We start from the raw sequence: 63,701 nt of genomic DNA, 5'->3' as shown, positions 1-63,701 counted from the left end.
AATTTAAAAAAAGAGATTAGCCAGGCGTGGTGGCACACGCCTGTAATCCCAGCACTCGGGAGGCTGAGGCAGAAGGATCATTGTGAGTTGGAGGCCAGCCTGGGCTACAAAGTGAACGCAAGGCCAGCCAGAGCTGCATAGCGAGACCCTGTCTCAAAAAGACAAAAAAAAAAAAAGGAGCTGAGGGCAGTATAAGGGCAGGTAATGGGGGCTGGGTGGGGGATGGATATGCTCAAAATATAAACACTGAAACAAAAAAATGTGCAACTAGAATGGGGCAAGGGATGTGGGGCATTGGTGGAGGGTAAAAGTGATCCAAGTAGTTATATTCGTGTATGAACTTGCCAAAATGAAACCCATTAATCTGTATAACCAATAAGTGGTAATTTTTGAAAATACGGAAAAAAAAAGAAAAATGAAGGTCTGGGGGTGTAGCTCTGTGGGAGGGCATTTGCCTAGCATGCACCAGGCCCTGGGTTCCACCTCTAGCACCACACGTACAGACAGACAGGCAGGCAGGCAGGCAGTCAGGCAGACATAATTTAAAAAATTAAACTGCCCAAGCTGGAGAGCGAACTGTCCTAGAGTATAACCCAGAGCACCACTGAGATTCTGCTGCACCCCAATTCTCTTTCTTTCTCCCCTTCTTACCCCCACTCGCATCTCTGGTCTGAGCCCTGCCCCTGCCTGTGCTTGCTCTGTGGCCCATGATGAGGCTCGTTCCAGCCCCTGCCCCTCTCCCTCTGCACTTGTTCAGCCGGTTCTGGTATCACCCGTCCAGGAGAGGCAGGCAGGAATGTGCTGGACGTTGGGCCCGGAGGGGCAGCGCTTTCACATTTTCTGCCTAGGAGGGTCCAGGGTGTGGTGCCAGCAGCTCTGTCTAACCCCCTACCAGTGCATGTTTGTTTATATTGTGGTTGTCACCATGGTCCCCTGAGAGCTAGGCCAAAGGGTTGCTAAACACAACCTGGGGCCTTACTTGAACAGGTTGTATCCTAGGGGTTTGTGGACTGGAGGTGGAGTTTTGCTTCCCCAGGCCTTCTGTTTCAGCAGAGAGCGAATTAATCCTGTGAGTCCCAGAACACTCTGAGGCCCAAGGGCTTAGATCCAATCTTCCTAACCCATCATGGTTTAGACTATTTTTTCTCTCTCCCTCTTTTTTTTCGTTTCTTTTTGAGACTGGGTCTCACTATGCAGTTCAGGCTGACCTTGAACTCACTTTGTAGCCCAGGCTGGCCTCACTCGCAGTGATCCTCCTGCCTCGGCCTCCCAAGTGCCGAGGCAACAAACGTGCATGCAGTACCATGCCTAATGGGTGGTTAAACCCTCCCAGGGAAGGCAGGACTTGCTATGGTTTCCAGGGTCAGACAGGCTTGGGTACAAATTCTGGTTGTGTGACCTTGGAAAAGCTTGTGGTTCTTTCTGAGCTTGGTTTCGTTCCATTTCTTTGGCTGTTAAATGCAGGTGCCCATGGCTGCTCCCGAATGGCTGGATAATAATGTAAAACTTTTGGCACACAGGAAATACTAAAAAACCAAACCAAAACAAAACAGGAGTCTTGGAGCCCCTCCATACAAGCATGGGATTAATCCTTCTTGTTTCGAGTAATATTCTACCCACACCCCACGCGCTTCTCACTGTCCTACCACCCCATCTTCTCCTGCACCACCCCCTCCACTTGGGAGGTCCTTTCCTGTACTCAGCATCCTCCTGTAACCAGCACTGCGAAATGGGTCCTTCAAAGTTAGGGTTTTTTCTTTTGGAGATCAGGAATTATTAGAGGTAAGTACATAACCAACACCCACTCCTCTAGACAAGGACCTGCCTGTATCACATCAGGGTGACCTGTATGCCTGGGTCCTCTCCCTAATTAGTGTGGAAACTCCCGGAGCTGAGGCTGTGGGATAGCCTCACAGTACAACAGCAGAATGAGAAATCACCTAGGCTTACCCTTTAGATATATTACCTAACTTCTCTATGCCTCAGTTTGCCCACCTGTAAAATGGGCTGAACAATAGTATCTACCCAGCCCCCAGGGATGTTCTGACATCTAAAAGAGGTAGTGCTGTTAGAATGAGCCCAGGCATGGAATAAATATTTAGTAAATGTGGTCACCCTACACTGTCCAATATACTGTAGCAAATTACAGCCGCATGGGTGATTTAAAGTAAAATTAATCACAATTCTTTTCAATTCAATCTTCAGATCTTCAACTGCACTAACATATTTCCTGTATGACTATGGCTACCACACATGTCTAGTGGGAGGTCAGGTAGAGAATGTGCCCCTCACCATGGACAGTTCAACTGCCTGGCACTGTGGACAGCTGTGGACAACGACAATACATGTGTACGGTAAATTGCTCTGTGTATTTATGTCTGGATCAGGAAAGGTGCTTGGGGCTGTCCTTGAAAGCCCACCCTCAGCCCTCTTCTGGGCCCTCACTCCCCAGCTGTGCTGCAGCCAGAAGGAACTGGGCACCTTGCAGGAGAGGGATTACGGTGAGAAAGGAGACTGGTGAGAAACAAGGGGGATTAGAGCTAATGAGAGGGCAGCCCAGGAACCCAATCTCTGCTCTGCCAGGCTGGCGGGGAAGTGGGTGTGGACCTCGCACCAGCTTTGTAGAAAAGGAGGCTGGAATGTGAAGCAGCTCGGGGCTGGGGTGTGGAGAATTACCTAACTGCTCCCAAGGCATGAAGCAGGTGCTCCAGGGAGAGGGAAATGGCCAGAGATGGCCTCTCTTTCTCTATCGGGGCCTAGACCAAGGAAAACACCAGAGCAGTGTTTGTTATTAACCGACATCAATTCGCCTAAAGAGGCCCCAAGATAGCCCAGAATAGAGGCCTGTGATAGCCCACAAATGGAGACACAGTGCTCGAGGGGGCAGAGAGTCTTAGGCAGAATAGTTTGGGCTAGTCCAGCTGTAGGGGCTGAGGCTAGTCCAGTGGTAGTTTCAGTCCATGTAGATTCTCTTCAGGACAGGAACATGTGTATGCAGAGATCTCAAATTGATGTTTTTTTGTTTTTGTTTTTGTTTTTCTGGTCTTTTTGAGACAGGGTCTCACTATACAGTTCAGGCTGGCCTTGAGCTCAGGCTGGTCTCAGACTCACAACGATCCTCCTGCCTCAGCCTCCAGAGTGCTGGGATTATAGGCATGCGCCACCACGCCCGGCCTGCTGGGTTTTTTTATAGGCAGTCATTGATAATGTGGCGACTCCCTTCCTGACACTTCTCTTCTGAAAGAGACTAATCCCTTAGCCATGCCCAGCCCTCAGCCCTCTATATATCTCATCCACCTAACAATGGCAGGGCAAGCAGTGATAGCACCGTTTTACAAATGAGGCCAGAGATCTCTCAGAGATGCCACCCTGAAAAGCAGGTTTCATGGGGAAGTGGGGAGCAGGGCTGGACCTGGCAGGCTTGTCTAATGGTGGGATGTCATGCAGCATGAGAGAAATCAAAGCGGGGAGGAAGCTTCTGGGCTCCCCTCTTCTCTCCCGGGTGGATGCCACTTGGTGAGAACCTGTCTAAAATCCCAGGTGCTGAAATACACCCTCGCCCCCCAAGGCCGTCCACCTGCCCTCTTCACGCTTAGGAGAGCTGTCTCTGACTGGAGGTCTGTAGGACAAAGGCCCTTACTGTGCCCATGGCCCCAGCAGTTAGAAAAGAAGACAGCAAGATGAGAGATGCTCACCCTTTTACCTGTAGAGGTTTATGGGGCCTCTGAGGTGGGATTTGAAAGGCATCAGGAAAAATGGCATCAGCCCCCAAAATAACAAATAAATAGACCTTCACCCAAGCAGCGCTAGTGAAAATGCACAGTTCGCCAGACCTCGTGCATGCTAGATAAGCTGAGCTACACCCCTGGTCTCTTATGTTTTCTTTTTCTTTTTTCCAGTGTGATAGTGTCTCACTATATAGCCCAAGTTGGCCTTGAACTTAAACTCCTCCTGCCTGGGTCTCCTGAGTCCTGGGATTACAGGTGTGCACCATCATGCTGGCCCAAGGACACCTTCTGAGTTCTATTTTCTGCCCCAGCCTGTCTTCTTTTTCACATGGATGAAAAGATAAGAAGAACTGAGCCTCCCCTCGTGCCCAATAAAGTGAAGGAACTGCTTGCTTTAATGAATGTGTTCTGCCTACCTACCCCGCTGTCAGACCCCTGCCCTGTCGGAGCTGGGTAGAGGGGCAAATTTGGAGAACCTTAGGCGGAGTCTCTTCAATAGTGAGATGGGAGACTGAGACTTAGGAAGGCCTCCTTCCCCTCAAACTCCCTCTACTCCAGGAAAGTGGTCACTGGGGGCACGGAGGGCCTCCACAGGCGCCCACTCTGGGCTCCAGGCCACAGAGGCCAGCCTCCTCCCCTCCCGGCGGGCTCTGTCTGGCACGGGACCTCTGACACTCCCTTTCACCCACCCACCCTCCTGAGGAGTTGCAGAGCCAAACACAGGCCCTCACTTAATCCCAGTTATGTAATGTGCAATCCAAACACTTGGCCCAGGGGAGGTACCTGGGGCCACACCCCGGAGCAGGGGCAAAAGGCCCCAGCTGGCTCTTGGCTGACAGACTAGGCTGGGCCTCTGCTCACCGCAGCCACCACTCCTCCCGCTCAGCCGGCACCATGAGCGGCCGAGTCGGAGACCTGAGCCCCAAACAGGCAGAGACCCTGGCCAAGGTGAGAGCCCTCCGTTTGGGCCCCAGGGGAAAAGGGCTGAGGGCGCGTGGGGTGAGCAGGGGTGGCTAGAACCCTGCCCCACCCTGCTGACTTGGCTTATCTTCAACATTGTCGTCCCCCGAACAATCAAGTCCCACAGTGCCCAGCGACATCAGCCCTGCCCAGGACAGAGGTTGATGGTGAAGCATCCGTTCCTGCAATAGTGTGGGTATTGCCTCCCCAGGACCAAGCTTGACTTCTCATCCAGGAGCCAGACCCATAGAGCTTTATCCAGAAGCTGCCCCCGCCACCTCCTCTCTTCTAGGCCTCTAGGTGGGAGCTGAAGGACGCTGCTGCATTGCTCTGACTCTGTTCCCCTCCCCAGGATTGCGAAAAGAGAAATCTGTAACGGCCGGGCCAGAGTGTGTTGTCATCCCCACAGTTAACGGAGAAGAGGGCAAAAGATCCCTAACCATGGTTTTGTGAAAGATAGGATGAAAAGAAGGCAGACACTGTGGTGGGCAAACACATGGAAGGAACTAAAAATAAAATCCATATCCCAATCCACTTACCAACCTGACCGTTTATCCTTCTACCCATCCATCTTCTCATTCATGTGTGCATTTCTCCTCCCCTTTTGCTCCCCTTCTCTTCATTCTTCTATTTATCTGTTCAGTTCCTTTTACCCATTCACCTATTTTCCATCTATGCATCCATCCTTCCAACCATCCATCCATCATGCATCCATCCATCCATTATCCATCCATCCATCCATCCATGCATCCATCCATCCATCCATCCACAATCCATTGATTTCCCCTGCTCTTTTCTACCCATTCACGCATTCATTCATCCCTCCATTGTTCTTTCTATCCATTTACTCAGCTCCTCCTCCAGGCCCCCCATTTGTCCAACAGTCCACTCTCCTTCTCTCCGCTCTCCAGTTAACCCTTCCCTCCATCAAATTGCCCAGGCTGCATGAGGAAGAGGATGAGAGGCTACAAAACAGTAAGTCCGGAGGCCAAGGCTCAGTGTGAGAGAACCACCTTAACCAGCCTCTCTCTTCCCAGTTCCGAGAAAATGTCCAGGATGTGCTGCCTGCGCTGCCCAACCCGGATGATTATTTCCTTCTCCGCTGGCTCCGAGGTGAGGGCGGAGTGGAAGAATTCAGAATGAGGAGTCCGTGAGAGGCATCTGGTCCCAGTAGCTCCACAATGACCTGAGGCTGTCTTGATGCAACAATCTTGCTTCATGGGTTCATGTCTGGCAGAGGGGAGGGGACAGAAGAGCGGGGTCCTACCCACGGCCCCCACGTTCCCCACAAGGCCCACTGACCAGAAACCAAACAAGGGGACTTACATCTCACCCATACCTTTTCCATCTTCACACAGCTCGGAGTTTCGACCTGCAGAAATCAGAGGCCATGCTCCGCAAGGTGAGACCCACCTACCCTGGAGATTTGGGAACAGGCCTCATCCTCATGTCTCATGCCTCTGCCTCTACCCCCTTTGCAGGGTGCGGGGAGCCCCCTGGGCGCCTTACTACTCCTTCCCTTTTCAGTACATGGAGTTCCGGAAGACCATGGACATTGACCACATCCTTGACTGGCAGCCCCCGGAGGTGGGTCAATGTCAATCATTCATAGACAATACTACTCGTGCAGCCTCTGGTCATTGGGGACCGTGAGTGAAGGGCAGCAAGGCTGGGCCTGCAGGCACCCCTCCTGTACTAATAATGATTCCTGGGGCTTTACAGGCTCAGGCCCAGGCTAAGCATGGGAGTTATAAGCATCGGATCACTTAATAATAAAGCTCTATGTATGAGGGGGGCTATCATTCCCATTTTACAGATGAGGACTCCAAGGCTCAGCAAAGGCTCAGTAACTTTGACCAAAGTCCCACAGCACTAAGATGGGCTGGTGTTTTATGTCAGGCCTATCTGGCTCCTTGAACCTGGGTTCTGAGCCACCACTAGGAGCTCTGTGCCCCTCTACATCAGGGCTTTGCAAGAAGCATCCTGTCTGGTGAGAAAGAAGCAGTTCACCAAGGCACACTGAAAACGGTGCCAGTACTGGGGTCACAATAGAGTAATGGTCACAGCTTCACCTGTAGGGCACATGCTCTAGGCTGGGTACTGTGCTTTGCCAACATTATCTTAGGTACTTCTTCCAATGGTACCAAGGAGGTGGAATTATAAACCACTTTATACAAGAGGAGATAGAATAGGGCTCAGAGAGGTAGTCTCACTCACACAAGGACACACAGCAGGGAAGCAGCAGTGTCTGTATTTGAAACAGATCTGTTGACCTTCAGGATCCAAGTTCTCTGTCTATGCAAAAGGACATGGTAGGCATTGGGGGCAAAACCAGGTACCCCAAAGGCCTTCAGCCAAACTCAGCTGAGACCTGGCTTTTCTATTTACCTGATATGAAAAAGGACATGGTAGGCATTGGACATGGTAGGCATTGGGGGCAAAACCAGGTATCCCAAAGGCCTTCAGCCAAACTCAGCTGAGACCTGGCTTTTCTATTTACCTGATATGAACAAGGCCACCCTCTGGAGGACCCTCACTTTTCTCACTTGGGTCAATAATGCCTCCTCCAAGGAAGAACCAGTGCTCATACCAGGGTGAGTGTAGGCTTGAGTCCCAGCCATGAGCTGAGTCTGGGGGTCTCTGAGGAGGTGTGTGATTCCAAGTTCTGTGTATCTTTCCACATGTAGGTAATCCAGAAGTACATGCCTGGGGGCCTGTGTGGCTATGACCGTGATGGGTGCCCTGTGTGGTATGACATCATCGGGCCGCTTGACCCCAAGGGATTGCTCTTCTCAGTCACCAAGCAGGACCTGCTGAAGACCAAGATGAGGGACTGTGAGCGCATCCTGCATGAGTGTGACCTGCAGACGGAGCGGGTGAGGCCCAGGCCAGGGGTGGCTTAGAGCAGGTGAAGCTGCAGGGCACACGGTCAGGGGATACACCTGTGCTCCCTGCTGTCATGGTCAGAGGGCTCTCAAGTCAAACACCAGGTCTACTGCTTTGCCAGCAGTGTGGCCTAGGAATGCTGTCTCACCACTTTGAACTTCTGGTTGCTCACCTGCAAAGTAAGGGTAATTATGAGTAGTGGTTACAAGGGTTAAATGAGATACTAATGCAAATACAGATGCTCTTCAATTTATAGTGGGGTTGCATCTTGATAAACCCCTCATAAGTAAGCTGGTGGCACATGCCTGTTGTCCCAGAACTCTGGGAGGCTAAGGCAAGGGGATAGCAAGTTCAAGCCCAGCCTGGACATCTTAGTAACATAGTAAAATCATCTCAAAAAAAAAAAATGAAAAGACTGGGGATATAGTTCAGTGAGAAGACCCTGGATTCAATCTCCAGCATCACCAAAAGGGAGGAAAAAATAAACATAAGTCAAAATGCACTTAATACACCTAACCTATCAAACATCACAGCTCAGCCTAGCCTAGCCTACCTTAATGTGCTCAGCATACTCATATTGGCCCACAGTCAGACGTCACAAGAATATTCTATTGCATTTCACTAGCATGGGAAAAAAACAAAATTCAATATTTGAAATATTGTTTCTACTGAATGCATATCACATCTGCACCGCTGGAAAGTTTAAAAATCATTAAGTCAAACCATCTTACATTGAGGATTGACTTAAATGGCTTAGCTCGTGGGCCAAAGGCATATTTCTCAACAATGGTAGTTACTCCTCTTCCCTCTGAGCCTTTCCCCTTGCTGTTCCTCCTGCCTGGGTGACCTCACCACCCATCACCACCACCAAGCACAGGAACTCCCACAGCGTCTTTGGTTCTCTCCTACCCATCCTGTAGGTCTCACACTTAGACATCACCTTCTTGGAGGGCTCCACCTGGATTAAATACCCCTCTTCCCTGTTCCCTCAGCTCCTGTGCTATTCCATAGCAGTACTTATCTGTGCCCTCCACCTTAATATGAGTGTGCTGAGCACATTTAAGGTAGGCTAGGCTAGGCTGAGCTGTGATGTTTGATAGGTTAGGTGTATTAGAGGTCCTGGTTTCTTGTCATCCCCTCAACCGCACTGTGAACTCTTTGAGGACAAGAATGGTGGATTATTAAGCATTATTCATTGCACTCTCGGTGTCTGGCATAAAATAACTGCTTAAGAAATATCAGTTGGATAAATAAATTCATCGTGGATGAATGAATGAAAATATGAGTGGTTGGATGGATAAGTGGCTTGATGGGAGAACTGATGTATGGATGCACCAATGGATGGATGGATGGATGGATGGATGGATGGATGGATGGATGGATGAATGGATGGACAGACGGGTGAATAAATGCATTCAATTTGTCCAGCTTTTCCTCCAAGGACAGAGAAGCGGGGTGGATGAGATGCTGGGGAGTCACATACTTAGGTCACCATTTCCTGAGGCTGTGCTCTCCACCTTAGAACTGTTCCTTGTTCATCTTTGCAGTTAGGGAAGAAGATTGAAACCATCGTGATGATATTTGACTGTGAGGGCCTGGGACTGAAGCACTTCTGGAAACCTCTGGTAGAAGTGTACCAGGAGGTGAGGAAAAGACTTGTGGGCATACACACACACACCACACACACACACACACACACACACACACACACAGTTGGATGACCACTTGGCCTGGTGTGAACTTGCTGCTCATTCACAGCCAAAAATGGGAAAAGGTAACTGCTTTCTGGGACCCCTCAGAAAGGTTCTTAATATGTTTCCCAGAAGACCTTACAGAGCAGTCCTCAGAGACACTACCCCAGGATGATAAGAGCCGCTTTCACCAAGCCCTTCCCAGCCCGCACTCTGAGCTCTGGGACTTGAGCACAGCAGTTTACCTCTCCAAGCCAAAGTTTCCTCACCCCCAAAGGGGGATTGGAATGCAGAGACACTGCAGTGAGTGTTAGGTAAAGTGTATACACAATGTTTGACAAGCAGTGAACATTTACTAGTAGTTACCATCATTATTATACTCGCTTCACTATAATATTTACTCTAAAAGTGATTATTATATAATTACCACTAGGGGTGTGCTTATAGCAGTCTGAGGTAAGATCCCTCCAGAGGTCAGAGGAGGTGATGGCAAAAAAGAAAACCTCTCAGGGGGCTCTGAAACCTCCAGACAGGAGATTGCAAAGCAGATGGGGGAAGGAGAAAATAAAGTCTGGGCTCTGATGGGGTCTTTCTCGGTTCCACAGTTCTTTGGCCTCCTTGAAGAAAATTACCCAGAAACGCTGAAGTTCATGCTCATTGTGAAAGGTGTGTAGCAAGTGACTTCCCTTATCTGTGTACCGCCCCCATTCCGGATCTGCGCCCTGAGGATGATAGTGCCTTCGTCTCAGGGTTGTTGTGAGGCACATTGATTGCTTGTAGATCACTAAGAGTATTGGGCACAGATTAATTATTAATAATTGGCCTTAGTATAAGAAAAGACAGCTCCAACCTCAGTTCCTCCAGGAATCCCCCTTTGCTTCTCCCAGTCACGATGACCTCTCCTTCTCCAAGCTGCCTCTGGCACAGGCAGCTGGTGCAGCTCGATGTCACCTTTCCCATTTGCTCCTTTCTGAGGGTCTTCATTGTCTTATGTGTGTGCATTCTGTTTTTCTGGCCATATTATGTGCTTCTTGAAGGCAAGAACTCTGATTTTCCATCTCTGTTATATTCCACCAGATCTGGCAGCATGGTGGGTGCTCTGTAATTATTTGGGTGGATGTTATCTGGAAAGGCTGGTAGATGAAAAGATGGATATATGTTTGACAGCTGATTTATTGGTCAGTTAGTTGTTTGATCCAGCTTACTGCCTAGTGACTGGCTGGTGTTTTGGTTGCTTGTTTGGGCTGATTGTTTGGAGTTGAAAGCTTGTTTGGGTGGTTTGCTGGAAGGTTGACTAGTTGGCTGGCTAATCTGTTGTTTGACTGAGTGACTGGTGGTTGGATCTCTGGTTATTTGGATGGATGGATGGATGGATGGATGGATGGATGGATGGATGGATAGATGGGTGGATGGATGGGTGATCGAGTAGCTGGCTAACTGGACAGGGCTGTTGTTTGGATGACTAGCTGGTTGTTCAGTTGGCTGGTTGGTTTTCTTGTGGCTGACTTATTAGGTAGTTGCTTGACTATTCAGGAAGTTGGATGATTAGTTGGCTGATTAGAAGATAAATCAGTAGACTATTTGTTGGATCCTTGGTTGTTTGTTTGATAGATTCCTTGGTTTATTGGTTGATCAAGTGGGTGGCTGATTAGAAGGTTGGATGTTTGACTCATTTGTCAGTTGGTTGGGTGGGTTTTGATTGAGTGATTGGTTAGTTGGTTGTTTGCTGGCTGAGTGTTTGGTTAGATGTTTTGTTGGGTGCAGGGCATTGGAACTCAGCAGAGTTAATCCTGACTCTTGCATATCATTGGCTATGATATAGAGCATATCCAGTTACCTAGATCTTATTCTCTACCATACCATTATGGCCGAGAAAGAGTTTCATATCGTTATGAAAGAGTAGCCCAGTGGAATTCCTTTCTCCTCATTATCCATATTTGTATCTCTCCAGCTACCAAACTGTTCCCTGTGGGCTACAACCTCATGAAACCCTTCCTGAGTGAGGACACTCGCAGGAAAATTGTAGTGTTGGGAAGTAAGTAGTTCCAGCACCATTTCTCTGCCCTGTATGTGAGCTTTGGAGTGAGATTGGTCCATCACCCATCAGAACTGTACACATCACTTAGAGTCATAGGCTCCTGTTCCCAAAATGAGATGCTTTTACCCTGGAGAGCATATCCAGTTACCTAGACCCTATTCTCTGCCATACCCCTTAGTGAATAGGCCTCTATACCTACCTCTTTATCAGTTTCAGCTTAGTTATATTCAGTCCCTGGTCTAGCAGCCTCAGTTCCATTTCAACATTCATAATCCCAGTGTTTCTAAAGACAACTTGGGTTAAGGAGGATGAGGAAGAAGATCAGGAAAAGTAGTTAAATTCAGAAAAGGGAAAACCAACAGAAAGGACTGGGTAACTAAATAATGGTGCATCCATTCAATGAAATATGGGCAACCATGAAAAATAATGCTGCGCATGAATATTTAATGTCATAGGAAATAGCACTAAGTGAAAAATGTAGATTGTAATGCCGTGTAGACAATGTGACCTTATCTTTGTAGAAACAAACACATACAAAACAAATATATGTATTCTAAAGAGAAAGACAACAGAATATTGACTTGTTAATGATGAGAAATCATGTAGTTTTTAATTTATTTGTGTTTTTCCAAACCTTTAAAATTTTCTAAAATAATATTAATTTTATAGGCAGGGAAAATAACAGTTTTTTTTTAAGTTACAGAGTGAGAGAAAGAGGAAAAATAATTCATAGACCCAAACCAACGACCTTGAGTTTGGAGGATAACTTCTCCCAGGCAGAATAGTCAGATCATAGAATCATGAAAACTAGGGACCTGGGTGGGTGTGAGGGTCTTACAAATCCTCACTTTTTCTTCTTTTCTGACACTCAACCTTCACATCTATCCACTTCCACTAGGAGGGAGCTCAGTGGATAACAAGGTAGCCTGGTTTGAGGGCCCCAGGGCACTGCCTTCTAAGCTCACCAAACCTTGGAGTAGTGTGGGTTACTCCACACTGCAGGATGTACATCTATGGCCTCCACCCCTCTTGGTGTCCCATGAAGCTCAGGGCATTTGGCCTCAGTGAACCAAACACTGTGATCTTTTCCTTACCCCACTAAAGGAATGGCCTTGAGTGTTAGCCTGAATTAGCCACAGGCCTGGACCATGGCAACACCCCAGAGCTTTGCATAGGGTTTGAATAACAATAACAGCCCTTAGACATTATGAGAGAGGGAAGGAGAGTTCTCTCCAAAGACCCAGACACATCCATCTTCTACCAAAAGGTCTGATTTACTCACTGAGTGACCCCAACAAGGTCCCTGACCTCACAGAGCCTTAAAGGCTCCTTGAGACAATTAAAGAACTCTTAGGTTTGCTACCTAAGCATTTATTACTTGTGATTGAGAAGCCTTTAAGAATGTGCAAACCAAGGGCCAGGGATATAGCTCAGCAACACAGTGCTTGCCTGGCAAGCATGAGGTCCCGAGTTCAATTCCCGCTTCAAAAAGAAAGAATGTGCAAACCCATCAGCCAAAGAGAAACACATTTCCATAGCAACAGGATGCTGAGAAAGACACTTTCTACAGCCTGGGGTCTAAGAGGCTGGGGAACTGGCTCTAGTAGCCCAGCTCCCGCAGGACTTGGAGAAGCAAGTTCAGGGCATCCTAGTGGGCATGGGAGGCTGATTGGTCCCTTCCGTATGTGATAACCACTCTTCACTCTCTCTGCTCCCAGACAGCTGGAAGGAAGGTTTGCTGAAACTTATCAGTCCTGAAGAACTGCCTGCCCACTTTGGGGGGACCCTGACTGATCCTGATGGAAACCCCAAATGTTTAAACAAGGTACAAAGAGCCTAGGACAGGAGAATAAGAGGGTAGATCTGGGTTTCTTTCCCAGTTCATTCATTCTACAAGTATCTGTTGTTAGGCAATCATGTGTGAAAACAGGGTGTTAAGCTGGGGAGTTCCCACCCTGCTCTTAAGGGAGCTCGGAGCAGCTGTGCAGACAAACAAGAAGTGAGGAGATTTTTGAACTGGAAGAGGAAGCTCTCAGAGAAGTCCATGGGCCAGCCTGGATGCTAAGGGAAGGCTTTCATGGATAGGGAGCAGGGGACAGGATGAGTAGGATCTTTCCTGGAAGTGACGAAAGTGTCACAGGTAAGAGAAACAGTATAGCTGATAGCCAGGAGGAGGAACAAGCTGCTCCATCCTGTGTCTGCAGATCAACTATGGGGGAGAGATCCCCAAGTCCATGTACGTGCGGGACCAGGTGAAAACTCAGTACGAGCACTCCGTGCAGATCAGCCGCGGCTCCTCACACCAGGTGGAATATGAGATTCTGTTTCCAGGCTGCGTCCTCAGGTAGGGATGGACCACTGTCCCACCCTTCCCTGGGCCCTAACCCCTCAGGAATTCATCAGATTGAACGGCAACCTGTCTCCTCCCAGGTGGCAGTTTGCATCAGATAGTGGGGACATTGGTTTTGGGGTTTTCCTAAAGACCAAGATGGGAGAGCGGCAGAAGGCTGGGGAGATGACGGAGGTGCTGTCCAGCCAGCGCTACAATGCCCACATGGTGCCTGAGGACGGGAGCCTCACCTGCTCGGAGGCTGGTGTCTGTAAGTCTTCCCCAGCTGGACACTGGCTCAGAAGGCAGGAGCCACCTGATCTGTGGCTTACAGGAGGAAACAGAGAGTCAGTGACACCTCAACACATATACCCACAAGGCTAGGCCTGGTGGCGCACACCTGTAATCCCAGAACTCAGGTGGCTGAGGCAGGAGGATTGTTGTGAGTTCATGTCCAGCCTGGGCTACAAAGTGAGCTCAAGGCCAGCCTGAACTGCATAAAACAAACAAACAAACAAACAAACAAACAAAAAACCCACATATACACCCACAGACCCATGACCTAGGTTAGGGCTGTTTGTTCCCACCCAGCATGGCACTCGGGCCACAGGGCACACAGAATGATAGGGCAAGTATAGCTTCCCCCATGAGGAAACTGAGAAGCAGCTTGTAGCACCACAAAGCTGAATGTGATGCCAGGATCCCTTCTTGGCCTCAGTATTGCTGCATAACCCTGGGCAAAATTCCAAGGCAGGAAGGACCCTTGGTTTTGCTCACCTGTGGCCAGGGGCTACAGTCCTTGCCTCTTGGGGTTGCTGTGAGGAGGCACAGACTATGCAGCAGGCTGGCCCAGGACTTCCTTCACCCAAGGGGGCTGAGAGGACTTTGCTATCCCCAACTGTGCCACCTCACATGTGCGTCACAGTAGTGTCCAGGTGTAGAGACAGTGGGATCCAATTACCATTGTTCTCACAGCCCGCTAAAGGTACAAGTAAAGCCAGGCTTTGACATACACCAGAAGGAGGTCAGTGTCTGTTTACAGGTACTGCTCGTGACTGGCAGTTCCCATAGGAAGGGAAAGGCATGGTCAAAACCTGGTGAACAAAGCTGGTGAGGACACAGGCCTGTCCTCCCTCATAGTCAGGGTAGGGAGGCAGAGAAGGTGAAGCCTGACCAAACTGCCCATCTTTTCGTCTGCCCCCCAGATGTCCTACGCTTTGATAACACCTATAGCTTTGTCCACGCCAAGAAGGTCAGCTTCACCGTGGAGGTTCTGCTCCCGGACGAGGGCATGCAGAAATACGACGAGGAGCTCACCCCTATCTAGGTGTCCTCTCCACTTCACAAAGACCCCTAGCTGTTTTCTCTTTAATTACCCTACCTTCCCACCCTGACACTGATCAATAGTCTTCCTCACTCTGGGACATTAGTAAGTAGAGAAAGATTTCCAGGAGAAGGTTCATCTGTGGTGGCCAAATCAAGAAAGACATAAAACACACAGCCTTGAAGAAAACAAAAGTTACAGAAGAAAAAGCAGCAAGAGTGAAGGCAAGAGGTGGATGTCACTGAAATTCAAGAATAGGGAAATGAATCTCATAGCCTTCATCCTTGCCTATCTTAAGGCATTTGTGTGTGCTTGAATTCCTTCCCTGTGGGATGTGAGAAACTTGGGTTTGAAATTTACCTGAATTCTTTTTACCTCCACTCCCTATATGGTAGATACTTAGAGTATACATAAGAGTTGAATGGTGGATCAGAATGGAGAGAGCAAGTGATTCACGGGGTGTGTATGACAAGGAGGAGATTTCAGCACCTTGGACAGGAACAGAGTATCATAGGGATGGACTTCTGGAGACCCAGGCAATCCAGCTCCCAGGTTTCTGACTGCGGCTTCCTCTTGGGAGCCCACTCACGAAACCTCTGCATCTCTGGCAGGAAATGCCTACACAATGTCTAACTTGGGACACTCATTTTCTTCCAATCATTGTTACCATCCTCACTGCTCCCCTTTGGAATTCACAGCTTATATATTAAGCAATTAAAGGAGTTTTCTTCAAAACAAGGGAAGCTACATCTCACTCTAGCTGCTGCCTGGCATCATGATAATAAAATATCACACCTGTCATGTGGTGAGTACTGTCTATGTGTCCAGATGTTTTAGGGACTTAGCTCATTTCATCCTCATACCATCCCCAAGCCCACTTATCATGGCCACTTTATGGATATGGAAACTCAAGATCAGAGAGGTACAGTCATTCACTTAGTGTCATATAAGTGGAAGATCCAGGGCCCAGTTTTTTGGTTCTTTATCTACTCTAAAGGTATTTGTCATAGTTTGGGGTTTTGCAAAGACAGCAATACAATACAGGACACATATTTTATAAGATTATTTATAATAGTCACCCAAAGAATCATATACAAAGAGACTGCAGGCAATCTGTCCACACACTAAGACCAGGGAATCTAGCTGAGGGCCTGGATCCCATGATAATGTCTGCATGGTCCAACTGAAGACCTAGAGCCCATAGCAATGCCTCCCAGGAATCCAACTGGAGGCCCAGAGCCCATGACAATGTCTCATGCAAGCCTGTTTCATGGATCTGTGCTGGGAAGGCCCAAAGTTCAGTGGTGGAAGCTAGAAAGTCTGTGCCAGCAGGATGAAGGATCTGTGCTAACAGGCTGTGGGATCTGCACTGGAGCCAGGAAGTGATGCTCAAAGTAAGGCCCAGGACTCCCCCAAAAAATACCACAGCCATCCTCAGCAACACTGAGGTCCTGAGGTTCCCATCAAGAAAGCCAAGGTAACAAGCTTCCTCAGGAGACTGAGCAGTGCACCATCTCCCCCTCAAGAGCCAGGAAGTGATGCTCAAAGTGAGGACCAGAGCTCTCCCAAAGTGAACTGTAACCATTCTCAGCGACAATGAGGTCCCGAGCTCCTCCTCCAATGAGAACAGCTGAGTTCATCACAAAAACCAGCATGACAAACTCTTCCAGGAAAACCAACAGTCCCTACAGCTTCTCAACAACTTCCAACAGGCTCTCAACAGCTTCTACCAGCTCCCAACAGCCTCTAAACTTCTTCCTCTGGATCTGTGCTGGGAAGGCCCAAAGTTCTGCCTCTTCTGCTGCTGGCAACAATCCTCAGGTGGGCCTCCCACTCCCAGCACTATGCTGGTTTCAATTCAACTGGGTGTTATAAGTTGTCAATCCACCACAGTATTGTTCTAAATTGCCCTATAATACTATCTCCTAAGACTATACCTTTACCAAAGAAGAAACAAATGGTGATTTTTTGGTTCTACGTCTTCTAGTACAAGTGTCCTGTTGTCTTCCTCTCCAGTCCCTGTTTGTAGGTCCAGTGGGCAACAATGCTTAAGCAGTTTGTCCAGAGAGAGCTGGGCAGGGTTGTCCTATCACCAGCACCCTGTTCACCACCCACATGGCATCTGTGAAGCGCGACCACCTGACACTCACCATGATGCTGGGTGACTAGGAGAAAAGACAAGGATTCAGAGATTTTTTTTCCCTCAACTTCTTGCTCCAATTTGGGGACACTGAGATCTTAGCTTGAGCCCTAGGTCCTAACACAACTTTTGACAAAGCCAGCTTACACCAGAGAATGGGGATGGATGGGAACCAAAGGCTTTCTCTGGTGTCGTGAGAGGCACCTTGGGGTCATGCTGGGGCTCAGCTAGCTGAGTGTGAACCTGCCTTTGGGAAGACTATGAAATCCGACTCTGAGGCAAACATTCAGCAGCTGTAAGAACTTTCCTGAGTGTTCTTCTGAGCACAGGATCTTACCTCAGTTTCACAGCAGGGACCCTGAATCCTTGCCCAAGGGCACTGGCCTTGTTTCCTGCAGCCTGTGGATGGCAGAAATAGGACTGGAGCAAAGATGCTCACCTCATCTCTTTGTCCCCGGTTTCCTGTCGTGACCTGCAGAATAGGACAAGGCTCCCTCCCTCTTGAGCTTGGGGGTGAGGGGGCTGCAGAATAGGAGGAGGGGGGTGCAGGGGAGGGCTGTCAGATTTCAGAGGGAAAAAGCAGTATTTGAGAAATACTCAAAAGTTACTCATTAAGTGAAGTTAAAATTTAACGGAGTATCTGACGCTATAAATGGGGGCTGATGGAGAGAAGAGGGAGGGCAGGGAAGAAGAAAAGAGGGGAACAGGTCCAGCCTTTCAGACTAGGCTGGCAGCACCTGAAATTTGAGCCAAGCGTGTCGTGGGCTCCTTGGAAGAGGATGGCTCGGTGTCACTGGCACAGGGTGGGGGAAGAGGACAGCCTTCCTCCCTTGCCCACTGAGGCAGCAGGGTTGGAGGATGAGGGTGCATAAGGAAGCTGTGAGCAGGGCTTTTGGGTACCATCATTTTTCAGGGCTCCTCCTGAGGAACTGAGCAGGGGACTTGTTACCAGATCAAAGCAGCGCTGGGAGCTCAAGGCCAGGACCGGAGCTGCGATCCAAAAGGTGCCCCACTGGGCATTCACTAATGCTCAGCAGTGGTCAGCAGCTCCCACTCTGCACCCCCAGAGCAGCCTTCCCTGATGCCAGCCTCTCTTGGGGACCAGACGCTCAACTCCAATTTCAAACATCCAGGAGTCACCATGGGGGAGGGAGGGAGACTTGCTCTGTAGCTTCGGCCAATACCCACCCACCGCCATGCTAGCAGTGGTCAGTGAGCAGTGTGGGGGCCAGAGGACCATGGTCTGCAGATTCCTGCTGTCTGAGAGGGAATGTTAAGGACGTAGGAGCTCCAGCTCCAGCAGCCCAGAAATGCTGGAAATGAGCAGGAAGGAGAGATTTGGGGAGCCCTTAGGGGGCTGAGGATGGTTGCCACAGGATGTTCCCACAAGAAGGGCCAGTTACGGCTGGGGCTGGAAGGGCAGGCCCCTACCATGAAGATTTCAGGCTAGCGCAACCCATGGACAGCTTTATGCTGGTACCAACTATCCCCCTAGCTCCTGCCTCTTCCTCCCTCTCCAATAATTCAGTACCATGGTGGCTTCTCCAGGTAGAAGTCAGCTTTGGCCCCAGATACTTAACCCCAACAAGCACAAGGGCCACGGGAGGTTAAGGCAAGACAATAAAAAACCTTCATGGTAAGTATACAAAAGTGTTGTTCAATGGTTTTTCAGAAGGGACTACCACCTCTGAGATTTTCTCCAAGATGGGGAGATTCCCATCCGTCTCCTCCTCAGAGGAGGGTCTCTCTGCTGCCTCACTCATTAGCACCTTCTCCTCGTGTCCAGGACGGTGGCAAGGAGGTTGTGGTGTAGGGAGCTACCCTGGAGTATTCATCAAACTGCAGAAAGTACAGCATGGGTGGGCAACTTTGACAGCTGTCCTTAGGGAGGGATCAGGAAGAGCCAAGTGACACAAGTGAAGGCCAGTATGGCCCCCAGCAAGCCCTGCACCATCTTGCAAAGAGCTAGCAACAAGGGGCACCTTCAAAGTGCCCAGAGGTATGGAGCAGGTTGTGCAGGACAGAGAGAGCTGACTGCAAATCCAAGCTATTTACCCAGGCAGGGGGAAGAAGCCAGGTGCATGTGGGGAAGAAAGACTGTGGTTGGGACAGGACCAAGCGTGCGTGTCAGTGGACCTGAACAGTAGCGACTGGAGGAAGGAACAGTCTTCTGGGGACAAAGACTGCTCTCCAGCCCCAGAATCCACCTTTAAACCTTGACACCGGTGGTTTCTTGAACCTTCAGTGACCTTGTGACTGAGGTATAGGCATCCACTTCTCACAGGAACCCTGTGGGGGACACTGGGGCCTCTTCCTTGCTTGGGTGGAGGACAATGTCCCTCCCAGCCTCTGGAGAGGCCCAGAGCCAGACAACACCCTGAAGCAGTTCTGTGTTCATCAGCTAAATGGAGACAGGGCAGTGAGATGTCACTTAGCAGGGTGTAAGAGAAAACCGGGAAACACAGGTACAGCAGGCACCCTCCTTACCCACAGCTTCGCTTTTCTGACATCTCAGTTATCTGCAGTCAACCATAGCCTGAAAGGTTTTTTTGTTTTGTTTTTTGTTTTTTTTTTTTTTGGTACTGGGAATCAAACCCTTGACCTCAGGCTTGCCAGGCAAGCGCTTATGCCGCTGAGCTACATCTGTGGCCCCAGCCTGAAAGTTTTAAATGCAAAATTCCAGAAATAAACCATTCAAGAATTTTAAATAATTTATTAAATGAAATTGTTATAATTGTTCTATTTAATTATTAGCTATCGTTGCTAACTTCTTACTGTGCCTTATGCATAAACTAAACTCTATTGTAGGTTTGTATGCATAGGACAAATCACAGTGTCTATAGGATTCAGTTCTTTCCACAGTTAGGTATCCACTGGAGGGTCTTGGACTGTATCCCCTGTGGGTAAGAGGGGATGACTAAATTAACACAGTTCTGGTTAAATCTCTCTACCTACCTCCCTGGGTTATTATACCATCAGCAATGTAAAAGAGGTGTGTGACCTCCAGAGCTGTCTGTGGAGTGAGAGAAGCATGTTATAGAATGTTATGAAAACTGTGTCGCTGCATTAATGTGTCAGTCTACAGCAAAAGTCACCTGGACGGGACAACACACTAACGTGTTAATTAACAATTCTATGGCTGATAGGTTCATATCTTGTTGAAGGGTCTGAACTTTCTAGAATGGTTCTGTATTTGCTTTACTACATTTGTTTGGTAAAGAGGGTCAGGGAATCAATTATTATAAGTGAATATAGAAGCACCCTTCCCAAAGAGGGCTGGCTCCCTGCTGAGCACTCACGCCATGACTTCTTCATAGCCAACGCCACTGTGTCCCTGACTCATTTTGCCTCCTGCTCCCATCCCAGAACTTATTCCTTTGGTGAGAGCAAGGCCATTCATCTGCCCACACAAGCCAAGACCCCTCAGGTCTTCCTCCGCAGCCTCCCTGACCTGGCCCCAAACAAGGGTGGGAATAGCCGAAGCCACAGCAGTCACAAAGAGAGATTTTCCACTTATTGATAAGCTGCAAGCTCCCAGCAGTCCCGGCAGAAAGGCACACGCAGTCAGGAAGTAGGGGGGCAACAGTCTTCCCAGGTGAGAAAGCCTGACCCAAACCCCAGTTCCCGCATGGCTGCCTCAGCTGTGTGACAGTGGGTGGTCATCTGGCATCCCTGGACTTTCCTTTCCCTGGTTTATCTGTACAAGGGAGAGGCCACCTACATTTCCGGGTGAGGATTCCCATGACACAGGTAAGGCATCTTGGCACAGGGCTGCTGAAATTTTCCGCTTCTCCCCATTGCCCAGCTTGCAGACTTTGGGCTCCAGTTGGCAGGACCTTGTGTCGTGGCTTCCAGGCCCATAAAATGGAAGGAATTTTCCCAGTGTCCCATAGTTTGAAGCAGGGAGAATTCTCCTATACAAAGAAGTGTAAAAACTGGATTTCCAGCAGAATTCAAGGCTCCTGTCTAACACCAGCATGTTAGGGCCAGCAAGGTTAGGCTCTCTCACCTTGTCCAGCAGATGATATGATCCTGGACGAGGGGCCAAAGAAGAACTTGGGACCCCCAGGCCTGGGTGACATTATGGCACATTTATCCTGTACCAACTGGGTGCCACAGGGAGGAAGCCAGGTCTGCCTGTGACTGTCATATTGCCAGGTCCCCGGAGTAAACTCTCCTCCTGATTTTCTCTTATCCGTGAGTATTTTGTTACCACAACACTGGTTTGGAACTAGAACAGACTGGAACGCTTGGGTAGCATCTGCAATAGGACTCTAATTATGTTACAATTAGGTATACAAAAGTGTGTTCCCCTCTGCCTAAGAGAAATGCTTAAGAAAAGTGGGAGAAGCTGGGCATGGTGGTGCACACCTGTAATTCCAGCACTCGGGAGGCCAAGGCAGGAGGATCCTTGGGAGTTCAAGACCAGCCTAGGCTACAAAGTGAGTCAAGGCCAGCCTGAACTGCATATCGAGACCTTGTCTCAAAAGGACAAAAAAAGAAGTGGGAGACTGAGCATTTTCCACATGATAGCACACTATCCTATTTTATAAAACATAATCTTAACATGCTCCCAAGTGTTGGTGATTCTCTGGGCTTCAGGGCTGACCCCAAAACAACTCTGGGAGGGGAAAGAGGAGGAAGAAAGCAAGCCCGAGACTTCCAGCAGGGCCTGGGGCATCCCTGCGCCCCTGGGCTCACCTCCCACATCGTCCCTGAGCATAACGCCTTCATGCTGTACCATAGTCTCCTATTGCTGGCACCAAGGGACAGACTTGGGGCCTATTGACAAGCACCTGGGGGCCAGACGGACCATCAGCTAAGAGTAGGAACCGGTTTCCTGGGAAGCCACAAGAGGAGACTCACATTATGGGATGCTCATACTCCCTGAAGCCACATTCAGGAATATCCAGCCCATTTCTAAAGTTTGGGCCAGATGCAGCTCACTTGAGCAAAGGGCAGATGTCACAAAGTCAGCTGTGAGTGGCAAGACACTAAGGTCACTGCAGCCACTCCAAAGGCTGTGTCCTGGCTGGGAGGAACAGCCCACCCTGTGCAAACACTTGCCCTATCCTGGGGGACAGGACAGGTCCAGACCCCAGCGAGCTCAAACCAGGTCATCAACGTCCACCTGTGGACATAATTACATCAATAATGACCAAGTATGACAGGCAGACCTGCCCACACCGCCACGCCCATGGGCCAGCCAAGCCAGACCCCAAAGGAGCCGGGGCTGGGTTCCTCCATGTAGTGGATCTCTTCTCTCCCCCCCGCTCTCCTGCACTGGCAGCTACGTGGAGCCCTGGCTGAAGACGAGGTTGCACAGCCGCTGGAGCAGTGCAGGTACAGGCTCTGGGTGCCCACGCAGAGGTTCCCACACAGCTTCACAGCACAGTTTAACGTGGGCTGGATGCAGGCTTCTGGAGCTGGCCATGAGCCGGCTACATACGGGTACATCTTTAGTTCTCAGTGGGGGAGGAAGCAAGAGACCCAGGGAGATAAGGGGGCACTGGGGAGAGGGACTGAGTTTCAGAGGGGCACCCAGCACAGTGACCGCCAGGCCATCAGGAAGTGAGCCTCCTCCTGTGTATATCCCCAGGATGCCAAGTCCAGCTCCTGCTGTAGTGTGGGGCGGGGAGGTGGCTGTCCTTGAGGGGACTCACCAGGTGCAAGGCAAGGCTCTGGAGCACACAGGGTAGGCGGAAGAATACTCCGTTGCCTAGAACTTACCAAGCAGCAAGACCGAAATAATCAGCACAAGCCCTTTTGGGGCAGCCATAGTGAAAAGAAACATGGCCCACCACCCACAAGCCCCCCTTAAGGTGCCCAGAGGGGGCTGAGGAAGAAGGCTCACTTGTAGCCCACAGATAAGCCTAAGGCATGGCTAAGGGGGGCCCAATCCAAATACACTCACATACTCCCACATGCGACACCCAGCACCACCCACCTGCAGCACCTCCTGATTTAGGAAAGGGTCCCATGTCCTTATCACTTGCACAGGACTCCCTGAGGGCAGCGAGAGTTGATATTGACTAAGGCTTATTGTACAAGAACTCGATGCTCTCACCTGGAGCAAGGTGGTAATGGTACCAAGCGACCCAGTGCAATGTTTGGGACATACGCCACTACACTATTACTCATTGACAGAGTTGGGGGGGATAATGCTCCAGTGCAGGAATGTGTTGTGGTGAGGAATGAGACTGCCAAAGCTGTTGGCTCTGAACGACCTTCTGTGGTGTCCAGACTGGGTCCTGGAGGCCATCAGGAGAAATCAAAGGTATCAGGATAGAGGAAGGGCTTGGGAGGCTTCAGCTGACAGTGTAATCAGGTCCAAGAATGTTCCTTTGGGCATAGAACACTTAAGGTCTTCTCAAGATATTTGTTCTCACAAATAAGAGCACAAAAATCACCCTGAAGTGCACATTTCTGGATGACCGTTTATTTCCTCTGAATAAATTTCAGGAGTAGAATTCTGAACTGTATGATTATTATATCTGGGGCTGGGGATATAGCTCAATGGCACAAGCACCTGCCTGGCAAACACAAGGTCCTGAGTTTGATTCCTGATTCAAAAGAAAAAAAATATTATATCTGGATAAGTCATCAGATGGAACAACTCAATCATTTGCCTATGAAGCAGATGTTGTTTGCTACAAAAATAATAACCCATATGGCCGGGTGCAGTGGTGCACACCTGTAATCCCAGCTACTGGGGAGACTGAGGCAGAGGATCACAAGTTTGAGACCAGACTGGGCAATTTACAAAGACCCTGTCTCAAAAGCAAATAAACAGAACTGGGGGTGTAGTTCAGTGGTAGAACACTTTCATAGTGTACATGAGGTCCTAGGCTCAATCCCAGAAAAGCAACAAAAACAACAGTAAAAGAATAGCCAAGCTGGGCATGGTGGCACATGCCTGTACTCCCAGCACTCAGGAGGCTGAGACAGGAGGATCATTGCAAGTTTGAAGCCAGCCTGGGATACGAAGTGAGCTCACGGCCAGCCTGAGCTGCATAGTGAGAGCTTGTCTCCAAAAAAATAATAATAGCCAATATTTGCAGATCTCTCACTGGTTGAATGCTTTTCTAGCTATTTCTCTTATAATCCTCACAGCTGCTTCAAGTAATTAAGAACTCTACATCAAGGAAACCAAGGCTCAGAAAGATTAGGTAACTTGGCCCAAGGTCATACAACCTATGAGTCAGTTATTTGTTGTTGTTTTGGTACCAGCAATTGAACTCACGACCTTGCACTTGCCAGGCAGATGCTGTGCTGCTGAGCTGTATCCGCAGCATCCTATGAGTCAGTTGTGTCCCTGACTGTAAAGATCATGGGCTGGAAAGCAAAAGGGGAACGAGACCTGGGCTGGGAGAGGTAGTGGGAGGTGGGGCCTTGTGTGAGCTTAGACCAATGACTCCAACGCCAGCAAAGAGAGACCTAACAATACTCGTCTAATGACAAAGTCTAAAGATTAAATTAGCTACATCACATGAAGCATCAAAACAGAACCTGATAAAGCCAGGCGTGGTGGCGCACGCCTGTAATCCCAGCACTCAGAGGCTGAGGCAGGAGGATTGTTGTGAGTTTGAGACCAGCCTGGGCTACAAAGTGAGCTCAAGGCCAGTCTGAACTCCGTAGTGAGACCCTGTCTCAAAAAGACAAAAAAAAAAAAAAGAAAAAAGAAAGAAAAACAACCAACCAGGTGCCACTAGAACATTCATTAACAGATGTCAATGAACTGTTTGAAACCAGCCAACATGGGCATGTTGTGGGGGGTGCTGCCCCCTTGTGGTGATTATCAGCATTGCGGGAAGCTACTACCCAGCTGGCTCCAGGATAAAAACTACAATGCAGACATCTCCCTCCCCTCTAACCCAAGAGGGTCTGCTTTCATGCAAGGGGTCACCCCCAGAATCTACAACCTCCCAGCTGGTTCTTCTGTCTCCCTACGCAGCAGAATGGATATTTCAAGGTAACACAGAACTGACCATCACTAAGAATTTTTTCCAACCCCCTCCCTGGGAAGAGGTTGGTTGGAAAGAAGGCTTCCTACCTCCACAGGGCCGCTGCGTTTGCGGGGGGCATTGCAGCTCGTGGATGCCCCCACAGTAAGGTTGCCAAATGAAATACAGGTATGCTCAGTTTAATATAAATATATCGCATGCAATACTAGGAACATACTTTTACTAAAACGTTACTTATTGTTTATCTGAAATTCAAATTTAATTGCACCTCTTGTTACTTTATTTGCTAAATCCATGGGGTTCAGAGAAAAGGCAGAGGCTAGGCTTCCTAGAAGGGGGCAGGCAACTGTTCTGTGCCAAGGGATTTGGGCATCTCATGTCTACCCTCACAAACTGGCGGGGGAGTCTCTGTTGTTATCCTCGCTTCTCTGCGAGGACACTGGAGCTCCTGCTGGCTGAAAGTTGGAGGTGAGCTGGGTCCTGGTCACCAAATTTCATACAAGGGGGAGCCATGAGGAGGCTCCTAAGCCAGCCCTATGGGGCCTGAGCCTCTGAGGTGGAGCCCGACTTCTGTGGCCACGCAATGCTCTCAGGGGTCCACCTACCCACATCTTCCCCTGCAGATGCCTGGGCTTCTCCATCAGTGCTATCAGCCTTCTGTGGGGTGGGCCTTGCCCGCTTTCTGCAAGCTTCCTGCTACACTGGCCCCTCAGGGAAGGGAGCTTGCAGGGCAGGTCCCACCTGAGCTGAAGTTGCCTCAGATGTGATGGCAGCACCCACCAGCCACAAGAGCCTCCCAGGAGGGCACCCAGGAATTCTGGAGAGAAGACAGTGACTCGGTAACTGTCCATCACCTCATTGTAGGATAAAGGAACAGCCTGTTATCCTTATAGTATCCCCTGGGCTACTGAGTGATTCTTAGCAGCCAGCAACTCCAATGAACTGAGAGGTGAGAACACAGTGCTAAAACAGACCTTGGTCCCTCTCCTCAGCTCTACTCCGAGCCACAAGCCAGGTCCCACTGAGAACTTGGTTCGGGCCCTCACAGCCATCACAGTGAGGCAGCCTGCACTGGTAGGGTCCTCAGGGTCAAATGGGCAGGGCAATTGGTGAGACAGGATGGGAGCTCTGGCGTTGTGACTCTGTTCTGGAAACCTCAGGCAAGCTGGTGGTTAGCTTGCATGCCCCTGACCTCAGGAGACCCTTGACCGTCCTTATACTAAAGAAGAGTAGCTGGGGAAGGAAAAGGGAGGGAAAGGAAAGTTAAGAGAATCAAGACATGTTATGTACCTGTCCTAACTCCCCACGATGAATGTCATCATTATGTACCACAAACATGTACTAACGAAATTTGTTTATATTTTTTAAAATTTTAAGAGGAAGAGTAATTGCACCTGCTGTAGGTTGCCAATAAATGCTTCTCTTTGTCACCTGCCTGCCACAGGATGTGCTGGGGCTTCCATTTTTCTGTTTAATCCTCCCAACAACCTTCCTTAAAACCCTATGCAGGAGGTGCAATCAGTCCCACTTTATAGGTAAAAAAAACTAAGTTTGAGGTCACATCAGTACAGCTGAACTCCAGTACCGGTGTCTCTTGGTATCTAAGTAAGATTGGTTCCAGGACAATGCCCCCCCCACGCCCAGAATACCCAAATCTGCAGACATTCAAATGCCTTGTATGAAATGCCATAGGGTTTGCATAGAATACATACACACACCCCATGTACTTTTTTTTGTGGGGGTGTTTTTTTCCAGTACCCGGAATGGAACTCACGACCTCGCACTTGCCAGGCAGGTGCTGTGTCACTGAGCTAAATCCCCAGCCCCTCCCCCATGTACTTTAAATCCTCTCTAGATGACTTATAATACCCCACCAACATAAGTGCTAAGTAAATAGTTGTTATACTACATCATTTAGGGAATAGTGACAAGAAGAAAAGCCTATACATGTTCAGTACAGATGCAATATTTTTCCCAAGTATTTTCCATCTGTGGTTGGTGGAGTTTGCTGATGTAGCACCTGTGAGGACAGAGGGCCAACTGTGTCTTGACTCCTCTCCCAGGTTAACAACACATGATAGGCACCATTGCCTAGACTCTTGCCTGTCCCTGCTGTTCCATTAACTGTCTTTCCAGATTCTCACTAGCTTCTGCCTCTTATCCCAAGAAGCCACCTCAGCTCACCAATACTGATGTCAGGGATCCTGTTCATGATGGTTTTAATGTCTGTCCTGCGAATGTGCATCTATGTTGTCACTCACTGCCACTGGCTCAGGACCCAGCTGTGAGACCCTGAGGAACAGCAGCGTCTAAGGAGGCCCCTTCACCTACTACCAGGGTTTTGCAATTAAGAGAGTGTTATGGGGGCTGGGGATTTAGCTCAGCGGCACAGCAGTTGCCTGGCAAGTGCAAGGTCATGAGTTCGATTCCTGGTACCAGAAGAAAAACAAAAAAAACCCCAAAAAACCAAAACAAAACCAAAAAAAAGAGTGTTATGGTTTGTGCACAGTTGTCTCCTCAAAGCCTCAATTTGGTCATGAGGCAGGATTCTAGAGTTTTAATTGATTCATGGTCCAATGCTGGGATTACGGGTGTGAGTGCTACACCTGCCCTAGGGTGGGTAGCCTGCATACAATATAGGGGGGGGAAGGAGTCTTGCTCTCTGCTGCCCCTCCCTTTTTTTGTTTTTTTTTTTTTCTCTTGCTACTTTTCCTGTCTTCCTCGACCATGAACTGTTGCCCTCTGCCATGTGCCATCCTGCCTTGGAGCCAGCCAAGTATGGACTGAAAGCTCCACAAACTATGAGCTAAATAGACCTTTCCTTCTTTAAATTTGGGCATCAGGTATTTTGTCTCAGCAATGAGAGAAAAGTAACCAAGAGTGAATGAACTGAGAGCTTCATTCACTCAGGACTTTGGCTCTCACGATCTAAGGCCTGGCTGGAGGAATGCTGCCCACAGCACGCGGCCTTCAGTAGTCCTGGGTGTACAGAGCCTGCATGGGTCATCTGGATTCAGACTGGAGCAGAAGGGTGACAAGTACGCATTGTCCTCCAAACCTGTGGCTGCCTAGGGGATGGCAGGATCCTGGCCCCACTTCCTCTGTCCCTTAGTGACTGATGAAAGGCCAAGAGGCCCCCTAGGGCAGAGGTCTTCTATACATCCCAGCCAAGTGCTCTACCACTGAGCTATATCCCCAACCCTTTTCATTTGCAGACAGAGCCTTGCTAAGTTGCTGTTAGGGTTTATATCTAGGTGCATCCACACACACACACAGTCTCATGCACTCATAGGCAGGGTTTTTCCCCCAATTTTTACTGTTTATTAGTACATTTGTGGTACATAATGGTCACATCCCTCATGGAGCGTTGGAACACGCACATAATACTTTAAATTCTTTTCTAATCCCTTTCCCCTTCCTCCCTCCCCTTTTTTCCCTCTTCCCCCCATCTCTAGGTCCCCATCCCATTTGGAAAAGATCTACCTCTCTACTTTCTATTATCTACCTTTTATTTTGCTCTTTATATTTGGGGTTTCTTACACAAGAGAAGCCATGCAATATTTAAACTTGTGTGTCTGATTTATTTAACTTGACATTATGTTCTCAAGGTGCATCCATTTTCCTACCGATGCCTTTAGTTTATGCTTCTTTCTGGCAGTAGTCCTCGAGTATAAATATTGCATTTTCTTTATTCATCGATCCTTTGATGGACAATATGCCTCTTCCAAGATTTAGCTATTATGAGTTGTGCTGCTATAAATATCGGTAGGCAGGGCTCTTCAAAGGTGAGTGGACTGTGGGGACTCTATAGCTCCATGTGATGGTAGGAGGCAGGGCCCAGTCAGAAGAGATGGCTCACTGGGGCTGTGACCTGGAAGGGTCTATCTCCCTCCCTGGCTCCTCCCTTTGCCATCTACTTCCTGGTAGACACGTCCTGAGCAGCTTTCCTCCACAGCAGGCCCTTCCCGCATGCTGCTTCTGGCCTGGAGCCAACTGGCTGTGGGCTGAAACCTCTAAATAGCATGAACCAAAATAAAGCTCTCTTCCTTTCATTTATTGGTGTTTGGTATAGTTGCCCAGGCTGGCCTTAAACCTGCAACCCTCCTGCCTCAGCCTCTCTAGTAGCTGAGAATACAGTTGTACACCAGGGTGTCTTTGATCTACTTGTACATCTTGCTGCCTGTGGGCCATGCGTGGTATGTGGACAGACTGGAAGAGGCCTGAGCCAATTGTTAGCTTGCCGGGAATTTTGTGAGTTGGTTGTCAAACACTGCCATTATTAAAAATTAAATGTTAAAAAAAGAAATGATATAAAGAGTTTATATCATGATAATATCATGATAATGATTATATCATTGTCTCTTTGATTTAAAGAGACAGTCCTCATTTAACAACCAAGTTATATTCCTGTCCCTAAATTGTTAAGTGAATTGATCTTTAAATAAGGAATTGTACAAAGAAATGGTAGAAGTGGTCAAATGAAACTACAGCTTGATGACTTTGCTTTTATTTGCATAACTCTTGCATAACTCTTACATGGAGTACCGTGAGAGTTACACAAATAAAACTACAGCACATAAAACTATAGTACTGTACTGCACAGTACAATGAGCAAAAATTACAGTATTGTATAAACAAGGTGTGCTGTACAAAAAAAGACACTGAGGATCTATAAACAAGATGTACAGAACCATACACACACGCACACATGCACACACACAAAATAGGTCCTAAATCTGAGCAGTGAGTCATTAAGTCCAAACAGTCATTAAACAAGCAAGTCACGAAACAAGGAATGTCTGTATATCACAGTAAAAGCATAGTAAATACTCAACTGTTGCTTCCTAATTACCTTGGTACACTTTATTCCATCTATACTTTTGAAGCTATTTATATCCATAGCAGACCCCCCCCCAATGGCCACAGTTTTAGTTGCCCATTCAACCATGGTCCAAAAATATTAAACAGAAAATTTCAAAAATAAACAATTCTTTGTTTTTTTTTCATTGTTGGTGGTGACACAAGAGACTGAACACTCACACTAAGCTGTATCTCCAATCCTGTTTTTTTTTTTTTTAATTTATTTATTTTGGAGATAGAGCCTTGCTATGTCTCTAAGTTGGCCAGGCTGGACTGGAACTTGTGATTCTCCTGCCTCAGCCTTCCAGAGTGCTGGATGACACGCATGTACTACCGTGCCTGGTTCTAAAGACATATGGTGGTGGTGAGTTTTTGTTTTTGTTTGTGGGGGGGTTGTTTTGTTTCTGAGCTACATCCCAAGCCAATTCATAGTTTTAAATAACTTTTATCACAGTATGTATATTGTTATCATTGTTTTAGTCCATTCTTGTTATTATAGTCATTGTTATTAATCTCTTACTACGCCCTAATTTATAAATTAAACTTGATCACAGGTATGTATGCACAGGAAAGAACATAGTATGTGTCAGGTTTGACACCATCTGCAATTTGAAAGTATCCCCTTGAGAAAGGGGGCCCTGCTGTACTATGCCTGCTGGGGATCGCACATTACAGTGTACCATTGGCATCACGTCCCAGCTCTGGGGCTTCATGTGAATGGCTTGAAAAAGGCCATGTCAGGAGCAATTACATCATGGGCATCAACAAGTCAGATTCCCCTCCCCAGGAAGCCAGTGGTTAAACATTTACCAGCACCCACAGCCTCGGCTCTCCTGCTAATGCAGGAAGTGGGTTGTTGTAGCACCATCCCTCTTTTCTGCACCTAAATTCTAAGGATCAGAGAAGCCAAGTGACCTGGCAGAGGCCTCAAAGCATACAGAGTCACATGGAAGACTCAGGCCTAGTCGGCTCTTCCTTCCCCCAAAGCAATCAGCTAAGGAGGCAAAAGTGGCTTTTGGCCATGACCCCTGCCTGGCTAGAGCCCTCCCCATGGATTTCTTACCACTGCTCTGGCTGCTGCCCCAGCACTCAATGCTTGGGCTCAAGCCCTCCTCTCTTCGCTAGCTGATCCCATTCATTCCTGTAGCTTCTGTCCCCAGTGTTCTGCCACATCTCCCTTCTGTCTCTTCAGGCCGGGATGATGGTGGCAGCCACTAGAATTCCATGTGTTGGAACTTAACTCCTCAGTGCCACAGAGTTGGGAGGTATGGCCTATGGGAGGTGTCTGGCTCATGGAAGCAGACATGAGCTGAATGAATGAATGAATGAATGCCTTTCTCATGAGAATGGATCCCCCTTTTCTGGCCTCTGCACACCCCCAACTCCACTTTCTGTTATGAGTCTTAAGAGGCATGAGGATCTTACCTGAAGCTATGAAGATGCTGGTGCCATGCTCTTAGACTTCCCAGCCTCCACAACCATGAGCCCAAATAAACCTTTATTCCTAATAAATTATTGAGTCTCAAGTCTTTTGTAATAGCAGCAGAAAACAGACTAAGACATCCTTTTCCAAGCTTTGCCATCTGTCCAATCACTTTTTTTTTTTTTTTTTTTTTTTGAGACAGGGTCTTGCTATGCAGTTCAGGCTGGACTTGAGCTCACTTTGTAGCCCAGGTTGATCTCGAACTTGCAACAGTCCTCCTGCCTCAGCCTCGTAAGTGCTGGGATTACAGGCATGCGCCACCACATCTGGTTTCCAGCCACTTCTTAAATAGTCCAGCACAGAGTCTAGCCTCTTCACTGTGGCCCACAGGACCCTCAGTGATCTGGGTGACACCCTACTGCCCTTTCCATGACACCCTTCTCACCTCAACACTCAAACCTTCACTTCAGCCCTTCTGTCCATTTTGGTTCCTTGGATTTGGTGTTTCTCTTGACTGGACCTGCTCGTACACTGGTCCCTCCTTGGGACACTCTCTCTTGCTTTTCCCTCCCTGTTCTTGCAGGCTTGGGAAAGCCCTCTCCTGACAACAGCCCACTTCTCCCACAGATTACCTCCTCCAAGCGAAGCTCTGCTCCTACTACCCCATCCTGTTCCTCCCCACAGAAAAGAAGGACTCAACTTCTTAATGATTTATTGGCCTGGCCAGCACCTGGCTCAGGACTGTCCTGCCTTTCAGCCAGGCCCCAGCAGCCCCTGCACCACGGATGGGATGGCTGGGGACTCTGTCCTGAGGTTTCTGGCGGCTGCATTCCTATGTTTCTCCCTGAGTGTCTGCTGTCATCCAGCCACGCTGCCATGAAGTGACTCATCTGAGCAACCGGGCATCCTGGCACTCAGCTTGCCAAGTGATCTTGGGCATATTCCTTGCCCTCTCTGGGCCCCAGTCTGCTTATCCTCCATGGGAGGATTAACTTTGTCATCAAAAGACAGAGTCAGACCCACCCAGGTCTACTCTACTCAGTACAATAGATTCCACAAAAGTTGATGGGGTCAGGTCCTGCTACAGCTACTGCTCCTTGAGACCTTTGTCTCGAAGCTTCTGTTCAGCTTGAATCCACTCAGGTGCCAGGGCCAGGGACTCCAGAAAGCCAGGCATCCACACTCCAAGCAGAAGGGACCACACACCAGGTTGGGTCAGGAGGAGCTGGGCTTCCCCACTGATGGGTAGAGCTTGCGCAGGCTGGAGTCCAGGAGGAAGTCCACTGACCTGAGGAGAGGGTACCAGTGGTAAGCAGGTAGCCTAGGGGTACTAATGAGGGATTAGAAGGCAGGAGACCAGGCTGGGGAGGGACTCTTGGGCCACAGGGCACAAATGACATCAGGTGGAGAGCTACCTTATGCTCCTCCCACTTTGGGCTGCTTGGGAAAGCTACCTTCAAATCCCCAGAATAATGGCTATCTTCCCTTTCTTTATGCTGAAGAAGAAACTGAGGCAAAAAGAGGGTAAAGGATTTGTTCCAGGCCTCAGAAGAAGTTATGTTTCCCCAGGGAAAGCCCCCACCTACCACTCTATATTGGTCTAGTTCTGTCAACACCCATCTCCAGTTCTAAAAGCAGACACATGCCTCAAGCCTGGTCAATCAGAACAAGAAAAATGGCTCAGAATTGGGATCTACTGGGCCCTTCTTGGGATTCTTGCTATCACTATTAAAAGGCTCTTGAGGGGGCTGGGGATTGAGCTCAGTGGCACAGCGCCTGCCTGGCAAGTGCAAGGTCGTGAGTTCGATTTCCGGTACCGGAAAAAAAAAAATTAAAATAAAATAAAAGGCTCTTGATAGGACTTGGTAAACTGGTGGGATGGAAGCTGGGAGCTGCTGAGGGCCTTCTCTACTCCCTCAGGGTGAAAATGAGTGAAGCAAGGAGTGGGTTAGGGTGGACAGAAGGGGAGCAGGATGGGGAGACCCAGAATCCCAGTGACATCATTTAAGTGCCGAGTGCCTGAAAGTAACCCCACCCTAGCCTTTATTCCTTTCACCCCACTGTTCAGCTTGAGTTGGGCCTCTGTCAGCAATACCTCCCCCAGGCCCACCACACTAGGATGCAACTGCTCTTGCTCGCTTCTGGTTTTGTAACACTAGACTTTCCGGAAATTTACTTGTCCTGTGTCCCATACCCTCAAGGCACCCCTCCTCCTCTATTGTCAGAGTACCTGCCAGATCATATGACAAGGTCACAGACTATCCTTTCTATCTCAGGAAGCCCAAGTGCCAGCATGCCTCTGCTGTCTCTACTACCCAGCATCTTCACAGCTTCAGACAAGGTCCTCATGCCTCTTTAGCTCATGACAGCAAGTAGAGTTGGGGGGTGTGCAGAGGCCAGAAAAGAGGGCTCCATTCTCATGAGAAAGGCGTTCATTCATTCATTCACTCACAAGGGCTCTGCCTCCATGAGCCAGACACCTCCCACTAGGCCCCACCTCCCACCTCCCAACCCTGCGGCATTGAGGAGTTAAGATCCCACACACGGAAGTTGGGGAACACCCTCAAACCATAGCAAGAGAAAATCCTGTGCCGCAAACCTTGCAGAGCCTAACTACCTGCAGAGTGGGTGACCCCTGAGGCTAAGAGGGTACCCACCTGTCAATGGGGTGGATGATGATGGGAATGGCCAGAAGCCCAAGTGCAGTGGTGGTCCACTTGCGGACAGCCAGGGGCCAGCGGGTGGCAGTGCCCAGGACATAGAGAGAAGTGGCACATATACGGTTGATAGTGAAGCCTGGAATGGCCACAGAGGCCAGAGCCTGCCACACGAAGGTATCCACCACGGCTATGGTCATCCTGGTGCTGCGGCTGGCTTCGGTGCTTGGCACCTGGTGGGTACAGACACTCAATCCAGAGGAGGAAGAGGCAGAAAATCCTGTGGACAAGATAATGAAACTGGACCCCGGAGGGGGAAGTGCCCAGTGCGGAGGGGACGTTAGGGTAGAAGGAACTGCCTAGTTTTGGGTTCTGGACTGTACCATTCAAGGCTGGGGGATGTACAGAATGCCACCTCCAGGAAGGGGTGGGGGCATGGAGGGGCACTATCCCACAAACTGGAGTATGGAGTCCCTTAGGCGAGGTTGTGGGGAAGTGACTGTCCCATAGGGACTTTGGCACATATAAAGCTGCAGACTGAGCTACACCCAAGGCGCACGGGGGTGGGGGTGGGGGTGGGGAAGAGAAACTAACACTCACCTCTCCTGCCTTCTTGCCTTTGTCAATGGCATCAGCCAGCACATAGGAGCTGGACACGCCGTAGCTCAGCCACACCACAGCCGCTGGGACCAGGGAGCGGAAAGCTTCCCCCACCTCGTTGGCATAGCCTGGAGAGAGGGGACATTTAATTCTCAGGTCCATGGTTCTTCCACAAGCCAGGGCACTGGAGAGAAAACTGGTTCTAACCCTAGACTGCTAAACTGCATCTGCATGATCTCAGCCAAGTGACTTTACCTTTATGAGCCTGCATTTCCTGGCTGTGAACTACGTCCATATGACCCCCACGGCGGCTCCAGGGTCAACGTGGGGGTGCTGAGCATACAGTCACCATTATCATGGTTCCCTGGTTGTATTTCCTAGCCTTGGTTCTGGGCAGCTGAACTCAGGTGACAGGCACCAGGGACTGATCAGGGGCTTCCCCACGGACCAGACACTCCCCATGTGCCAGGCCCTTCCGTGCCTTATCTCACCCCACCTTACTACCACCACCCAGTGAGGAAGGCCATCCTGTTCTGCCCTGTTTGTAGAGGAGGAGACTGAGCCACACATAGCACCAGTGAGTGGATGTGAATCTATCCTTGGAGAACTGGCCTGCAGAGACCTCGGGGCAGAGCTGAACCTATGAAAGTTGTGTGACCTTGGCCAAGTCCCTAGCCTTCTCTTAGCCCGGCCAGCCTCTGGCCCAGGAAGAATGAGAACCAAGACCCTCCCTCACCTTCTCCAGGCCCTCACCTCCTCCAGGACAGCCATCTGGCCACCCTGGAACCCACCATCCCTCCTCCCCAGCCCCGCACCCCAGCCATGGGTCGCCACACCAGTCACCCCGCACTCACCCAGGTATCGCACCCACGTGTCCCGGTAGAGGTCGCGCTCGGTGCCACGCGGCCGCAGCTCTGACATGACGCTCCCGCCGCGGCCCGGGCCACTGCAGCTGGCACTGCTTCTGCTACCGCCTTCACCTTCACTAGCACTAAGGTCCGCCGGGGCTGGACCTGCCGCAGGGTTAGGTCTGAAGGACGGCGGGGGCAATCTCCGCCGGAAGGGAGCGTCTGCAAATTGCTCCGCGCACCAAGGCCCCTCTCCCAGCAGGCTCGGGTTTTTTTTACCAGTTGTCTCGTTTTTCTCTGAGTAGTTGACACAAACCACTCCCTGGACTGACTGTAATTTTGGGAGCCAAAGAGACCAGTATTCTAATTGGAGGTTGCAACACTTCATGGCTAAGTGACCTCGGGCCAAATCTACTTCTCTGAACCTCACTTTGGTCATGTGTAAAATGGGGACAAGGGGGCCACTACTGTCCACTCCCTGGGATGGTAGCGAAGATTAATTGTAACGGTCAGCATTTACTGAGCTTGATATGGACTCTAAAAGGCTTATTTCCTTAAAGGCTTCCATCAGCGTGGGACCCCCATTTTACAGAAAAGGAAACAGAGGCACAGAGGTGGGTCACAACATTTGTGTGCTCAGCTCCTCTCTGGAGGGCTCTGCTGGCCAGTTCTCTCATCTACACTGGGATTTGAATCTAGACTATGTGACTTTAGATCATTGCTCTTAAGGCGAACTCAGCAAATGAGGGTGGAGGATTATAATGGTAAGTGCCCTAGAGAGGTGGGTGTCCGGACTCTGGAGTCCCTTCTCAACGGGTGACACGTTTGTCTCTCAAGCACTCGAATCTAACTGAATCGGTGTGACCCCAGACCGAGCTTCTTGGGAGCAGGACACTGAGTGAATGAATGAATGAGGGACAGGTGAAAAGACTCCAGAGAAATGAGCAAACCACAGCGGTGCTGGGGTTAGTGACTGCAACGGGGGGTCCAGCAATGACAGCACTGCACTGCTATTCGGTGACTCCTCTGGGGCAAGTGAGACACCAGCGCGGTCACTGGAGACGGGCAGTCCTAGGTTCGAATCCTAGTTACACCGCCGATTAGATATTAGCCTCCCCAAGCCCCAGTTTCTAGGTCTATAAAATCCTAGAGAATAATCAATATTTACTGAGCGCTGGCTTGTACCAGGCTCTCTAGTAAGCGCTTTGCACTTATAGTTTCTTTCAATTTTTGCAACAAAGAAGGTGAGCATGAATTTCGCGTGGTACTTAGTAGAAATTCTTTAAGAATTAGTTTTTATTATCATCAAATAAAGACTGGGAAAATAAATACCAACTCCTTATTGAAGCCACTGTTTTCAGCCGTAGGCGCCTGCGTCCCTGTAAGTCGTGGGCTGTCTGTGGGTCAGCGGTTATCTAGCGGGGACTGGCTCGGTGGGGTAGGGAGCGAAGAGAACAGTCCCCAGCCCCTGAAAACCGGCAGTGGTGGTGCGAAATTAGAAGACGGTCCCTAACACCACGTGATCGCTGCTCCTCCGCCTTTCTCCTACTTTGGGCCCACCACCGCCGCCGCGGGTAGAGCTCGCCGTGACACACGTGCTGTTGCTCTCGAACTACCAGGAGGATTTTTGACAAGCCGAGTGGGGCGGGGCTTCCGCCCTCCCTGTGAAGGCGGTCAGGAGCACGCCTCTCGCCCTGAGCAAAGATGGCGGACGACACCCTACCGACCGTCCCAACCGGAAGGCAAGTTGGTAATTTGTCCTCTCAGGAAAAACTCACGCGAGAAGAGAGCAGCTGAGAGCTACGCATGCGTCTCATTGGCAGTAAACTACCAGAGGCCTTCTGGGAAGCTGAAGTTTGAGAAGCACATAAAGGGGTAACGGGCATTGAATTCCACGCCGTGTGCACTGGACGTTGCTTTATTCGGTGGTTAATTTTGCTAACAGAGCATTGTAAACCAAGGCCAGGAGGTCCTCCCGAGCGATCTGACTGGGGCCGCCTGTGGCCCTCGCTAGCTCCCTCCGCTTCGCCTGACGAGCTCCCCAGGCCTGGCCAGGGCTCGGAGCTGCTTCCCGAGCTCCCCGGAGTTAGGGGCTCCGGCCGGCCCCGGCCCCTGGCTCTTCGAGATGCCGGCCCGATCTCTGGCCGCCTGCGCGGTCGGCAGCTCGGCCTGGCTACCGACATTCACAGGCGCGAGCCGAGTGGGGCGCCTGTGTGTACGCCTCCCACAAAGATGGGACGGCTAAGGCCTTGCTCAGGACAGTCAGGAAGCCGGTCGGTGGGCTCCGCTGGAGTCTCAGACTAGGAAATGCTCAGAGTGCTGCTGCCTTGAGCCCCTTCGTCACTTTCATCTAGGTTGCTCACGCGGAGGGTTACTCAGTGAGAGGCTAGGGGCCCTGAAAAGCGGGTGAGAGGCACCCCATTGAGGACTCATTTCCATCCCCAGCCTCCTACTTCCTAGGCCCTTCCGTGAACCGTGGTCCCCAGAGATAACTAGCCTTGTGCTTTGTTGCTGTTGTTTGTTTTTGTTTTTTGTACTAGAGAACAGTGGCTGGGTACCAAAGTCCCCAGAACCCCTGACTCACTGACAATCATTAGTAATTAAAGAGGCAGCGCAGGAGTCGCTGAAGTTCTCAAGGTGAGAGAGAGAGAGAGGCATGCCTGGCTACCTTCCAGTGGGAAGATCTGTGCTGACTTGGTAAAAGCCAAAAGACACCGCAGCCTCAATGATAAAAAAAAAGTTTGGAAGAGCTTCCAGTCCCCACCATAACTCTTACCAACCAGCTACCTTGCTTTCCCTTATTATGATCTGAACTTCCATGTTCATCTGGAAGCACATTTCTCCTCTGCAGCTGGCTTCCCTGAAGTGTTAGGTCCCAATCTCTCCCTCTTTTTCTAATTTCTTCCCTGCTGCTGCCCAGTGGCACCCCCAACCTCCCTGTCTTGGCTGACACTGGAAAGGTAAATTTGACAAGGTTTTCAGGACAGATAGATCCTATCACAGTGACCAGCCCTTGAGGACTCCCTGGTAATTTTAGAAGCAAGGAGTTGTCCTCTTCCTAATTCTGATGCAAAAGCTCCCAGATCCAGCCAGAAGTCTTCCAGCCCAGGTTCTTTGGGCTGCAAGGTTGTGGAAAAATGACTGCTACAAGGAAACCGACGTTGAAGGGGCCAGGTCTGCCGGAGGAGGAGGCATTATTTTGAGGTTTCTGACCCCAGCTGATTCATCTTCTCTTCTGAGGCTTTGTCTGGAAGCAGGACCTCCACAGTAAAACTGACCTTCTTGGCATGAATGAAACTGTAGGTGTTGTCAAACCGCAGGACATCTAAGGAGAGGCAGAAGACCAGACATTGAGGTGTTTCTGACAGAGCACTCAGGCATAGCAGTTTTTATCAACCGGGCAAGGCAGCGTGGAAGTAAGGGCATGAAGGTAGTATAAGCTACCTTCTGAAACCGTGTCTAGTTCTTGGCCTTCTAAAACTTAATCTAGCTGCAATGACAAGACGTTCATGTGAAAAGCATATGAGACAGAATATGTGAAGTGCCAGATAACTGACAGAGACAATAATATCTTTAACAGTTTGGAAAAATAGGGCCCATTAGACCAAAATTGTGGCTTTTCACACAAGGTAGAGCTTGAACTGGGCTGTGAAAGGCAGGGAGTAGAATTACAGCAGCAGCAGCAGCAGTAGTTCTAATAATAGTAATAACAATAATAGCTATTTAATGTGTTGCAGCACTGGCTTGGTAATCTGTATATATAATCTCATTCTTGCCCACAACTCTGTGAGTTCAGCATTAGTTTTGCTTTATATCTGATAAAAAGAAAGTCTCTTATGTCACTCAGTGAGAAGACGATGAAGCTAGAATTTCCCTCTGTTCTGCATTCCTGCCTTTGTCTTGACTGACTTGGGCCCTGGGAAGCCCAGCCTTGTTCAGTTGCTGGGAAAAGGTAAAATGTGCAAACTTTGTGAACGAGGAATTTATTCCAATAAAGATAAGTGGACAACAGTGGTCACTGCAGACCGGTTCTAATAGTAAAAGGCCAGGAAAACTCAATGTTTATCAAAGGAAAGTTGCTTAAACAATTTATGCTGTAATCCTTATATAGAACACTGCTGATTTAAAAAGAAAAACCAGGCATGTTGATGCGCACCAATAATCCTAGCACTCTGAAAAGCTGAGTCAAAAGGATTGCAAGTTTGAGCCTAGCCTGAGCAATTTAGCTAAGTTAGTGAGACCCTATCTCGAAGTAATATTTTTTTTAAAAAAAGCTGGGGATGTAGTTCAATGTGAAGACCCTGATTTGATCCCCAGTACTGCAAAAAATTAAATAAATAAAAAATAAATTCTTTTTAGGGGATGGGGATTCAGTTCAGCGGCACAGCGCCTGCCTGGCAAACACAAGGTCGTGAGTTCGATTCCCGGTACTGGAAAAAAAATTTTTTTTTTAAAGTGTAGCTGCATATAACAACTGGGAGGGGGGTAATAATAGCTCCTAAATCCAGAAAAGCAAGTTGCAGAACAGTTTGTAACATTTTTGTTACTATATATGTGAAAAAATATGTATTTTTGGCTTGCTACTTGTCTGTTTCCACTTACAGGTTCTCTTTGATTATGACAGTGCCTTGCAAGGAAAGTTTTTCTCAAATTCTGTGATGAGTTTGACAGTTTTAGACTTCCTTCCAGCATAAACTGAATGACAGACACAATTCCTCTGAATGTATCTGTGTGTGTACATGCCCTGTTTATTAGGGAAATGTGACCCTTCCAAAGGGATGGAAAATATTTGGTAGGATAATAGACAAGACCTGTTAGCAGTCGTTTGCTCCAAGAGGAGGAAATAAGAAATGGGCATGCAGTTGGCAGAAAGAGCTTCCAAGCCTTGGCAGTGGAACAGACTTGCTTTTCATCTAACCCTGTTTCTCTGAGAAGCCGTTCCATTTCAGTAAAACACCCCTTCAAAAGAACTAAGCATGAAGACAAAAATGCTAGCACTGCCCTTTCCCTGTGCTGGCCTTCTCTACATTTCCCAGCAAGAACGAACACAAAACAAAACCCACCTGAAACTACCTCTCCCCTTTCCTAACCCTGGATAAAATCACAGCGCAGACCAGTGGTAAATACACCACCCGTTAGAATCAGTCATCTATTTTCCCTATTCCAGAGGACCTAAGGGACCAGTATTTCTGGAAAGAGTGAAGCTTTCTCTATTTGCCTGGACAACAGTGCCTTGGCAACCAGAGGCAGCCACGCTAGAGGACCAGTACTCACTCTAAAGAGAACAAGTACCAGGATTGAGGTAGCTTTGCCTAATGAGATATTCTGCCCTCAGAAACAAGGAAGGGGTTAATCTGTAGCACAGGCCCCAGGAAAATGGAATCACTGCAATTCTAGAGTCTGCATGAGCTGGGCGTGTTGGTGCACGCCTGTAATCCCAGAACTCGGGAGGCTGAGGCAGGAGGATCTTTGCAAGTTGGAGACCAGCCTGGGCTTCAAAGTGACCTCAAGGCCAGCCTGAACTGCATAGTGACACGCTGTCTCAAAAAGATTTAAAAAAAAAACAAACAAACTAGAGTCTGCATGGTTCTTGTTTTGGTTTAGAGACGGAGTCTCATCATGTAGCTCAGGCTGACCTTGAACTCATTATGTCACCCAGACTGGCCTCAAACTTGTGGTAATCCTTCTGCCTCAGCCCCTCAAGTGCTGGGGTTACAGGCATGCACCGTTATGCCCAGTTTGCATAGTTCATTTGGAACTAAGGCTCATGGAGCCCTCAGATCTTCCAGGTTAGGTTAGAGCTCCTCAACTTTTATTAGATAACTGCCCTCCACCTTAAGAATCTGACAAGACATACAATTCCAGACCCTCTGGAGAATGTCAGAGTCCCTCTGGGGCAGTGATTCCCATTTGGAAAAATACTGTTCTGAAGGCAGGTGGAACAGTAGGTAAAAGCTTGTCCTCTCATTTACTTAATGGAAAAGTAAATATTCTAGAGCCATGTGTGGTGGCACATATCTATTATCCCAACACACTGGGAGGCTAAGGCAGGATGATCACAAGTTAAAGCCCAGCCTGGGCAACTTAATTACTTAATGAGAACCTGTCTCAAAAAAAAAATTCCTTTTTTTAGTGAGTCTTTGGACTCATTACGTAGCCTAGGCTGGCCTCGAACTTACGGCAATCCTCCTGCCACAGCCTCTTGAGTGCTGGGATTACAAGGTGTGTGCCACTACACCCAGCTCAAAATTTTTAAAAAGTGCTGAGGATATACTTCATGGCAAAGGCCCTGTGTTCATTCCCCATTACTGAGAGAAATATATATTCCCAGATGAGCTTTCTTTTATTTCTCCTTCATATTACTGATACATTACATGGATATTTAAGTTATGCATGTAGCGGGTTATATTATCTATGAATTCCATTTCAAAATAGTAAAGGGCCATGAGACTCTATTAGTTATAAAGGGGGAGTATTTGGTCTTTAGGATTTAGAACCACTGCTCTGAAGAGTCCATGGGCCCCAGATTAAGATCTTCTCTAGTCCATTACTCTATTTTAAGAAGGAAAGTAACATCTAATTCTTAAAAGACACCTGTTCCAAATACTCAGAATTGGTGACAAGGCTGGACTTCCTTAGGAAGCAGCCCTCCTTGTGCCTGCTGGGCTTTTCCCACCCCAGCACTGTCTAGCAGCATTGTGTCCCCTCTCTGCAGTTGTTTCGAGTCTTCAGAATCACACTGTGCCCTCCTGGACAAACCCTAGCTCTTTTCTCGGAATCTTTCCATTCATAGTCAAGTATCTCATCTTGGGAAGCCCTCCTTAGACATTAGAGGAGAGAGGCGAAATCAGTTTTAAACTTTGGTCCTCTCCTTAGTAATTTAGTACACTTGGACAAGGACCGGGAGCCAGAAGGAGGTTACAGGGCTCCTGCCACTGGGGCTGGTGCACCAGAGGTTAAATCTACCTGCTGGGAGACTGTGTTTTATCGCATGAGGAGTCTCCTGGGTCTCTGAGGGCATTGCCTTCCCACAGGTGCACTTTCAGGGAAGCAGTGGATGCTGGGGCCTGATTCTGCTCCTCCTATGAATGAGCAGCAAGCAGGTCACAAATGGGTAAAAAAGTTCTTGCCAGGAAGATACTCAAAAGGATCTAAAATAATTTTGGGATTTTCAAACCTAAGCCTAAGCACGTTCAAAGGTTCCTGGTCCCTTCTCAGGCTGTCATTCCACAGATAGTAAGGACGAAAGAGAGGGACGGGGTGAAGCTATAAAAATGGGTTGGGAATCTCCTATTGATTCCATGACCTTGGAAAAATTACTTCCCAGCCTGGGATTCCACCCTCCTTTGTCACAGCAAGGACAGATGTCCTGATCATTTCTAGGACAGTCTATGGGCAAAAGTTTCCAGACTGGGACTCTAGGAGTCTCTAGTGTCTTGTGTTGTCCATACAAGTTACTTTGCAGGAAAGAGAACACCTTTTCTCTATACTTCAGCTTCCCTGTTCTTTTTTTCTTTTTTGTATGGGGAGTCGAGCTCAGGACCTTGCACTTGCCAGGCAGGCACTTGTGCCACTGAGCTATATCCCCGGCCCTCTCCCTGTTCTTTAAATAAGAAGTTCAGCTGAGCGTGGTGGCACACACATCTGTCATCCCAGCACTCAGGAGGCTGAGGCAGGAGAATCATCACAAGTTTGAGACCAGCCTGGGCTACAGAGTGAGCTCAAGTCCACCCTGAACTGTATAGTGAGACCCTGCCTCAAAAAGACAAAAATAAATAAATAGATAAATAGATAAATAAAATTTAAAAATAAAAAAAATTCAGACTTTGTACAGTATACAAAGTGGGTGACAGTGTCTGAGCTAGTACTAAGCCCTGTTCTTGCTGAAGCATACAGCATACTTCTCCCCAGGGCCCTGGCTCCTCACTAAGGAGAATACTCACCCTCCCAGGGGAGCCATATTGTGCCACTGAGCATCTGGGGGAGGGGGCGGGAGAGACTGAAAGTTGCTGTGCTGTGAGGGAGGAGGCTGAATTTCAGATTGGGTGATGGTGTGGACAAGCATAGAGGCTGAGACATTTGCGGGGCTGGCTCAGATCTGCCAGTGCTGCCTTAGACACGGGGTATAAGGCTTCTCCCATCTTGCAGCATCATGTCCACGATGGCCCGTGCCCCTCCCCCCACCTATTCTAATAATAATGGTAGCCAGTAAGTATTGAGTGCTGGCTCTATGCCAGGCATTATACCAAGGAAGTGCCTTAGGGACCTTATCCCATGTAATTATCGGGTATCCCTGTAAGATCCCCATTGTAGCAATCAGGAAACTGAAATTCAAAGTCAAGTCACTTGCTTAAAGCCAAGCAACTAGTCAATAGTCAAGTCCAACTCCAGTCTGATCAAAAAAGGCCCAGCTATTCTTGGTTTTCCACATCCAGCCCCTTGGCTATCAGAAAGGAAACTGCAAATCTGATTGGCTTGTGTGCATGTGTGTGCATGCTTTTTCTGTTTGTAAATGTAATAAATGGTCAGTGCAAATGATATGTGAGAAATGAAAAGCCCTCTATAAACATTCTACCAACCCAGAGATAATTACTGTTCAGAGTTAGCACAGACGTTCTAGGAGGCTGAGGCAGAAGGAGCTCAAGTTCCAGCCCAGCCTGGGCAATTTAGCAATTTAGTGAGACCCTGTCTAAAAATTTAAAAAGACCTGAGGGGCTGGGTGTGGTGACACACACCTATAATCCCAGCACGTGGAAGGCTGAGGCAGGAGGATCGCTGCAAATTCCAGATAGGCCTGGGCTACAAAGTGAGCTCAAGGCCAGCCTGAACTGCATAGCGAGATCCTGTCTCAAAAAGACAAATAAAAATAAAAACAAAAACAAAAAACAATGTTGAGTATATTCCATATACCATGTTTCATGTTTATTTGTTCAATATGTATCTGACATCTTACATATCAATTTATTCTCTTTAATGACAATGTAGTATGCCATTGTATATGTGGACTATCTTTAATAAGACCTGATGGCCATTTGGTTTACTGCCAGCTTTTCATACTGCCGGAAACATCCTTGTCCCTCTGTCTTTCTGTATTTGTGTAAATATTTCCATAGGATACATTTCCAGAAGTAGAACTGCTGAGTCAAAGGGCACTTTAATCGATATCATAAAGTCAAGCGAGGTAAAACACTTTTAAAATGTGTATTTGCCATTCTTATTTCTTCATGTGTAAACTGCCTGTTTACATTCTGTGTCCGTTCTTTGCTCAACCTGGAGATAAGTGACGCTCAGAGAGGTCAAGGCTGGTTTACTGGTTTTTTGTTTGTGTGTGTGTGTGTGTGTGTGTGTGTGGTGCTGGGGATTGAACCCAGGGCTGCATGCATACTAGGCAAGCCCTCTACCACTAAGCCCAAGGCTGGTCCTTCTTTAGTATATGTGCTGCCGAAGCAAGCACAGGCTGGTCCTTTTTCAGCACATTGCTCACACCCTGTGATCCCTACACCCAGGCAGCCAAGTCTACCTCTGGCCTGAGAGGAAGGAGGATCCCAAAGAAACACCTGGCCCCAGTCACAGACCTAGTGAGACCGGTACCCAAAAACAGAGCAAAACCCCTGTGTTCACCTTCTACTGGTGACTCACACGTACATTAACCTACTGTTAGTCCCACCCTACCGTTAACCACCTGAGTCACCTTATGCAAGTCACCGCACTTCTCCAAGCTTACTTTTCTATGCCAAGAGAGGGTTGAACTGATGGAGTTCCACTTCCAGCTCTAATATCAAGAGCCTGAATCTGTGGAGGAAAAGGGACCTTGCAGGCAGAATGCTGGACAGGGACCTCAAGTATTGCCAAGACAAAGATACTTACAGATGCCAGGATCGCTGCAGGTAAGGGTCCCATCCTCAGGGACCAGATGGGAATTGTACCTCTGGTTGGGCAGCACCTCTGTCATCTCCCCTGCCCGCTGCCGCTCCCCCATCTTGGTCTTCAGGAAAATCCCAAAACCAACATCTGCTCCCTCTGACATGAACTGCCACCTGCAGGTGACATCAATCCATTTAGACATAATTCCATCTGTATACGTACATCTCTCTGACTCCAAGGCCTCTTTCACTCCTGCTCAAACACTGGTACCGGTGAATGAAAGGCTCAGGTCTCAGGAAAGGACCTGGTCCTACCTGAGGACACATCCGGGGAAGAGAATCTCATACTCTACTTGGTGGGAGGAGCCACGGGCAATCTGCACACTGTGTTCATACTGCTGTTTCACCTGGTCTCGCACGTAATACTTCTTGGGGATGTCACCCCCATAGTTGATCTAGAGGCAGAGCGTGGGATGAGCTGGACTGTGCACTGGGACCAGGCTGCCCTGCTCACCTCCCGCCTCTGGGAGCCCATACCCTGGATTTGCACTTGGGGTTTCCATCAGGGTCAGTCATGGTGCCTCCATACTCCACAGGCAGCTGGTCAGGGTTGATATATTTCAGTAAAACCTCCTTCCAGTTTGCTGGGAAAGACAAAAATGTGTCATGATTAGGCAAGATTTCACCATGGCCCTGGTGGTCTACACTGAAGGAAAAAATCTATCCCTGTCCCCTCCCTTAAAAAAGGACATTAGGAGCATGTAACACATACATAGTCCTGCAGGGAGAGCAACACCCAGAGGATGGCCCTCCCTGGACCAGGAGTCAGGAGATTGGGGTTGCTTTCCTTGCCTCTGGCCAGCTGAATAACCTTAGGAAATCACTTCATATTGAGCCAGTTCTTCCTGCCCTGCAGGGTTACAGTGGGAGTGAAATGAACTTAGTATAATTGAGAAGGCTTTGTAAACTGTAGGTATACTATACTCACTCTATTATCACCCCCAGGAAGGTGATATGGATATTAAAGTACAAGCAAGAGGGAGACAAAGCAGGGAAGGGTGTTCCATGCAGAGGGAACGGCATGTATGGCAGGCAAGAAGGCCTGACTCCGGAGGGTCTGTCCTGATCAGACCAAACTCTGACCTTTCCCCTGTACCTAACTGTCCTTGGTAGCGACTTTCTCAATGAATATATCACCATAGAGTGACCCCTTAAGTGGGTTCCTTTGGCTTTACCCCATCCCCAATTTCATTTCTGCTCCTGTTGTCTTAAGTGTTCTAGCTGCTTTTTGTAACCAAGCCCTCCTGACCAGAGGAGTTTGACTCTAATGCATTCAATGCCAAAAAGCCCTTCCTCGCTAATCTAAATTGGTAAATACCAGCCAAGTACAATATTTTGGTACAGGAAACCTTTCACGACAGGCAGCAGCTCCAAGCCATGCCCAGTACCTTCATGCAGTGCTGGCTGGAAACCTACAGACACTGTCCAGAATCTGCCCGCCTTCAGATTTTTAGGCAAAACCATGCAACTCCTGAGAACACAATGTCTGTGGTTTGAGGGTAGTTTACTTCTGCACTGCTAAGCTCTGGTGACCAGATCAGACTGAATGTCATCCCTCCTTGGTTGAAAGAGTGTTAGGTGTGGGTAGAAGAACAGACTGAACCTCCCACATAGCTTGGCTGCCAGGAAACCAAGCCATCTCATGTACATGGTGGGTGGTAGCAGCAGAAAAACCAAGAATCATAAAAGCCTTTTTTGCTCTCATTTTTTTTCCTTTCTTCCCCTAGCTCATCTGGAGAGCTGGGATCAGGTCAGGAAGATCTTTCCCATGTCACAGAGAGGATAACTGAGGCAGTAAGAAGCAGAATCTGAACCAGGCATGGTGGTGTACACCTATCACCCCAGCAGTCTGGAGCCTGAGGCAGGAGGATTGTGAATTCAAAGGCAACCTCAGCTACATACCAAATTCAAGGCCAGCCCAGACTACACAGAAGGACCCTGTCTCAAAAAAGATAGATAGGGCTGGGGATTTAGCTCAGCGGCAAAAGCGCCTGCCTCGCAAGCGCAAGGTCGTGAGTTCGGTTCCCGGTACCAGAGAAAAACCAAAAAAATAAATAAATAAATAAAAAAGATAGATAGATAGATAGATAGATAGATATAGATAAATAGATAGATAGGAGCAGAACCTGTCTCTGCCAGACATAGGACTAAAACCCAGAAGTCATGCACTTCCTCGGTAACACTTCCATCTTGCTAGCACACTTTGTAAAATCACCACTTTCAATGTGTTACCCAAAGTGAACATTCAGAAACCTTCAGAATCCCTATTACCAACCCCTGGTTTTGACTCCACAAGTAGCATCAAGCCTTCCACTAGCCTTTGTACCTTTCTCCCACCATTCCACTTCCTGCTCCAGCAAAACAGAACTGCCTGTCCCTGGTTGGCTTGATTGCTGTTCATCCTCCCTGTGGGTTTTGGGTCACACTTTGCCCTCCTACTTCTGTACCTGTCTACTCCCTGTGGAACTGCTTCTCTGCCAGCCCCATTCATCACTGCTTCTCGGTGTCCCTGGTGGGCTTCTCTTTCTCTGGAATTTGGATATTTCCCCTGAGAGTCGGCCTCTGCTCTTCCCTGGGAAATCTTCTCTGCTCTCAAGGTTTTAGCTGCTGCTAAATAATGGGTAACCCCCAAACCCTCAGGCTGGAGTCCTCTCCTAAGCTTCAGGCTCATGTATCCCCAGCATCTGTAGGCCTTCAACTCTTCAACCTCAAGCTGCATTCAGCAGTTTTCCCGCATGGAACTAATGCAACCTCATCGTCTCAGTCACTCATGCCAGACACCAAGGAGCCATTCTAGATTTACTTCTCTTTCTCCCTTATCTCCATTCCGTCAATTGAGTTCTGTTTTTTACTTCCTAAGTATGTCATAAATCTAAGGCGTGACAGTAGTATGCCAAGTGGTATCTGTCCTTTATGATCTTGCCTGTGGAATATCTCAGTTTGAAAATCTGATTGCAGACCTCCTCTGCCAAGAGTTCATCTCTGGTTCCCGGAGCATGTGGAGTCATGTCACAGCTTCTCAACATGGTGCCCTGGATTCTCTGCAACCTTGCGCCTGCCTCTGTCTGCAGGGTCTCTTGCTGCACCCTGCCTTGCATTCCATGACAAATGCCCGTGCCAACCGGGGAAGGTCTTTGCTCAGTGATCCTCCTTCTGCCGACCGGCTCCCTACCTTGTTCCATGTGACTCACTCTTGCTCATCCCATATCATAGAGTTTAGGTAGGCATTGCCTCCTCCCAGCTCAGGACCCCCAGGAATTTATGGGTCCCTTTCTTCCATTAAGCATATCATACTGGTAAATATCTGTGCCTCCCTTTCCTGAGAGCTCTTTAAGAGACTCTGTCTTATTCATTCTGTATCCCGGCATCTAGCCAAAGGCCTGGCAGAGGGAAGGTGCTGGTCACATAAAGCCAGGCCTAATTGCCCCCACCTAGAAGCAACTCTGCTCCTGTGACTTCTATGGCGCCTTCTCGATGCCCTTTCTAGTGTCTTCTAGCTTTTTCTCTTGGGGCCATCTCTCTCCCATAAAAAGCTCTTTAAGAACAAGGACTGGAATTGCATTCACCTTGGAATCTACAATGGACAGCCTAGTGCTCGCTTCTAGTGTCTGACAGAAAGAGTTCTTACGAAGACAGATAGGAAGGCCCCAGCTTTGCTCCTTGATCCTGGATCCCCTTGCTACCAAACCAGCAGGGGGAGCCTTTGCCCTGGCAGCCATGGTCACGCCTCTAAAGCCCAAACTAGTTGAGGAGACTAAGCCACTCACCTCCCAGAACCATGATCTTCTTACGAGTGTCCTCACTCAGGAAGGGTTTGATGAGGTTATAGGCCACAGGAAACAGCTTGGGTGCTGGAACAGAGGCCAGGCCATGTGAGCCAGAAGCACTGGTCAGCTAGGCCCTAACAGGCCACAACCCACCCCTCCGCAGCGCCCCCGCCCTATGTTGAGTCACATGTCCCTTGGTGCAGTGGAGCGCACATCAGCAGTTCAGGGTGTGAGGTTCACTATGGTATCTAGGTTGTTTTGATTTTGTTTTTGTTTTCTGGTTGGGGAGCTGTTTTTGTTTTTTAGTACTAAGAATTAAACCCAGAGCCTTCTCACTGAGCTACACCCCCAGCCCATTTTTTATTTTGAGACAGGATCTCACTAAGTTGCTAAATTGCCCAGGGTTGGCTCAAACATGGGATCCATCTGCCTCAGCCTCCCAGAGTTCTGGGATTCCCAGTGTGTGCCACCAGGCCTGGCCACAATACCTGTTTATGGTCTGGCTGTGGGTCAGGCCGAATGATCTCTTCCTATGTCCTTTGGCTAGGTGACTCAAAGGAGGCAATATACACTAAACACTGTGCCTATAAAGCGTCAGTGTCAGTCTTCGGAATATGTTCTTAATTAACCCCCTCCTTTGGCTCACTTATTTTACTCTCCACAGTCTGGCCCAAGTAATATTTTTGGTTCCTCTGTCCCATTTTGGCCTGATTACAGAGAATTCCCAACTTACCTTTAACAACAAAAAGACGCTTCATTGTTTCGGGATAATTTTCCTCAAACATGCAGAGAAACTGTGGAAACAAAACCACTCTGGTCCAGCAGGCCGAGGCCTCTGTGCCAGGGGAAGAGGCCTTGCTTCCTCCAGGCTAGAATTTGTCCCCATCACTGCACCATCCCTCAGGGCAGCCTGGTCAAGAGGCCCTCTCTCCCCGCCCCTCACCTCTCCATAGGCTTCTATTGCAGGCTTCCAGAGATGCTTGAGGCCAAGGCCCTCACAGTCATAAATCATCGTGATGGTCTCTATTTTCTTCCCCAACTGTAGGGAACAGACAGCAGGAAGTCACATTAGTGAGTCCCACTACAGAAGCCCAGCCTATTTCAGGCCAGTATTGATTGCCCCATACCTAGAGTCCAGGTCCAGGGTTTCCCAGTGATAATCACCCTCAGCTAGAACTGTGGCTCCTCCTGCTGAGATTCCCACCTTCTTCTCCTCTAAATGACTGGGTGGATCTAGATTACATCTGAGGTCCCCTCTGTCCTGCAGGGCGGCCTTCCTCTTCCTCTGAATCACTTTGTGCTCTGTGAGCAGCATTTGGGCCTGAGCTACTTCTCTCTCAGGGATAGATGCTCTGTCCAATCCAGGGCCTTAAGGGTATGAATAGGTCAAGTGTCCCCTGCATTCCTGGTCTCTTGGAGTCTCCGCACACAGTAGCCTCTCTATGGTCATTTAAGGATGACACTGTTGAAAAATCCCCAAATTTTATTACATTGTTTTGTTTGTTTGTTTTTGAGACAAGGACTTGCTATGTAGTCCAAGCTGGCCTTGAACTCATGACGATCGTCCTGCCTCAGCCTCCTGAGTGTTGGGATTGCAGGCATGTCCCACCTTGCCTGGCCTGTTTCTCTGAATCTTTACACCTGCTGAGAGGTATGCAAGAAGGCCAGGTTTGCAGGTATGTCTCTTTCTTGTGAGGGAATCGCTGTCCTAATCTCTTTTTTTTTTTTTTTTTTTTTTGCAGTACCAGGGATGGAACTCAGGAACTTGCACTTGCCAGGCAGGCGCTTATGCCACTGAGCTATATCCCGAGCCCCTCCTAATCTCTCTTGAATACAAAGTTACAGAATCACAGAACATGAGCTTATCTATCAGTGGTACCCTAATATTTGCCCAAGGATGGGTTGGTCCATAACAGAGGTTCAGTAGTCCCAAATAAATGATTTAAAAAATAATAATATAGTTTTCTATGAAGCTATTCAACTTTCAAGGACTGCCTTTTATTCTGAGATTATGCCACTCTTATAGTTTGGGGTATTAATTATGGCAATAATAGATGGACATTCTAAGTCCTGGTTTAGCAAAATAAAAGTTTGGCAAGCAGGGAACATAGCTCAGTGGTAAAGCTCTTGTTTAGTGTGCTTACGGCCCTGTTTCAATCCCCAGCACCACAAAAGAAAAAACGGGCAATATCAGATCAGACTCTAAAACTGCAATTTCATAGGTCTACAAAATCTAAGTCTGGGCCTTAGCCCAGAGATTATGCTTCTATCCCTTTGCGACATCTCTGCTTCTGCTCGAATATCTCCACCACAATCAGCTCATCCCTAACCATAGCAATCTACCCACCTTTGTGGTCTGGCGGGAACACTCCTGCAGAAGCAGCTCACAGTCCCGCATCTTGGTCCTGAGCAGGTCCTGCTTGGTGGCTGAGAACAGCAGACCCTTGGCATCTAGAGGCCCAATGATATCGTACCAGACCGGGCAGCCCTCCAGGTCATAGCCGCACATGCCCCCTGACAAGTACTGCTGGATCACCTGGGCACAATGGAGAGGAAGTACCTGGTGGGCAGGCCTGGCACATCTGTGCCTTCCCTGGATTGCAGCACATTACTCTGGGTTCATCAGTCTATCCCTCCACATCCCATCTCTGGGTGCCAACAGATACCCATTCTGGTAGCCATCAGAGCTCCCATGACATGGTCAGACTTGTTCTCTGAAGGTCGTCCAACAGGTCCATGACACTGGCCACGGATCTAATAGTATCAGCACAGGGGTGGGCAGGATCATTTGTCCTCACCTCTGGAGGCTGCCAGCTAATGATATTATCAATGTCCTTTTGCTTTCGGAATTCCACATGCTGCAAACACAGAGAGATTTGTTTTATTTTTATTTATTTTTTGGAGAGAGTGTCTTGCTTTGTAGTTCAGGCTGGCCTTGAACTCACTATGTAGCCCAGGCTGGCCTCAAACTCATGGCAATCCTCCTGCCTCAGCCTCTGAAGTGCAGGGATTATGGGTGTGTGCCACTATGCCCAGCCACAAAGAGATTTTTAAAAGTAGGAGATGGGGAGGAATCCTTACTAAGCATTTAGCAATAAATGACAGCATAAACCACCACTCGACCACAATTGCTCACTAGAAGGTAGCAGGTAAGAGTGGAAAAGAAAGTCCTGCCTGTTTTATTTATTTATTTTTTTTTTTTTGTTTTTGTTTTTGTTTTTTCTCCGGCACCGGGAACCAAACTCACGACCTTGCGCTTGCCAGGCAGGCGCTTTGCCACTGAGCTAAATCCCCAGCCCCAGTCCTGCCTGTTTTAGAAGTCTCAGCGCAGCAGATTATCATTCTTAGCTGGTCCAGAACTATGAAAGCTCTGCATTTCCCAGGAAGGGATTGCACTTTGTCCCGCAAGGATCAGGCAATAGTGGTCAGCTAATACTCAAGATATGTCACACAAGCCAAAGGCTGCCATCAGGGTGAGTGAGGGGGGGCAAAAGAATCCAAGCAAGGTGTGCCTCTGATGGGGGGAAACTGAGGCGAAAAGCCAAACAACTCTCACCTTCCGTAACATGGCCTCTGACTTCTGCAGGTCAAAACTTCTTGCTGTAACAAGAAAATGTGGTAAGGGTTAGGCTGGTGACCTGAGCATGCAAGGATGTAGGAATTAACCTTTTCCCTTGCTGAGGCCAAGTCCTCTTGGGCATCTCCCCAGCTGACTCTCAGGTCATCCCTTGCTAGGTACACGGGTCATACCATGTTAGCTACATGTGGTAGCTAACATAAGGCTCTCCTCTAAGGGCTTCTAGAACACCATAACCCCTGGGCTTGTTGAGAGAGGAGGTCAACTTCAGGGAATTTCCAGGGGCAGTAGTGCAACCTCAGACTCAGGAGAGCTTTACCCTATGGATCCAATCAGGTAGAGAGTGCTTCTCAGGGAAACTGAACCCTGGACCTTTATCATTTGGCCTTCGCCCTTACACAGAAAACTTTATCTCCTCCACAGTCTAATATCCAACGCTGAGAAACTGACCCACAGTTCAAAGGTGAACACAGCTGCCCTGTAACCTAGGGTGGAGCTGGCAGCACATCCCAGCGAGGGAGAGGCGTGGATAAGCCTCCAGTCAGTCCCTCCATGCCCTTAAAAGGACCAACACATACCTCAAAGGAACATAAAGCATTCCTGGAAAGCAGAATTAAAAGTTTGCTTTATTGTATGCTTGAACCCCAAGTTATTCTGCTCAAATCTGAACACAATGACCTCACAGTTTCCCAGGGCCACTTGTTCCCAGACAATTACAGCTGCCATCTACACTTACTTCTCTTACTAAGCTGAGCTTCACTTTAGGGACACTCGGAGAACAGGGCTGCTTCCATAGGCACATGACTACCCTTGCAGCACCGGCAAATTCTAGGCTGTCACCTCAGATCTTCCCTACTACCATGCTGGATATCCTTGGAACTTTTAACCATTCCTCCTGCTCAGCTTCATCCAAATAACCTCTCTTTGGATGTTTTCCAGCTTGCCGCAGCCTCTCTTGGAGCAAGCTATCAGAGCCAAGCACACTCCCAGTGTTTTCCTTTTCCAATAAAGCCTAAGAATGCTCTGGGCAATGGTAACATCCTCAGGTGGAGTTTAGAGTCAACTGAAACCCCAAATCCTTTGCACCTGTGCTGCCACTAAGCCTCCGTTCCATACAGGGAGGGGTGGGACCTTTAATCCATCCCTATCAGGTTTCATCTCCATACTACTGTTTTGAGATCAGTAGTTTTGAGCACTGGATTACAATCATTTGGGCCATCTGACCTTTGAATGGTCCCTCCTAGCTAGACATGATCCATGGACTTGACTGGCATCTCGATCTGCTGACAGCCCTAGAACCTGGGCCAGAAAGGCTGCTCCCTGAACTATCACTGGTTCCTGCATCATCACTCCCCAGGAGCAGCTGAGCGCATTCCCTGACTTTACCGTTGTGAAATTCACTCCTGTCTCTGAGGCCCGGAGGCTGCACACCAAGAAAGTTGACCAGTGCCGTGGCCACGAAGGATACTGGACACATGCTGGCAGAATTCAGCAGCCACCCTTGAGAACTGGTCCCCAGAACATTCCTCCCGACCACCACCCTTCCCGCACCACCCTGGCGGCCTGGGGAAACATTAGGAGAATATAGTATGCGTTTGCATCCCAGCTCTTCTACTTTTCTGTCTGACCTTGGGCAAAATGCTGAACACCTCTGGCCAAACTATCTAATAAGCCTGAAAAGTAAGATGCAAAACATCTTCTCAGCTGGGTGTGGTAGTACACACCTGTAATGATCAGGAGGCTGAGGCAGGAGGAGGTCAGCCTGGGCTACACAATGAGTTCAAGGTCAGCCTGAGCTGCATAGGGAGACCCTGTCTCAAAAAAAAAAAAAAAAAAAAAAAATCCTCTCATATGGAGGAGATGGGCCAGAAAATGGGAATCTGCCATAGAAAGGATACCCGCTCCTCTTATCTTCCTAGGGAAGCAGGGTGGAGTAGTGATAAACTGTGAGCACTCTTATCTGGGAGCAACTCTCCAGTCAACCCTTATCTGTAAGGGTCCAACTCCAGGGGCTTATGCAAGGGCTCTCCCTGAGCTGCCACTGCTCCAGGCAGCACCTCACCCAGCCCTCCGAATTCCGGCTAAGTTAGGCCTCTCTGGGCTCCCTCCAGCTTCCCTGCTTGGGGACAACTCAAAGCCTGGCTTGAGGCCCTCCAAGAGAACCCTGCCTTCCAGTAGCCACCCTGCATTCCCTTTTGCCCACACTTTAGTGCTGTAAAATGCTGAGACTCAGACTTGCTCTGCCTTTCTCCCAGGATTTTTTCCACTTTTTTAATATCTTGCTATGCACACAGCTCAGCCCCCAGCACGGAAAGGCAGGGAGGACCTGTGTACCTGCTTTAGATATCTGGAGGCCAGCAGAAAACTGAACTTAAAGCTCACACCTGGGTTAGAGAAAGACATTCTGCTGCTTTGCAGCTTGCAAGTGTCTCCTTGAGATTCAAAGGGAAAAAGAGAAAAACGTTGTTGTTTTGTTTTTTCAAGGCAACAAAAACCCTGATTAAAATTCATAATAGGGTCTGACCAGGCCTGAGCTCCTGCCCAGGAAATGTGAGGCACAAATGAAATACAAAGGAGATGCTTCCTCTGTTTCAAGAAGCAGAATCTGACTTGAGGAGCAGCTATGGCTTACTGGAGAGGATGCGATGGTGTACGGGAAAGGATGGCCAGGAGCCCGGAGCCCTCAGTTTCTGCCTCGATTCTGCTTGGCACTGGCTGTGTGCCTTCAGGTAAGTCCCTCCCCTTCTCTGAGCCCCATTTTTCTCATCTGGCAAGTAAGGATGTCCATGCTCTTTTGCTAGTCCTATGATATGTGTGCTTCGTGAACATATATCAAGCCTTATAAGCCCTGCAAAGAAGGGTTATCCTAGGACTTGGGAGGTAGGGAGGGTTAGGTGTCTGGGAGAATAGCGGCCAGGACCCCACACCTGGCTCTTCTTAGATAAAAGAGCACTACATAGCTGGTCAACGGTTCTCTGCAACCACACATCTCCTAGCAGCATAGCTGGTTTGATCAGCTTCTAGCTGGCCCTTTAAGGAGGCCACTGTCTTCCCACTCTCTCCACCCACCTGCTTCCAGCTCCAGCCTTAGACAAGTGCTGGGCCCAAATTCCCTCTACCCTGACTGAATCCTCTGCCACACCCACGCTGCCCCTCCGCCCTCTGGGTGGAGTTGGGGTGGGAGGAGTTGGGGGGTGGGGATTGCAGCTTTTTCGGGGAAATAGGTAAGTGACACTTTCAGAGGTGCATGAGGCCCCACTTCGCTCTTCTGGATTCACCTGCTCTCAGGTATTTGTAGTCAGCCCTCAAGAGCTGCCAGCTCTATCAAATTTCTGGAACAGGAAACTATGTTTTTCGCTTGTCCCAGGATTCCTAGGGCATCTAGATTTGTGTGTCTACAAATAAATACTGCTTTAATATTTTGGGATATGATTCTACATCACAATTTGAGCTCTATTAATCTAACACAGTAGCATTTCATTATTTCTATGTCTGTTAATAAAATTTCTATACAAAAAAAAAAAAAAGCTGGGTACAGTGGCACATATCTGTAATCCCAGCCACTCAGGAGGCTGAGGCAGAAGAGTCTCAAGTTCAAGGGCAACCTGAGTAAATTAGTAAGACCGTGTCTCAAGATGAATAAAAAAGGGATGGGAATTTAGCTTAGTGGTGGAACACTTGCCTTGCATGCATGAAGCCCTGGTTTCAATCACCAGAACCACCACTACCACCACCAAAATTTAATTTAAAAAAAAAAGTGCCTTGACTCACGGGAAAAGAGAAGGGAGAAATGAAGAGAAAGGCTTTAGGAGTCGGAGATGGGGCTGAGTTTGATCCTGATGACGCTAGTAGCAACATACATGTGCCATCGCCACATGCAGGGCACAGTCCTGTCACAGCTTGCCATAGGCAGGGCGTCAGTTCTCTGCTTGCTCTGCAGGGGAGTTGCTCAGGGAAGACATGTGACCTTGGCCCATGTGCCAGGCCAGGGCAGAACTTGAGCTAGAACTCGGGCCCTGCAACCCAGCAGCGTGTGAAGAGTCTGAGCCCCCCATGTTCACGATGCACACTGTCCTCCTTCAAACTCCCTGGGCTCCCGGCAGCAGCGAAGGCCTGTCACCCATCAGGGCACAGAGCGGGCCAGCCTCCCCAGGACCCAGGACTCTGCCTCTAACCTCAGCACTGCCCCCAATTTCCCACACGGTCACTTTTCCTTAGTCTATCCCTCCCCACCCTGCCCGGCCACCAGCCAAGCCAGTTTATGTAGTAGATGGAAAGGGCCTGGGGCTGACAGTCAACACACCCGGGTTCTATTCCTCTGCCTGCAGAGGGTGACTTGAAGCAAGTCACTTCACCCCTCTGAGCCTCAGTGTCTCTACCTATCCAATGGGAGGATGGAGTTTTGTAATTGCCAAGTGCTTTTTTGACCCTAAAGGCTGATCTCCCCAAATTCTCAGATTCCAGAGGACACCATTCTGGTATCCAGAGCCAGCCTCTGCCCCGGCCTCCCACAGACGGCCCCCTCTTCCCTCACCTCGGAGCCAGCGCAGGAGAAAATAGTCATCTGGATTCGGCAGAGTAGGCAACACGTCCTGCACATTCTCCCGAAACTGTAGGGAGAGGCAACTGGGTGAGTGGTCAGTCCCACCGTGACCGCCCTCTGCCCAGGACTCTCCGTGAGGGCCTCTGCTGAATCCCTCTTACACAGTTCAGTGCTGCAGATGCTGGCTGGGCACTTGTGCTGCCTGGGCCACTCTGTCTTGCCAAGGGGTGCCTGGTAGCAGGGGAGAGGACAGGAAGGGAACACAACACTGCCCCTGCCTCACTTCAAGGCCTCTGCACCCCAGTCTGGAGGCAAGTGGATGAGTTCTCAGCTAGCGTGATAGCAGGCCCTCTGGTACATGCCACTGCAAGAGCTGTCGCTATACCAAGCATTCCCCACATGCGCAGCACTGATCTTGGCTCCCTCCGTATCCTTCACGCCTCACCCAGAGCCCCTAGAGGTATCACCATCCCCATTTTACAGACGAAGGAATGAAAGCTCAGAGAGGCTAAGTAACTTATCCAAGGTCAAACAGCCAGTAGCAAGCAGGGCTGCGATACAAATTCAGGTCTATCTGAGTCTAGAGCACATACTCTTTCCACTGTGGTCTTCTGCCCTCTGGGCACGGGAATATGAGAAGTGTGCTAGGGAGCAAGGCAGAGGGTGTTTTCAGGACTCTACATGAAAAAATAGTATTGTGGCATTTGAGCTGGGCTTGAAGGGCTTCAAAAGTGAGAGAGGAGCCGGGTGTGGTGGCGCAGGCCTGTAATCCCAGCGCTTGGGAGGCTAAGGCAGGAGGATGGTTGCGAGTTCAAGACCAGCCTGGGCTACAAAGCGAGCTCAAGGCCAGCCTAAACTGTACAGCAAGATCCTGTCTCAAAAAGACCAAAAAAAAAAAAAAAAGTGAGAGAGGGAGGGGGCAGCCAATCCAAGTGGGGGGCACAGTTCCAGCAGGAAGTCATGAAAGGTGAAAGTTCAGGTAGAGCCAAACAAGGGAGCAAACAGTGACCCCAGGGGACAGCCACACCCTCCTCCTGTCTCTCACTGCCTTCTAGATGAGCAGGCCCCTAAGTGCCCTCCTTGAGCCTCCTACCCTAGCCACTCACCTTTCCCTGGCCAAAGACCTACAGGACAACTCCAGAAGGGACCGACGAGGATTAGCCACCTCTGACCCTAGCGTGGGTCAGCTGGGTACTCAGACCCTCCCACTCCCCAAAACAGCTAGGAGTACACCAGGGAAACTGCAATCCAAATCATAGGCAAGAAGCTACTCCTCACCATGGACCCTACCCAGCCCCGATTTCCAGTTTAACTACCACTTAATCCCTCCTCTGCCTGACTGCCCCTGCAGGTCAGCAGGAAAACCTGAAGCCTCCTATCCAGCCCTCCTAAGGTGCTGGGTGGGGTGGGAGAAACTTCATGGGGCCAGGGCCCCCTACACATACTGCTACCAGGGCAGGAGACATCTGTCCCCCTTTCCCAGGAGTGGAAAATGGCCCAGCTGTGGAGACTCCAAACCTCTGGGCTGGACCCAATCTACACTGGCCCAGAGAACAGCAGACCTCCCCGCTCCCCAAGGGCAATGGAGAAGAGGTGATCTAGTCGGTGGGGCAGGGCTCCAGCCCTGAAACTGTTGCCTGTCACCTCCTGGCCCTCCAAGAAACATCAACCTAAGTCCCCTGACAGGCAGAGGTCTGAGTTGCAAGAGAGTAAGACAGGTCTCTGCTCAAACTAGTGTGAGTCGGGGGAGGGATCTTAGGCTCACACACAGAGATGCTCCCCGCAACACCGGTCGCCCCAGCCTTCCCCTGTGTTTTCCCCAAAGAGCAGACAGGGAAGGAGGACAGGGCTTTGCCCAAGGTCGCACAGAGACTTGCTGCCCAGCAAAGGCTGCCCGTACCCTAAGGAGCTATCCAGGGCCCTCTCCATCAACCGCTGCCCCCGCAAGAGGAAAACCTCCCGGAAATGGGAGGAAACCTGGGTCCCTGCCCCTGTCCCGGCCTGGCTGCCAGTCCCTGCTAGCGCGGGGATGAATGTTGCCTTTGTGCCCTCAGCTGCCTCCGAGGGCTTCCAAGCAACCACTTCTTCCCAGGTGGCACCGCCAGGGCTGCTTGGGGCTGAGGCCGGGTGCCCAAACTTTCCGGGGTCCGGTAGGCGGGCAGAGGGAGGGAGGTGCAGCAGCAAAGTCTGCTCGCTCTTCGCCCTCCCGCGGGGAACATCGCTCGCTCCGCAGCAGCTGCTTCCACGGGAGAGCGACCGCCCCAGCCCGGGCCAGGATGAGAGCTCACCTTGGCCAGTGCCTCCTGCTGCTTGGGACTCAGGTCGCCGACTCTGCCGCTCATGGTAGCTCCCGCCCCGGCTCCGGCTCCGGCTCCAGCCACAGCGGTGCGGCAACTGATGGAGCTCGGGCTGGTTCTCTGCTGCCGCGGCGGTGAAGTCCCAGCCTCCGGCCCCAGCGGCCGGGCGCGCGGCCAAGCCCCGCCTCTTAAAGGATCCCCAGGGCGGGGCGGGGCAGGGCGGGGCGGGGCGCGGAGCTTGGAGGCTACGACACTTGCCCCTTGGGGGTGGCTGGAGGCGAGCCCGATCAGCCACCGGGCATCGCAAGAGTAGGAAGCTTGGGGCTGGCCCTCAACTGTGCCCTCAGCGCTCAGGGTGACCTAAGGCGAGACACCTGAGTTGCCTGGACCCACCTCCCCGTCGGAACTACGGAAAGGCACGACTCAACTAATGACCTCTTCTAAGAGCAGACACTATAGTGCAGGTCCCCACTCGTTACCTCCTCTCCTCTGTCAGCCGTGGACAGTGGCACCTGATGCCCCTGTGAGGGGCCATGTCCCCCACCCCTAGCATCTCCCCTAGCATCGCTGTGGTATTGGCCCTTCCCATTGCTGCTAGCCTGGCTTGGGGCGGCACAGACCCTGGTCTCCCCACCCGGAGCCCTCTCCTCTGCCCCTGACTTCCCTGCTCTTGGGGAGCTGCTCCTAAAGCCTCACACATGGGCTTCTTCTCTGGCCCTCGGAAGGCTTGGGTCTGAATACCAAATTCTCCAGTCTTCTAGAGATTTCATCAGCAAGTGGCTTTGTTCACCAACTAGGGGAGATAGTGCAGACCTCGAGTCAGCACTAGGCTAAGGGGAACTAATTGACAAAATTCACTTCACATAACACCTTCTTGTAACCGCTTCCCCGCCTGCCCTATGCAGCCTTCCTTTGCTGCCTGCCCAGCCAGCCTTCACCTCTGTGTGGACAGGGAAGAAGCCACAGTGAAAGCAGAGGCTCAAGGAAAGCAGGCCTGTCTGGTGTCGGCTCCTCTGCTTCCCAGTTCTTGCCCGTGGGCAGAGCTGTGGGATCCTGGGTGGTGGCAAGTCTGACTTGTGGGACGGACCTTCTGGTCTGAGAGCGGCAGCCCAGCAGATTCCTGTCTGGCTTATACCATCTGACTGTCCAGCCACACCCCAGCCACTGTTCCTGCCCATGAAGCCATTTCCTCTTTCAGTTGAGTTCTATGGTCTTCCCGCTCTGCCTGGGTCCCCTGCTATTTTAATTCCACCTCCACACAGTAGCCCCCAGAAGTGGACTGACAACCTCCATGCCCTCCCAAAGATAAGAGCTGGGCACCCATGACCGGAATACAAGAGAGAGAAATGTCCCGAGGAGACGCAACACATGTCTGGGAGTTTAGAAAGGGCAGAATTTGCTTTGGATTGAAAGAATCATAGAAGGCTTCATGAAGGGAGTAGCATGTGACCTGAACCTTAAAATGTGGGGTGGGAGGGGACACGGAAGAGAGACTCATTCACTCCAGGCTAACTTAATGGCACGAGCTAGGTTTTGTTGGTTGGTGGGGGTTGAGGCTACAACTAGAGAGCTGGAGAGAGAGTGCTAGGCTACTCTGGGCCTTATGTGCCGTATTTAGTAGCCTCTGTCCTACTAGATCTTGAAGTCCTTGGATTCAGTGCCTTTTCTCACTGATCCAAGACCGCACAAGCCCCTCATCCTCAGCACAGCAGCCTGCACACAGGGACTGTTAATAAACATACAGTGAATGTATGAATGTACGAAATAGCCAGGCGTGGTGACGCACGCCTGTAATCCCAGAACTTGGGAGGCTGAGGCAGGAGGATGGTTGGAAGTTTGAGACCAGTTTGGGCTACATAGTGAGCTCAAGGCCAGCCTGAACTGCATAGCCAGACCCTGTCTCAAAAAGAGAAAAAAAAAGAAAGAAAGAAATGCTCCCATATGCAGCCAGGTGCTGGTGATGCCTTGGAAGGGAGAAATAAGCATAGATCATTCAGAGCTCACATAGTTTGTCTCATTCAACAGCTGGGGAAATGGAGGCCCAAAGAGGGTACAGCTTACCCAAAGTTGTTAGTGGCATGACAGATGTGGAGTGCCCAGAACTGGCACACAACTCAGTCATACCCTCCCCTTCCTGGAATTAACGCAGAGCTAGGCCCGAGGAATTTATAGGCATCTAATTTCCCAGATCAGTGCCCCCAACTACCTCAAAACCCAAGTCTGCTAGGGATAGAAAGCAAAATGCTACCCATCTCTTTCCTCACCCAGAGACAGTAGAAGACAGAGGCAGGAAGCAGCAAACCTGTTAAGGACACCTGGAGGTCTTTACCCTGCTCCTAGTGCCCACCCTCCCCCAGAGAGCTGCTGCACGGTCCAACCCTGTAGCTTAAAGGCCCCTACCCTCTCTTCTATAAAGTTTTCTGAAAGTCCCAGCAGTCCTGCCCTAGTTAAAGCTCATCAGCTTCTGGCTTGGGGCAGGGTAGAGCTGCTTTCCTTACTGGATATGCTGTGAAGAGCTGTTTCTTTTTTTGGGCAGTACTGATGATTGAACCTAGGGCTTCACACTGAGCTACATTCCCAGGCCCTTTTATTTTTTTAACTTTGAAATCAGATCTCACTAAGTTTCCCAGGCTAGCCTTGAACTTGCAACCTTCCTGCCTCAGCCTCCCAAGTAACTGGGATTTCATAGGTGTGCAGCACCACTTCTGGCATGGCTAAAATCTTTAAGACTCTCCCAGAGATAGTCTTTACAGAGTAGGGTCTACTCAAAAGAAAACATTACAGCCCCTGTGTTGGCTGGCACTTTAGAGTTTACAAGGCACTTTCAGACCTAGCTTCTCAAGTGTAGGACGATTCTTTAAGGGGGCAGGTTTCTGGGTATGGTGCCACATACTTGTAATCCCAGCACTCAGGAGACTGAGGAAGGAGGATCGCCACAAGTTTGAGGCTAACATGGGCTACATAGTGAGTTCAAGACCAACCTCAACTACATATCAAGACTCTGTCTCAAAAAAAAAAAAAAAAAGACTCTGTCTCAAAATAAATAAATAAAAATAAGTAGGCAAGTCAGGTCCCTCAGGCCAAGAGCTGTATGGCCTGGAGCTGTCTGCAGAGGATGCCTGGGAAAACACAGCCACCAAGTTACAGTCGCCCCACAGGAGACAGTCCCCAACCCCACCCAACACCTTCACCCCCAAATCTAGAATTATGCAGGATAAAAGCCCAATAAAGAACTCTCTCTCCATTCTGCCCCTTGTGGGTTCCAGGTTCTGCCTGCTTCTTCTCCTCTACTGACACCTATGCCTGGCCCGCAGTGAAACAGCTAGATAATCTGACAGTACAAATCCTAGATAAATAATCTGGTAAACTCCTCCGAGCTGATGAAGAGAGAAAGCCTCTCCTTCCTACTCGCACCTTTTCTCAGTTTCCCAACCCCTGCCCTATAATTCTGCCTCCCTGCTTGGTATGTTGGGGTTCCCCCCTCAAGAACCATCAGCGACTTCCCAGGTCCTTCAGAAGTCACCCCAACCCCACTGACTTGCACTCAAGGCCACCTTCCATCTCTTCCCGGCGTCCCTGCAGCCTCATCCCTACTCACGCCCTTCCACGCACTTTTATTTCAGGCCAAACTGCTCCCTGCTGTCCCTCAAATGCACCTCTGCCCTCCTAACTATTAGAGTTGTTCTGTCCTGTTTCCTCCTACCGGGTCCTTCTTACCCTTCAAGGTCCTAATCCAGTGCTGTTCCCAGGATCTCCCTATCTGCCCAAGGCAGTGTGGGCTCTGCCGACCAAAAGCACCTCTTTTTGCTGACCTTGACACGGACTCCTTTGTATTGTGCCAGGGGACATCCTGGCCCAACAGGAAGAAATTGGCCTCCTGGGTCAGGCAGGCTGGAGGTGAGACCCTTCTGTTGTCTTGAGCCTGGTCTTGCCGGGGACTGACAGGGAAGCGTGTGTGAATAGCTGAAAGAAGGCTGCTGGGGTACAGGGATCTAGGAGGGCTGTGGGGGTGAGGGATCTAGTTTTGGAAGAGGGGACCTCAGAGTTTAGATTCTTCTGGGAGGCATCTCTAGCCACAGGGGTGGGCCGGGGATATAGCTCAGCAGCACAAGCGCCTACCTGGCAAGCCCAAGGTCCTGAGTTCGA

General features: G+C 49.4%; 3 protein-coding genes across 5 annotated transcripts; 1 reads left to right on the top strand and 2 right to left on the bottom strand.

Annotated features, from left to right (window-relative positions):
* The first annotated feature begins 4,513 nt into the window (after nt 1-4,513).
* Nucleotides 4,514-15,765, top strand: Sec14l3 (SEC14-like lipid binding 3). 2 transcript variants are annotated; one of them, XM_005396263.2, is made up of 12 exons: nt 4,515-4,676; nt 5,726-5,801; nt 6,047-6,090; nt 6,216-6,275; nt 7,376-7,564; nt 9,122-9,217; nt 9,871-9,931; nt 11,217-11,300; nt 13,022-13,128; nt 13,508-13,647; nt 13,734-13,903; nt 14,838-15,765. In XM_005396263.2, exons 1-12 carry the CDS (start codon nt 4,623-4,625, stop codon nt 14,957-14,959), a joined length of 1,203 nt encoding a protein of 400 aa, XP_005396320.1. In that variant the 5' UTR covers nt 4,515-4,622; the 3' UTR covers nt 14,960-15,765. The 2 variants fall into 2 exon arrangements, with proteins under 2 accessions (XP_005396324.1, XP_005396320.1); XM_005396267.2 differs by lacking the exon at nt 7,376-7,564 and having other exon boundaries at nt 4,514-4,676.
* Nucleotides 15,766-32,467: 16,702 nt separating this feature from the next.
* On the bottom strand, nt 32,468-35,944 carry Mtfp1 (mitochondrial fission process 1). 2 transcript variants are annotated; one of them, XM_005396262.2, is made up of 4 exons: nt 35,455-35,809; nt 34,601-34,728; nt 34,001-34,233; nt 32,468-32,631 (listed from the first exon to the last, which is right to left on the bottom strand). In XM_005396262.2, the coding sequence occupies exons 1-4, from the start codon at nt 35,519-35,521 to the stop codon at nt 32,559-32,561; spliced, it is 501 nt and encodes a 166-aa protein (XP_005396319.2). In that variant the 5' UTR covers nt 35,522-35,809; the 3' UTR covers nt 32,468-32,558. The 2 variants fall into 2 exon arrangements, with proteins under 2 accessions (XP_005396319.2, XP_013375817.1); XM_013520363.1 differs by lacking the exon at nt 32,468-32,631 and having other exon boundaries at nt 34,140-34,280; nt 35,455-35,944.
* Nucleotides 35,945-36,726: 782 nt separating this feature from the next.
* Nucleotides 36,727-59,729, bottom strand: Sec14l2 (SEC14-like lipid binding 2). The gene is made up of 12 exons (XM_005396260.2): nt 59,547-59,729; nt 57,250-57,325; nt 52,695-52,738; nt 51,937-51,996; nt 51,486-51,674; nt 50,082-50,177; nt 49,872-49,932; nt 49,139-49,222; nt 45,849-45,955; nt 45,627-45,766; nt 45,316-45,485; nt 36,727-38,773 (listed from the first exon to the last, which is right to left on the bottom strand). Exons 1-12 carry the CDS (start codon nt 59,598-59,600, stop codon nt 38,643-38,645), a joined length of 1,212 nt encoding a protein of 403 aa, XP_005396317.1. The 5' UTR covers nt 59,601-59,729; the 3' UTR covers nt 36,727-38,642.
* Between the last annotated feature and the right edge of the window lie 3,972 nt (nt 59,730-63,701).

The sequence above is a fragment of the Chinchilla lanigera genome, unplaced genomic scaffold (genome assembly GCF_000276665.1).
Source record: "Chinchilla lanigera isolate Chin_1 unplaced genomic scaffold, ChiLan1.0 scaffold00054, whole genome shotgun sequence".
Lineage (NCBI taxonomy): Eukaryota > Metazoa > Chordata > Mammalia > Rodentia > Chinchillidae > Chinchilla > Chinchilla lanigera.
This window is presented reverse-complemented; position numbering and strand designations above follow the sequence as displayed.

Excerpts from the sequence above, each read along its gene's own strand:
- Sec14l3 (XM_005396263.2), top strand. The coding sequence starts at position 4,623 with ATGAGCGGCCGAGTCGGAGACCTGAGCCCCAAACAGGCAGAGACCCTG. Across the intron at positions 5,802-6,046 it reads CCTTCTCCGCTGGCTCCGAG|CTCGGAGTTTCGACCTGCAG; the intron begins GTGAGGGCGGAG and ends ATCTTCACACAG. Across the intron at positions 6,091-6,215 it reads CAGAGGCCATGCTCCGCAAG|TACATGGAGTTCCGGAAGAC; the intron begins GTGAGACCCACC and ends TTCCCTTTTCAG.
- Mtfp1 (XM_013520363.1), bottom strand. The coding sequence starts at position 35,887 with ATGACCAAAGTGAGGTTCAGAGAAGTAGATTTGGCCCGAGGTCACTTA. Across the intron at positions 34,729-35,454 it reads CACGTGGGTGCGATACCTGG|GCTATGCCAACGAGGTGGGG; the intron begins GTGAGTGCGGGG and ends CCCTCTCTCCAG. Across the intron at positions 34,281-34,600 it reads AAGGCAAGAAGGCAGGAGAG|GATTTTCTGCCTCTTCCTCC; the intron begins GTGAGTGTTAGT and ends TCTTGTCCACAG.
- Sec14l2 (XM_005396260.2), bottom strand. The coding sequence starts at position 59,600 with ATGAGCGGCAGAGTCGGCGACCTGAGTCCCAAGCAGCAGGAGGCACTG. Across the intron at positions 51,997-52,694 it reads CAGAGGCCATGTTACGGAAG|CATGTGGAATTCCGAAAGCA; the intron begins GTGAGAGTTGTT and ends CTGTGTTTGCAG. Across the intron at positions 50,178-51,485 it reads GTTCCCGCCAGACCACAAAG|TTGGGGAAGAAAATAGAGAC; the intron begins GTGGGTAGATTG and ends TGTTCCCTACAG.